Source organism: Astatotilapia calliptera, chromosome 2 (genome assembly GCF_900246225.1).
Source record: "Astatotilapia calliptera chromosome 2, fAstCal1.2, whole genome shotgun sequence".
In the NCBI taxonomy this organism is placed as follows: Eukaryota; Metazoa; Chordata; class Actinopteri; order Cichliformes; family Cichlidae; genus Astatotilapia; species Astatotilapia calliptera.
In genome coordinates, this window is record NC_039303.1 from 37,660,154 (window position 1) to 37,732,242 (window position 72,089).

Sequence of the window (72,089 nt, forward strand, 5' to 3'; positions counted from 1 at the left end):
CAATCTTGCAGATTGCACCTTCTGTGGAAAGTGGTACCACACGGTGTGTGTGGACTTCCCCTGTGCAGAAGGCGACTACAAATGTTGTGGGTGCTAAATAAACAGAAAAAATTGATCCCTGTTGTCTTTGCTTACCGATTGTTTTTAGTGTTGACAATCCACATTGCTGGCATTGCATCTTTCAACATGTTTGTGGGTAGATTTGGATGTACCAGGGTTAAGTGCAGCCACTCAGCCTCTACTCAATGTGATCATAGCAGCAGGTGCAGATGTGTCACAAGTTAATCTAGTAGTGGGCTATGGTCATGTGTTAGTGGTGGGAACAGTCATATCCACTCACTCTCACTGGCTGTTTATTACTAATCACTGTGTAACTGCTGTGAATTCACAGTAACTGCCGTCTCCTTACAAATCTTCATTGGATTAACCACACTTATACAGACTGTATATAACTCCAGCCATGTTGATGAATTGCCTATATTGGCTGGAAATATTCATTTTCAGGGAAAAGACACAGACAGACGATGCTTACAGGATGTGATGTGACAACACTAATGAAATATTGATGTGTCATATTTGTCCAAGGCGTATTTCATTGTTATGGAAAAAGAGAATATTAAAATCATGATGACCAATTGGAGTGGTGATTTCTATGACTTTGTGTATATAATTTGGAATTTTGTACAAATGTAGGCTGATAATAAATACATGATATCATTTCATTCTTTCCAAAGGTTTATTTGCATGATGCACAAACAGACACAATTGAAAGGTACAAATGTGCATGACACGAATTCAAACGTGGTGCAGATGTGTCACAGGTTGATCTGGCTGTAGGCTGTGGCACTTGGCCAGAGGTGGCGCTGGTTGACTCGACTCCATGTTAGTGCACAAAGTAAACTGCACGCTGTAGTTGTGAAGCAAAAACGCTGAATTCGGAGAAATAAACCGTGCGAGGGGAACGATAACGACGACAAGAGTCTCCCGATCGTTTACTCTTGCTGTCCTGTGGACAACATCGGCGTGGTGTTACTTGTTTGCTGTTTTCGCGATCGCGTCGCGCATGAGGATATCACCAGGTAAACTCGCCACATTTTTAAACATTTTGTTGTTCAACAGCATCAAGACTGACGGAGTGTGTTTGAGACAACCTCACAAGTGTCACAGATGACACATTTGGCTTTTTTTTGCTGGTTTGTCGGTAGGAGCTACTGAAACGCAAGACTGCCACACATCTGTTCGACCAACGCCAGTTGATCTAAACGCCAGTAGATCTGGAACACCTGCACAGCTCTCTCTCTCTCTCTGTACTTCAGGAACAGTTTCCCGTCTCAAATCTGTTTTCTGCATTATTCATTCGCTTATTACCCACCAGTCTAGCGTTGTTTACAGTGCTTTTTCTTTTTTCCCTTAAATGACCTTGGACAAGAAAGCCTAATTTCTGCTGTTCAATACTGAAGAAATTTTAATTTCTTAAAATTATGCAAAATTGCAGAATATTGCAGAATATTTTTAAGGTTATCTGCTATAAAAAGCCAGACCAGGAAAATCTCCTTCATGTTTTCCTGTGTTTTATTCTCAGTTACTTTCACACAAAGGCCTCTGCTGTGATGTTCACAATTCTGATGAAGTCAGTACTGATAAATGATCAGAATTATAATATTTCTGACTGTCTGAGGCTAAATTGAATCAAATCAGGACTTTGAGAACCGGAATTGAATGGATTATAGAAATCAGTGATGATACTCAGCCCTAGTGAGCAGCCTAGGCCTGAGAGAAGTGGATGTAGCTGTGGGTAATAAGAAAAGATGAAAAGAACTATTGATAACTTTTTTGTTAAGTTAAGGCCTGATCTGTCTGAAATTCATAGCCAGTGCTCTGACACGGTGCCATCAATATTTGAATGCTGAAAAAGCACAGTGTATCCAGAAAACACATTATATGCTGCAATAAATGCACTGCCCAAGTGTCCCCTCTCCCCACGGCCTTTCAGCAGCAGACAGCAGCAAACAGGTCGTCAGAGGAGGCCAAGATGATGATTAAGTTTAACATTTTCTACAATATTGACAAAGCACTTTAAGCACAAGTTTGTTAGTTAATAATTTAGAAATTAATATTGTCTGTATGGACTTCCCCCCCCCCAAAGAAAGTGCACATGTAAAACTGCGGTGTTAAGCGATGCGGTTGAAAAATTTGAGTGCGCCTAACTTTTGTGCCGGTACGCCTAAATTTTTAAAGTTGGGCGCCCATGTCAAAAAGTTAGTCTAGAGCCCTGCTGAGCTTTTTTCAAATAGTTAACTGTCAGCAAATATACTGCCTTAAAAATTTTAATCACCTTATTTACGTTTAATATAAATACACTGAAGTTTTAAATCGTTCAGCATTGCCTGCACCTTCAGAGGATTTATGTTTACATGGATTTTAAAATAATTGTTTATAACATTTAAAAAACGTTTTAAAAATCTATTTCATAAAAGAGAGGATACTGAATTAAAACTAAAACTAAAACTATGTATGAGGAGCTACCAGTATTTGTGTCACGGGACCGAGTGGTCTGTACTGAACTGGACTCAGGCGCAGAAACCCAGAGCAGAGACAGCAGATGGTGTAACAATATTTTATTAGGCTTAAGTGCTAGAAACGTAGAAAGGACAAAAACAATAAGATGTGGAGTTTGATGTGGCGTGGCCTGGGAAACGTGGCTAGGGTGAGGGAATGGGGCCTGAGATGCAGAGTGGAGCTGAGCAGGGAACAGTCACACTGAAGAGAGAAGACAGTGGAGTTAGGGAGGTAGTGGAGGTAGCTCTGAAGTGGTAAGTTGTAAGTATAGCAATTCTTACTTGCAGTAGGGGACACAGAGTGTTGAGAGGGGAGTGACGAGAATCCAGGGGAGCTGAATGGCGTGGCAAGGCTGACCTGAGATCTGGGGTCTTCAGATGGAGTGTGATGGCAGGCAGGTGAGGCACAGAGTGATTTTCCAAGTGATTGCTTGGTATCATGAGTCCGGAGGTAGAGCGTGAGCCAAGGTGAATCCAGCAACTGCAGCACAAGAAAGTCTTGTTAACAAGATAATCACAGCGAGAACTTGAAGCATAAGGGCCTGTTACCAACATGGGTTGATGACGAACTGGCAGTGAATGAACATCAATGTGCGGCTTAAATCCCTCTGGCTTGATTGCCTGCAATTGGCTCCAGGTGTGTGGGAACTGGAGGAGGTGGCCCTGTCCAGGGGCGGATCCCATGTAGGTTCAGGAGCCTTATGAAAATTCCAGCCACCCACCACAGACCATCAAAATTTGCTACACTACCAGCAAGGGAATTTTCTTTAGAATACGCATTCCTGACAGAAACACACCTAAATAAATAAATGAATCTCACCCCAACCATTCGTGGCAAATGGCCGTCTCTCCCCCGTCCTGCCAGATGTTTTGTCCTTTTAAAAGAAGATTTTCCTTTCTCACTTTTCACAATTGCTCCAAGACAGTAGGAACAGTTACTGACCAAACTAAATTAAATAAATACAATATACTATATGGTTACTAAATATAACAGAATAGCTCTAATAGGTACAAATAGTTCTAATAATAAAAACCTCAATACACTGCACAAATTAAATATATATAGTTGACATTGAGGTAATGTAAAGGTGTAAAATTTCCCTTTCTGTGTAGAGCATGTGCAGATAATAAGGCTGTATAACTATGGCAGTGTGTACTGTGCTTTAGTTGGGGAAGTTGCACAGAGATATCGAAAGGCAGGAATTATTTCTTGTGTCGTTCAGTGGTGCATTTGTCAGCCTTTCACTGAGCGTACTCCTGTGACCAGCACGTCATGGAGTGGCTGGCATTGTCCAGCATTGTCCTTGTTTCGGACACCATGTGCCTCACCCAGACCAGCCTGAGGGACTCCGACTCCATCCTCACAACATTACTGGCCTTGTGGACCAGTTTATTGAGCCAGTTGACATTTGCAACCCTCAACCTGTTGCCCCAGCATGCAACAGCAAAGAGGATGGCACTGGCCACAACAAACTCATAGAAAATCCTCAGCCACCTCAAAAAAGTTACTTGGGCCCTCTAGAGTGCAGTAGTGTTTTCTACCCAATCCATTTTTTTTCAATGTGTATTTATATTTACAGTGCTCAACCCCTTGGATAGAAACAGGAATCACAAGTTTCCTGGTCTTCAGTCAATTATTTGGTCTTTCTTACACTGAACAGCAGAATCATCTGCAGTTCAATGTGACAAAAGAGTGCACCGGCACCCAGCACTCCATCTCATCACCCTCAATGATGCATTCAAAAACTGCAGAATCATGAGAAAACTTCTGAAGATGGCAGGTCTCTGTGCAGTGGCTGAAGTTTGAGGTGTAGAGAGTGAAGAGGAAAGGGGAGCAGATGGTCCCTTGTGATGCCCCTGTGTTGCCCATCATTTTGTCAGACACCTTGTGTGGAAGATGGCTTTGTTGTGGTCGTCCTATCAGGTAATCAATTATCCAGGACCAAGGGTGGCCTTACAAGGCCGTAGCCGATTTATGAAGATTATTGTAATATTCCGTTCTCAAACTTACGAATAACGCATTCTTAATCTGCTTCGTGAGCCACCATTTTCTTTATTGCCGCTCGTTCAGTCCAACATAACACACCCCCACTTACATAATCCGACGCGCCCCGCTGCCACTACGGCGAACCACAAGGAGCAATCAGCACAGAGTGCAAACATTATGAACAATACAACATCTCCCTTTTTTTTAAATGTCTGCCAGTTATGCAGCTGGTGTGCATTTCAAAATAGAGCATCCTGAACATGACGATAAGCAACAGTTTTTCAACACTGTCATGTGTAAAATTACTGCGTCATGAGAACAACAACAACAATGCAACACAGGATATGCACTCATTAGTACATCGACATTCGACATGTTTATCCCTTTTGTTTTTCTTAGGACAGCGATCCGCCTACACCCTTTACAATCACAAGTCAAAGATGACCCTTGGTTTGACCACTCGTCCTGATCTGGTGGTCAGTACAGAGCTAGTGTCCATGGTTGGTGTTTCAGTGTCTCTAGATGGTGACAGGGGCTCTGCTTGTTGTTGAGCTGCACTATCAGGCTGGGTTACCAGATCGGGTCCTGGTGCTGAAGGTGCCGGTGACACCTTAGCACCTCTCAGGTGCCGTTGGTTATGCTGTATAGTCTGTCGCCAGTGTGGATCACAAAAGAGCGGGCAGTTTCTGCAGGTCGGATGATGACAGCCGGTTTCTAGCGTCCGGACTCAAGCTGAAAGCGGATGTGGTCCCCCTGCTGCAGTAGTGGTGTGGCGCAGCGATTGTAGTAATGCCTCTGATGCTCTTGTCTTTCCATCTGTGTTTTTTGCACAACCGTCTGGCTTATGATGCGAGGTACCAGCTGGTATCCGGTGATGGGAAGCACTGAGCGTAGACGTCGACTCGTGAGGAGCTGCGCAGGTGATCTGAAGCTGTCAACTGGCGTGTTCCTTTGCTCCAATAGAGTCAAGTAGGGATCTACTCCCTGAGTATGAGCTTTATCCCGAACTGATTTGGCCGACTTGACTGTTCTTTCGGCAAGGCCGTTGCTTTGTGGGTACAAGGGGCTTGAGGTCGTGTGGACAAAGTCCCATGTAACTGCAAAATCCTTGAACTCTCGAGAACTGTACTGTGGGCCGTTATCTGAGATAAGCTTCTCTGGTATACCGTGTCTGGCGAATATGGCCTTGAGTTTTTTGATGACGGACCCTGCAGTGGTAGAGAATAGCCTTTCAACCTCAAAGTAGTGGCTGTAATAGTCCACAACTACTAAGTAGTCCACGCCATGTGAAGAGATCCGAGGCCACGGCCTGCCATCGTCTCTCAGGAATCTGGTGTGGAATGAGGGGTTCTTTGGGGTTCGCTGCGCACCTCTCCTGACATATGAAACAGTTTTCCACCGTGGCAAAGATGTCCTTGCCCATGCCTGGCCAGAAGAGGGCATCCCTTGCTCTCTGCTTACTCCTCTCAATCCCCATGTGCCCAGTGTGGATTCTCTCCAGCATATTGTTTCTTAGGGCTGTTAGCATTATGATTTTGTCACCTTTGAAGATGATGCCATGGAAGTGCGAGATTTAATCTCTGAAATTCCAGAAGTCCAAAAGGGTTTTAGGGCATTTTTTCCTGTCCTCAGGCCAGTCATCATGCACGGTTTGCTTCAGCAGGGTGAGCTGCGGGTCGCGTCCTGTTGCAGCCTGTAGTTCTGAAAGCTTTTTGTCACTTACTGGGAGGCTGTTTATCACTGAGTGGACCTGGTCCTCCATGCCTTCGCTTAGCGTGCTGTCTTGGTCGAGCAATGGTTTCCTGGATAGTGTGTCGGCCACAGGTATGTCTTTTCCGGGCCGGTGCACAATCTATATGTCATATCTCTGCAGCTGTAATAGCATGCGCTGCAGACGAGCAGGGGCTACAGAGATTGGCTTCTTCAGTATGTGCTCCAACGGCTTGTGGTCCGACTCGACGATGACTCTTCTGCCATATATGTAGGTGTGAAAACGCTTCTTTTTCGATCTGTGCATAGTTAACCACTGTTGGGGTCAGTGTCTTTGAAGCATATGCGGTTGGGTGTCCGTCCTGCATCAACACAGCTCCCAAACCATACTTGGATGCATCTACCTGTAGGTGTAGCTCCTTGGTCGTGTCGTAGTATGCCAGTATGGGGCCTGGTTCTCTGGTTATGAGATGCTTCATTTGCTGGAAGACTCTGTCGTGATTCTGATCCCAGACAAACTCCAAGTCTTGCTTGAGCAGCTGACGCAGCGGTGCGTTCACTTCTGATAGTCGCAGTGCGAATCTGGACAGGTAGTTCGCCATTCCAAGTCAAAGGAGCTTGCAAAGAGAGTATTCCAAGCATTGTCTCTAGCTCATTCTTATTCTCAGGAGGCGGCATGTCTTTGATGGCCTGTAGTTTCTTTGGGTCTGGCTGGATGCCCTCCTGGGTGAGTTTGTGTCCAAAGTAACTCACTTCTGTGGCACCTATGACACATTTCTCTGGATTGAGACACACGACGGGCATGGCGTCTGGGTCAATGTGTAAGTCGCATTCTCCTGGGAATATGCCCTTGAACATATCAGCAAACTCCTCCATGACACTTGTGGTCTGTACTGACATGACCAGCTTGACTAGGTTTAGATCCAGGCATGCTCTCAACCAAGGGACAATCAGCACGGAGTGCAAACATTATGAACAATACAACAATTACGACCAGTGTTGTGGGTAAGTCTAAATAAAGTAGATAAAATGATATGCTTACTTATACAGAGTCTTGGTAGTCCTACTGACACCCAAAGTATTGTCAACTACAAATTAATCCTATACATACATACGCTATCCAGCTGCTAACAAAACCCTAATCATGGCAGCACAGGCACAAGCTCTGAGAACAGGGTCCATAGAGGCTGGGTGTCTATCACACCAGGCAAAACCCCATGTGAAGTCTGTGTAAAGATGCCCCTGAGACAATCCAGCACATAACAGCAGGGTGCAAGATGCTACCAAGTAGAGCATACATGAAACATCATAACCAAGTGGCTGGAATAGTACACAGGAACATCTGTGCCAATATGGCCTGGAAGTCAAAATGGGAGACGCCCACTAGGGTCATCGAGAATGACCGAACTAAAATCTTGTGGGACTTCTAGATGCAGACAGAAAAAATGTTGATGGATAACCAACTGGACTTCTACTGTTTTCTTTCTTCTGTGGAAATCACAGAAGAAGATGGCTGTAGTGTTAGACGTAGCATTTCCGAATGACAGCAACATCAGGAAGAAGGAACACAAGAAGCTTGAGAAATACAGAGGGCACAGTCCTAGGAAGAACTAAGTGTCACGGCGGGGTGCGCCGGTGTGTGTGGAAACAGGACCCAAAAGCAGATGACGATGAGGAGTAGTAAGGTTTAACAGAAAGGTGAGGCTTTATTTAAATGACGGCAGGGTTAAACCAGGAAACCAAAACAAACTGGCAAAACACTAAGAAACAAAACACTAAAGGTACTAAGACCAAAAACTATAACTATAACTGAGGTGGAAAATAACAGGCAAAGACTAAGACTATAACTGTAACTCTGGTGAGATAAACAGACTAAGACTAACGTGGAATTAACAGACGAAAACTAGAACTATGGCTGAGGTAAACAGACGAACCGACAATGGCATGAAGAAAACAAAGGGCTTAAATACATACAAGAGGTGATCAGGGGAAGTAGAGACACATGAGGGGAACAGCTGACTAACATAAACCTAATGACAGGACCAGGAGAGGAAAGCTAAATACAATAAACAAAGAACACATGACACTGTCAGAATAAAACAGGAAACACTAAAACTAGACATGACAGCACAAACTAACAGACCTAATACATAATGAATAAATACAAGAACCCAAAACATAGAAAACCAGAGGAACAATAAACAAAAGCTGCCCAAACTAAAGACAGAGACGAAATGACACAAAACTAATCACATAACAAAATGAGACAAATACAAACATGAACTCAGAGCGCTGGGTCAGAGACCCAGCCTGTGACACTAAGATACTTTTGTATCTCAATCATCTTTTGTATGTATTATTGTAGGGTCTATCTTACAATATAAAGCACCTTGAGGTGACCGTTGTCGTGATTTGGCACGACATAAATAAAATTGACCTAAAATGAATTGAATACTGCACAGGGCCCTCAAGCTCCCAGGCTTCTTGTAGCAGACCTGAGCTTGATGGACAGAGCGCCCTGAGTGAGAGGGGAATTGTTGTTTTTTGGGTGTTTTTTTTTGCCAAATTACAAATGCAATATATGCTAAAAAGGAATTCTAGATTCAAGTTTAAACCTCATTTTATAATATAATACTTATATTATAAGTAAGACCAAACGCCCTTATGGGCGAGAGGGGAATTGTGTTTTGTTTTTGTTTTTTGTTTTTTTGCCAATTTCAAATGTGATTTATGCTAAAAAGACATTCTAGGTTCAAAATTTAAACTTGTTTTATAACATAAGTAATAAATTCAAATGAGTGATACTTCGCACTAACAACATCTCCAAAGGAAGATATGCAAATTATGTTAGTTAAGTTACATTTAAAGTTCCAAACGAGTAATCCTCCATTCCAAGTTCTGATATACACTATTGGTAAGAGATCACATGATAAAAGCAGAGGGCATGATGGGTTGGAAGATCTGAATGCTAAGATCCCCGTAGGTTATATGCAGAGCTGTTAGTGTTTCAGTTGAAGATTGTGGAATTACATAGAGGGAAGTTGGGATAAAATTCACTAAATCCTTCCAACTGTAAGATCCCAATCCCTAATCTCTTTTGTAACATTTAAATAGTAAAATTCCAACTATTAAATATAAATCACTAATGTTTAAAAGATTTTAATTTCCCTGTTTCCCATTATTCTTATTTCGTTTTTTCATTTTTTTTAGGTTTCCTTTCTTAATTCCTACGTGAATGGTGACATATTGTCACAGTCAAGAAACAAGTGAGTAACAAAATGTTTTTATTTTGTTCATACTTTTATACCTTGTAGCACCACACATTAAGACCTATGTAATTGTCTGTGAGCGCCCATTGAATTTAGTTTAATCGTACTATCTGCGTATCATTTCGAGTGAAAAATGTTTTTAGGCTTCATCTGCCTGCTAGACAGATTATGTGTCAAATCAAAAAGGAACATAGCCCTACAGTAAATAAGTACACATACAGAAATCAGCGCATAGAGACATTGACCCTTGAAATTCTTTAACAACACAAATTTGCGATGCTTCCAAATCTTAAATAACCGTCCATGTTAAAAAGGAGTTCTTCCTTCAAACTGCCATTAAAATGCCACCAAAGTCCTGATTCCAATTCAAAGTGGTAGGCTTTTTATATATATATCAAGGTTTTCTTATATTTCTCTTCTTATTTTTCAAGTATTGGGACATATGCTCCTCAATTTGAAGACTTGTTGGCAAAAAATTATTCACCTGTTCTGATGTGTATTCTTCTCTACAGGAAAAATGCCACGTCAGATGACAGAATGCCCAATATGCTTGATTCCATATGTTGCAGTTGGGCAGCATTTAAAAAAATACCACCATGTTGTAAACAAAGAAGAATTACATTTACTGCTAAATTACTGCTCTACAGTGTAAGTCACTGTCATACAGTATATGAAAAAACATTGCAACAATTTAAAGTGGTAGTTGTAGTTACATTTGTCAAACTGGATGTGATATGCAGTTACAGGGGCAGGCTGGACTGTCCAGTATGTAAAGTTAAAAACCGTATAAGACTGGACAAGCACTTGGAAAATGTCCACTGTGAGATTGAGGTTAGTGTTTTGTATAGCTTACATTTTGTTGTTAAATTAGAATGCATTCTTATGTGACATGTTTCACTAACTTTCTCAAACATTGCTGTTCTATTGTTTATACCCTTTCAGAAATCAGATCAGAAGAAAGTAATGAGGACAGCGAAACGATTGGCTAATCTGAAAGCCCTCAAAGCTCTCAGACGTTCAAATCCACAGCCTCCAATGGTGACCTCACTGGACATAGAGCAGCTGACTGAAAGCAGTGATCAAGAGGAGCAAAGTGATAGCAGTGACACCAGTGAAGAATCTGCAGAGATTAGAGAAGACAGCTCAGTCCATTCCCCTGTCAATCAGTCAGATGATGCTCAAGTCCAACATCAGACTTGCAAAAATTGCAAAGAACTGCATTTGAAACTACAACAACTGAAAAGTAAACTGAAAAGACTGAAATCCTCTAAGGATAAACCTGGCCTCAAACCCCTCAACCCCCCAAAGCGCCAGAAATTTGAAAGACATAAACCTGACCCAACAGCCCCGCTTCCTAAATTTGGTATGAATTATTTAACAAAAGTGTTTTTTGTTGTGTAGTGTAATGTGAATTTGGATAACTGGTTGTTCTATTTATTATTGTAGGCTCTATCTTAAAGTATAAAGTGCCTTGAGGCAAATGTTGTGACTTGAATGGAATTTAATTGAATTCTATCAAGGAAGTTAAATCCTGCTAATTAGCAATATCTTCCAAATATCATTGTCAACCAATTCAATTAGAAGAATCTTTTCTGTACTTCATCAATTTGTCATGACACTCCTAATTGCTATGTTGTTACTACACTTTATTTTAAACAGAGAAAGTCCTGAATGCTTGGTTTCAGCACATTTGTGGAACAAGTAAAAAGGATGTCGACAACGCCAAACAACGGGTCCAATATGTCCGTGCCTGGGCATATTTCATGTCTCACAATCAAGTCCCTGCAATGACGTTTGCATTTATGGACAACAGAGAAAGACTGACTGAGTACATTTTTACAAATATCTGTGATATATTAGTCCAGTAATCTCAATAATACTAAAGTGATTACTGATTTGTGTTTGTTTGTGGGCCTTTTTTAGATGGACAACTTATCTGAATAAACATGCCGTGACAACCAAAAGGATTCGGATTGGAAATGTGAGGGCGTTCTTGAAATTTCTAATTGATGCACAACTGCCAGAGGTCAGAGCCTCCCGTAAGGCTTTAAAGGGGACTTTATTTGCACTTCAGTTGGAAATGAAGAAGAGCAGAAGGGAGTTACACACCCACAGGCAAGCCATCCGGATCAAAAAATCACGTAAGATCCAACTTTACTACTTATTCATCACTGTCGTTACCTAGCATGTGTAACAAATACATTATTTATAAATGTCACAATGTCATTACTGTGATGTAGTGAGGAAGGAGGACTCAAAATGTTATAATCTAAAGTATAAATTGTATACAAGTATATATTTTCTGTGCTGTATTTACACAGTGGCATGCAAAAGTTTGTGGAACCCTGATAACTTTCATGGTTTTTCTTTATTAATCATTGGTTGCTTGGATTAGCAATTTCAGTTCAACATATCATATAGCGGACAAACACAATGATATTTCAGAAGTACCACTGTATACAATGTACAAAACAGAAAGTAAACAGAAACTAGGAAATGCAGAGCTGTTAGGCTTCATTTTCTAGTTTCTGTTTACTTTCTTTTTATCTACTTTCTACATGGGAAAACAGTATGTCACCACAAGGAAACAGAGGCACACCATGGATACTAATTCGTATACAAAGTTCAGGAGGACAAAAATAAAGCAGAGAGAATCTACCACAGATGTAGAAAACAAAATTAATCAGGGGGTAAATGTTAAACTAAACAACATAAAATTGGCACCAAAAACAGGAAACGTGACCAGTAACTAACCAGTGGCAACACATAACTAAACATACAAATGCAGAAAGAAACAACATAAAATATCTAAACAATAAGCAAAATAGTAATCAAATTAAAGATACCTACTGATAAAATGAACTATACTGTCAAAAAACACAAAGACAAAAATGGTCAAGGAAATGAGACTATCAAAATTTAGGATATTGATATTTCCTTTTTTCAATTCAATTCAATTCAATTATTTATATAGCGCCAAATCACAACAAAAGTTGGCGCTTAAGGCGCTTCATAGATACAGAGAAAAACCCAACAATCATATGACCCCCTATGATCAAGCACTTTGGCGACAGTGGGAAGGAAAAACTCCCTTTTAACAGGAAGAAACCTCCGGCAGAACCAGGCTCAGGGAGGGGCGGCCATCTGCTGCGACCGGATGGGGTGAGAGAAGGAAGACAGGATAAAGACATGCTGTGGAAGAGAGACAGAGGTTAATAACAGATCTGATTCAATGCAGAGAGGTCTGTTAACACATAGTGAGTGAGAAAGGTGACTGGAAAGGAAAAACTCAATGCATCATGGGAATCCCCCGGCACCCTACATCTATTGCAGCATAACTAAGGGAGGATTCAGGGTCACCTGGTCCAGCCCTAACTATATGCTTTAGCAAAAAGGAAAGTTTTAAGCCTAATCTTAAAAGTAGAGATAGTGTCTGTCTCCCGAATCCAAACTGGAAGCTGGTTCCACAGAAGAGGGGCCTGAAAACTGAAGGCTCTGCCTCCCATTCTACTTTTAAATACTCTAGGAACAACAAGTAGGCCTGCAGAGCGAGAGCGAAGCGCTCAAATAGGGTGATATGGTACTACAAGGTCATTAAGATAAGATGGGGCCTGATTATTTAAGACCTTGTATGTGAGGAGCAGGATTTTGAATTCAATTCTGGATTTAACAGGAAGCCAATGAAGGGAAGCCAAAACAGGAGAAATATGCTCTCTCATTCTAGTCCCTGTCAGGACTCTTGCTGCAGCATTTTGGATTAGCTGAAGGCTTTTCAGCGAGTTTTTTGGACATCCTGATAATAATGAATTACAGTCGTCCAGCCTGGAAGTAATAAATGCATGAACTAGTTTTTCAGCGTCACTCTGAGACAGGATATTTCTAATTTTAGAGATGTTGCGAAAATGGAAGAAAGCAGTCTTATATATTTGTTTAATATGTGCGTTGAAGGACATGTCCTGGTCAAAAATGACTCCAAGGTTCCTCACAGCGTTACTGGAGGCCAAGGTAATGCCATCCAGAGTAAGAATCTGGTTAGATACCATATTTCTAAGATTTTCAGGGCCGAGTACAATAACCTCAGTTTGATCTGAATTAAGAAGCAGAAAGTTAGCGGCCATCCAGGTCTTTATGTCTTTAAGACATTCCTGCAGTTTAACTAATTGGTGTGTGTCATCTGGCTTCATGGACAGATAGAGCTGGGTGCCATCAGCATAGCAGTGAAAATGTATGCTATGTCTTCTAATGATACTGCCTAAGGGAAGCATGTATAATGTAAACAGAATTGGTCCTAGCACTGAACCCTGTGGAACTCCATAATTAACCTCAGTGTGTGAAGAGGACTCTCCATTTACATGCACAAATTGGAGTCTATTAGATAGATATGATACAAACCACTGCAGCACAGTACCTGTAATACCTACAGCATGTTCTAATTGCTCTAATAGGATATTATGGTCAACAGTATCGAATGCTGCACTAAGGTCTAGCAGGACAAGCACAGAGATGAGTCCACTGTCAGAGGCCATAAGAAGATCATTTGTAACCTTCACTAAAGCTGTTTCTGTGCTGTGATGAGCTCTGAAACCTGACTGAAACTCTTCAAATAAACCATTCCTCTGCAGATGATCTGTTAGCTGTTTGACAACTACTCTTTCAAGGATTTTTGATATGAAAGGAAGGTTGGAGATTGGCCTATAATTAGATAAGACTGCTGGGTCTAGAGATGGCTTTTTGAGTAAAGGTTTAACTACAGCCAGCTTGAAGGCCTGTGGTACATAGCCGATTATTAGAGATAGGTTGATCATATTTAAGATCGAAGAATTAATTTTTCACATGAATGTGTTATATTCAGTACTAAGCTTGGTAAACTTGGAAAGTTTAGGAAGTAGGATAAATAAATTGAAAGGGTTAGTATTCTGGATTGAAAGTAAGATTTAAGTTCAAAATGGCAATCCAATTCATTTTCATATACTGTGAGCTCTGGTCGCCAGTTCTTCTTCCTTACAAAATAATTTTTTGAAAAAAATTAGGTCTAAACTACAACCTGTTGTTTTTGTGCACCCCTGTTGTTTTTCAGGATGTTTCTTCATAAACCATTGGTTGCTTGAATTAGCAATTTCAATTCAATATATCATAAAAATCTGTATTAGGTCTGAAATACAACCTGTTTTATATTTACATCATTGCGTGCAGCATGAATGAGCATGACTGGAGCTGCAGGAACATAAAAACATTCTGTGTCTTTTAGAAATGCTTGTAGATCCTGTCCACATCACTGATTTTCTCCAGATGGCCACCACACACATCCCTGAAGCACTTGGTAAGTGTGTAGTTCATTTCTCCATAAGGACAACTCTAATAACCCCAATAATATCTCTGTTAATGAGAAATTATATAATATTTACTTACCAGCTGTAATCTGTATGTATATATAGTTCAGAATCTCAGATTTACAGAAATATATGACAGAACTTTTTGCTTTCAATTATAACAGACTGCTCATTTATAATCACTTGTTGGACTTTTGATTTTTCTTCAAATATATAATACATATACAAACAGTAGCATTTGTGATGTTTATATAGGATTGTATTAGGGGGAGTATATAGCAATATAATCAGTGTTGGGAAGGTTACTTTTAAAATGTATTCTGTTACAGAATACAGAATACATGCCCCAAAATGTATTCTGTAACGTATTCCGTTACGTTACTCAATGACAGTAACGTATTCTGAATACTTTGGATTACTTAATATATTATCATGCTTTTTACAACAACGTGAATGTACTATTGCTGTGTGATTTATTACTATTACTGAAGGTCCGCGGCTCCGAACCGTAGTAAAGGGACCTCTGACTAATACGGCGGGGTCCCTGTCGGCTCGTAGCCGAAAAATAGCTTTACTTTGTTGTGTGGGTCACTTTTTTTGCGAGAGACAGAGAGAGGCGTTGAAAGGCTGCTCCAACGGAACTTATTGTTTTCGGAGGAAAACACAAACACGGTGTACAGTCGAGTCTTAATAGCTTACTTACAACTGGGCTCGTCAGGCACTCTTCTTGGCTGAAGTGGTTATTATTATATTTACATGCTTCCAGCTCCCGTTTTCCTCGACGACAACTCGTACCTTTCCACTCCCCTTTTTCTCCCTCCTCGCGCTCACAGACCCATAACGTGTATGGCAGTCCATTCTCCCTGCAACACTGACTACACTGCCCATGATGCTACATTCTTTAGAGCTATGCTTGTAGCATTCTGCCTGTTAGCTTAGCACAACAACAACAACGAAAAGGCGCTCTCTCACCCAGGAAACACACAGTCGCGCAGAGAGAGAGAGAGCGTCGCCCTGTAACCATGGCAACCGTAACGCTGCCGCCTGGAACAACAGAACGTAGCTGTCAAACAAAACCCAAACAGTCCTGACCCGCGACAAAATGAAACAGGAAAGTACCGCAGTGTAATCCATTTATTTCAACAAAGTAACTGTATTCTGAATACCACCTTTTTAAACTGTAACTGTAACGGAATACAGTTACTCATATTTTGTATTCTAAATACGTAACGGCGGTACATGTATTCCGTTACTCCCCAACACTGAATATAATGGATATGCTTCCCTATCCCTTGTGTCTTACTGTGCAACCTCTATGTTACTCAATAGGAATGACAACACAGAGAGAGACTACAGAAAAAGAGAAAGGATTGAGGACAAATGACAATGGGCAACACACAGTAACTACAGATAAAGACAAAGCACTCAGCACAGAGGACAAAGACATAAAGGAACAGGGACCACAGATGGAGACCAGGGTTAAAGAAAAAAACGATTTGAGGGAAGAAGGAACAACTGAAAACAAAGACACAGTTAGAGTAAAAGAAGATGGCCCTGGGACTAGCTATGAGTCTCCAGTGGCACACCCAAAAAAGAGGAAAAGGTCTCTAATGAAGAAAAGCTCTTTGGCGAAGTGTGATGAAAGCAGAGAAACAAGGCAAAAGGGCAACAAGCAAGAAAGAAAAAGACCAAAGAGCCTGACTGCAAAACAGCTGTTAAGTCCAAAGATGCTCAGAAGTCACAAGACTAAAGAGGCACCTAAAGATACCAGCAAAAGACAAAAAGTCATACAAAGAGTCAGAGATATTACAAGAAAAAATAAGGAAAAGAACAAAGGATTGAGCACAATTGACATAGCTGAAGATAAAAATGGGAAACATACAGAGACTACAGAAAAAGACATAGCACTCAGCACAGAGGACAAAGACATAAAGGAACAGGGACCACAGATGGAGACCACAGCTGAAGAAAAAAATTATTTGAGATCAGAAGGAACAACAGAGGAAGGAATGAGACCACAGACAGAGACTACAGACAAAGACAAAGCACTGAGCACAGAGGACACAGACATAAAGGAACAGAGACCACAGATGGAGACCACAGCTGAAGAAAAACATAATTTGAGATCAGAAGGAACAACAGAGGAAGGAATGAGACCACAGACAGAGACTACAGAAAAAGACAAAGCACTGAGCACAGAGGACACAGACATAAAGGAACAGAGACCACAGATGGAGACCACAGCTGAAGAAAAACATAATTTGAGATCAGAAGGAACAACAGAGGAAGGAATGAGAACACAGACAGAGACTACAGAAAAAGACAAAGCACTCAGCACAGAGGACACAGAGATAAAGGAACAGGGACCACAGATGGAGACCACAGTTAAAGAAAAAAACGATTTGAGATCAGGAGATACAACAGAGGAAGGAATGAAAACACAATGACAACACAAGGACAAGGTCATGTCCAGAGAGAGAATGTGAATGTTAGATCCTGTTGATCTCAGAGTTCTTTGGTTGCAATTTTTAATTATACTAAATTTTCAAGACCTTTGTGATCATGTGAGTTTTTTTGTTACAGATTTTACACAGTTGCTCTGGGTTTTTTTTTTTTTTTACATTTTACTCACTTTGATCATGCAAGTTTTTTAGTTAAGTTTAAGTATTGTTTTTATTTTTTTACTTCTAAAATAATAGTTGTTTAAAAAAAGACAAATATTGATATGCATATGTTGTTTATAACAAATGCCAAATGGAGAAAAATAAAATCAATAAAAAATTTTCTGTTCAATTTGAAAATGACGTGTCTTTGTTCTACAATCATTAGTCATGGATTTCATTTCCAAGCTGTAATTCCAAATAACTCATATTTTATACAGGCATGCTATGCAGATGTTATTAATAACATTAGCTGAATTAACACAAATAAAAGTCCTCACAAATTATACCTGATTCCAAATAACAACATTGTGATGTGTTTAATGGTAAGCCCAATTACAATTTCTTCTATCTAAATAACTAATTATTCAGTTTTTTTCAATCCAATTTTGGCAAAGAAATGTCTGTTTCATTTTTTTTCCCATCCCATTTCCTAATGCAACCCATAGAAAATAAATCTTAATCAATTATTCAAAGATATTAAGGGATTTTTTTTTACTTTTCTCTGTATGCAGTGTGTCTTTGGAAATCGATCTCCCCCCCCCCCCCCCCAAAAAAAAAAAAAAAAATAAGAACATCAATCATAGCAGGTGTGTTTTACTGTTTATTCTTTATGCGTTTGACTTCTCAGATTTATTGGTTTTAACTGATGCTGTAGATATTAAAAATTATTTGTGCTCCAATTAGTGGAAATGCAAATGTGAAGTGTTGTTCAAAATAAATCTGTGAAGGTTCTCAGTAATTCAGGTCATCCTAGTTTAGGTCATCGTAGACCCCCTTGGGGTCACTCCTTTAGGGCTTAAATCTGGGATTCTCCACCATTTCAAGACTCAAGAAGTTTATTGTCATTTCGTATGGTGTTACCCTATGGAGTGCCAGGACTGCCATAATGAATTAATTAAATGTGGCAATAATTAATTATTATGGGGCCCGGCCGGGCACAGCCCGAAGAGGAGACATGGGCCCATCCTCCCGCAGGCCCACCACCCGCAGGAGGCGCCATAGGGGTCGGGTGCATTGTGTGTCGGGTGGCGGCCAGGAGCAGAGGCCCTGGCGGACTGACCCCCGGCTGCCAAGACTGGCAATAGGACATGGAATGTCACCTCTCTGGTGGGGAAGGAGCCTGAGTTAGTGCGTGAGGTTGAGAGGTACCGGCTAGATATAGTCGGGCTCACCTCTACACATGGCTTGGGCTCTGGAACCAGTCTCCTGGAGAGGGGCTGGACTCTGTCTCAGTCTGGAGTTGCCCCTGGTGAGAGGCGGCGGGCTGGGGTGGGTATCCTAATATCCCCTCGGCTTGCTGCCGGTACGTTGGGGTTTTTCCCAGTGGACGAGAGGGTTTGTTCCCTGCGCCTTAGGGTCGGGGAACGGGTCCTGACTGTCATCTGCGCTTATGCGCCGAGTGGCAGTTCAGAGTACCCAGCCTTCTTAGAGTCCCTGGGGGGGGTGCTGGAGGGTGCTCCACCTGGAGACTCTGTTGTCCTGCTGGGAGACTTCAATGCTCACGTGGGTAACGACAGCGAGACCTGGAGGGGCGTGATTGGGAGGAACGGCCTCCCTGATCTGAACCCGAGCGGTGCTCTGTTATTGGACTTCTGTGCTAACCACAGTTTGGCCATAACGAACACCCTGTTCGAACATAAGAGTGTCCATAAGTGCACGTGGCGCCAGGACGCTCTAGGCCGTAGGTCGATGATCGATTTTGTAATCGTATCAGCAGACCTGCGACCATATGTTCTGGACACTCGGGTAAAGAGAGGGGCTAAGCTGTCAACTGATCACCACCTAGTGGTGAGTTGGATCAGGTGGCGGGGGAGGACGCTGGACAGACCTGGTGCACCTAAACGCGTAGTGAGGGTGTGCTGGGAACGTCTAGCAGAGGCCCCAGTCCGCGAGATCTTCAACGCACACCTCCGGCAGAGCTTCAACAGCATTCCGAGGGAGACTGGGGACATTGAGTCCGAATGGACCATGTTCAGCGTCTCCATTGCCGAAGCTGCTGCATTGAGCTGCGGCCGCAAGGTGATGGGTGCCTGCCGTGGTGGTAATCCCCGAACCAAATGGTGGACACCAGAGGTGAAGGGAGCCACCAGTCTGAAGAAGGAGTCCTATCGGGCTTGGTTAGCCTGTGGGACTCCGGAGGCAGCCGACAGGTATCGACAGGCCAAGCGGAATGCGGCTCGGGCAGTGGCTGAAGCAAAAACTCGGGTGTGGGAGGAGTTCGGAGAGGCCATGGAAAAAGACTTTCGTACTGCCTCGAAGAGATTCTGGCAAACCGTCAGACGTCTCAGGAGGGGAAAGCGGTGCTCTACCTGCACTGTGTATAGTGCTGGCGGAGCGCTGCTGACGTCGACTGAGAAAATTGTCAGGCGGTGGAAGGAATACTTCGAGGACCTCCTTAATCCCACTGACACGTCTTCCGAGGAGGAAGCAGAGTCTGGGGATGAGGGGAATGATCCGCCAATTTCCGGGGGCGAGGTCACTGAGGCAGTTAAACAACTCCTTGGTGGCAGAGCCCCTGGTGTTGATGAGGTCCGCCCCGAGTTCCTGAAGGCTCTGGACGTTGTAGGGCTGTCCTGGTTGACACGCCTCTGCAATGTTGCGTGGAGATCAGGGGCAGTACCTGTGGACTGGCAGACCGGGGTGGTGGTCCCCATCTTTAAGAAAGGGGACCGGAGGGTGTGTTCCAACTACAGGGGGATCACACTCCTCAGCCTCCCTGGGAAAGTCTATGCCAGGGTGCTGGAAAGGAGAGTTTGTCCGTTAGTCGAACCTCGGATACAGGAGGAACAATGCGGTTTTCGTCCTGGTCGCGGAACACTGGACCAGCTCTTTATCCTCTCCAGGATACTTGAGGGTGCATGGGAGTTTGCCCAACCAGTCTACATGTGTTTTGTGGACTTGGAGAAGGCATTCGACCGTGTCCCTCGGGGTGTCCTGTGGGAGGTGTTGCGGGAATATGGGGTGTCTGGCCCATTGCTACGGGCCATTCGATCCCTATACAACCGTTGCAAGAGCTTGGTTCGCATTGCCGGCAATAAGTCGGACTCGTTCCCGGTGGGTGATGGGCTTCGCCAGGGCTGCCCTTTGTCTCCGGTTCTGTTCATAATTTTTATGGACAGGATTTCTAGGCGCAGCCAAGTGGCGGAGGGCTTTCGCTTTGGTGGCCTCAGAATCTCATCTCTGATTTTTGCAGATGATGTGGTTCTGTTGGCTTCATCGGGTGAAGGCCTCCAGCTCGCACTGGAACGGTTGCACCGGTCCGTCGTGGTGAAGAGGGAGCTGAGTGTAAAAGCGAAGCTCTCAATTTACCGGTCGATCTACGTCCCTACCCTCACCTATGGCCACGAGCTGTGGGTAGTGACCGAAAGAACGAGATCGCGGATACAAGCGGCAGAAATGAGCTTCCTCCGAAGGGTGGCTGGCCTCTCCCTTAGAGATAGGGTGAGAAGTTCGGCCATCCGGGAGGGGCTCAGAGTAGAGCAGCTGCTGCTCCACATCGAAAGGAGCCAGCTGAGGTGGTTCGGGCATCTGACAAGGATGCCCCCTGGGCGCCTCCTGGGTGAGGTGTTCCAGGCATGTCCCACCGGGAGGAGGCCCCGGGGCAGACCCAGGACACGCAGGAAAATCTGACGTGCATGGCAAACTTCACCGACGATATTTAGGGAGGAATAAACACACATCAAACATAAATGAACCATTTGCCTGTCTCCATAATTGAGAGCATTTTCTCTTCTTATGTCAACACTCTCTCTCTCTTTTTTTTTTGTTGCTTTTTCGGTCATGTTATGTTTACCTGTCAAAGGCTTATTACAAACTATGAAACACATCGTGCAGACTTCTGGATGTTAGAAGAAAACTAATACTGCTCATGAATGAGACTAAAGGCAGGAAGGTGTCCTTTAAAACTAAACATGTTAATAGGACCTCCCTATTTATATTATAGTTTATGATATAGCACGTGTATTTCAGTAATAGCCTACTGATTTCAGTGTAGTGGTGAACAGTCACACAGCTCACGTAGGCATTATCTGTGATACTCCTTAACTATAATTTATCCAAGTTAACTTCAGTTAACCATTCAGACGGTTCTTTTGCAATGAAAAACATAAACACCCATGCTGCCGGTAGGTTTCCTCAGTGCCAGCTGTTAACATTATAGCTGCTTATGCAGTAACCATGGTAACCACGGACTCTGAGCGGCTGGATCGACGCAGGTCAGACAACAATTTTACATGTATGATCTTAAAACAGGACACAGCCACTATACGTGCTGGCCTCATATCAAATGTGAAGGCAGACTGAGTCTATGTTTGACGTTTGCTTTATATCTAATCTTCCTTTTCAAACATTTAAACAGCAGCGAGTCTGCAGCTGAGGGAACACAAACTCAAACTGTCCGAACAGGTTTGCTCGTTTCTTGGATTCATTTGGTGATTTATTAAATGTATAACTGTTATTCTAATCTGCTGCTGAGTCTCTTACACTTTTCTTTATGTTGTATATTTTCACGTCTCTGGAATAGTTGGAAGTTAGATAGTCAGCTGAGAAACTTTGTGTTAACTCATGGAGCTGAGGATATCGTGGATATGCTGACCTCGCTCCGTGGTGTACAGGGCCGTTTACCCTCATGATTAATATTCACAATAAAAATATTAGCCGAACATCATGAAGTCTGTATGTGTTTCATAGTGTCGAACAACCTTTGTACAGTTAAAGCCAGCAGTTACTACATGACGGAAACACCAACGTTATCTCTTTTATGCGTTTATACACAGGTCACGCTGATTGCTGAACAAAAACCCAAAGATCAGATGTTAAACAGATTTATTTGCTCTCTCTCCTCCTTAAACATGTTTTTAATGTTAGTTATAATTCAGAATTGGCGACTGAAACACGTAGGACACATAAGAACATCAGGAAATAAAACACCGATAAATATAACCTCAGTAAAAGAAGTCAGCGGGGGTTATTACAGCTGTGTACCGGGGCCTGCGCTTTGTCGGTGGGATTGCTTGCGAGGCGAGCGGGTCTATCCCATGCTTTGCCGTGAGACTGGGCAGACATCTCCGAAATCATCGAAGCACTTTTGCAAAGAGGCTGTATCTTGACAAACCGACCAGACACATGAAGATTAAACCACTACATTCTCGGCTAAAAAAATATTAAAACGGTATTTGGTGACACACGAACAGGGTTTTTCAAAGTTCAGTTCTGTTAGCTTCCACATGCCGGTTGTTGTGTGCTAGAAACAATGGCCACCAGGCCAAAGCAATGGTTTTGACTCGATCAGCGTTAACCCCGCCCCCTGAGTTTGATGGGTGAGGCTGACAGATAAAATTATTTCATCATGAGAGCCAGGCGCCAGGACTGCCAAAATGAAATAAATAAATGTATCATTAAATAATTAATTAAATGTGTCAACAATTAATTAAATGTGTCAATAATTAATTAAAATGTGAAATAAATAAAGAATTAATTAAATGTGTCAATAATTAATTAATTACATGTGTCATAACTATTTATTTAATTAATTAATTCCAATTCTAATTAATTATTGACACATTTAATTAATTATTTAATGGTGTATTTAATTAATTCATTATGGCAGTCCTGGCACTCCATAGTTACCCAGCCTGAAACGAAATACTGTCTCTCACCAGCCTCTACAGTGCAATAAGCAATACGTTTGACCTTAGAACTGAAGAAGCTTCTTGGTAGAGAGGTGAAACATCGGCAAGCAACATAAGGAAATCCAGGCATTTTTCCTTCCAAGCTCCCTAGAAAGCTCACAATGAAGCACCCTTTGGTCAACTCCAGAGCCAACAAGCTGAACATCCTGTATAAGAACATTGTAGGTAAGAGCAGTTTCTCTTCATAATACACTGATATTTTATACATTATAATAAATCCAATCATGTTTACATTTTATTCGTAGAAACTGATAACTTTCAGGTGCAGACGTGGATGTTTGGACAAATTGTTCATGTAGATAATCCTCATTGCTGTTTTTTGTGATCATTGCACTCTATGTGATTATTTTTCTCCTGCTGTATTTCAACAACTTCTCATGGCTAGCGGAGTGAGCTGTGTAGAGGAATAACTGAGGACCCAAAAGGTGAAAACAGAAAGTCCACGAGAAACGCAGGAGCTCACAGAACAGTTCACTGATGGTTCAAGGGTTGACCCGTAGGCCATGAGCACAATAGTCCAAAAAGGTTCAGCTCCGGAGGCCCACTGTGTGAAAAGCTGGTCCGGAGGCCGGCTGTACAGAAGGTTCCTGGGACCTTCCAGCGGATGCAGAAGACAGCTGAGGTGATCCCTCGGACTCTCTAGTGGAGGCAGATGACTGGATGGGACCCTCCGACCCTCCAGCGGAGACAGACACAGACCCAGTAAGTACAGGGACCTCAGGCAGACAAAGAGAGGAACCAGCAGTTGCAGGGACCTCTGACAGATACAGAGCAAAACCAGCTGATGCAGGGACCTCTGGCAGATACAGAGCAGAACCAGCTGGTGCAGGGACCTCTGGCAAGCACAAAACAGAACCAGTAGGCTCAGAGACCTCTGGTATTCCTTACACTGGCTGGAGTTGAGCAGCAAATTGGTTTGGCTCAGGTAGCGACAGCGGGATGCAGTCCTCAGGAAGCTGAAAATGTTCACCAACAAACCCAGCAGAGGACGGAGGCGGAAGGTGAAGTAGTTGGCGCTGGTGTCTTAACCTCCAGGGGTCTTGAGTCGGCTGGTGGCTGGCACTCAGCCTCTGGGAGGCCCTGGAGGGAGTTACTGTCTCTCACATGGCCAGCTTTTGAGAACCATTAAATGTTTCTATGAAGTGTGTTCCCTGCTTAAGATGAGTAGTTGAAGATGATGGCTGAACCAATGAGTGGACTGATGGCTGAGCTAAAGGCGACTGAGCACATAACTGAGCTAGGGGCGACTGAGCGATGGACTGAACAGGAAGTTGAACTAATGGCTGAGGTGCAGGCCCTGCTAATGGCTGAGCTAGCGGCAACACAGGAGACTTGGATAGTGGCAATACAGGAAATTTGGATAGCGGCAATACAGGACACTGAACTAAGGGCGACTGAGCTGAGCGTGACTGAATTGAGGGTGACTGAACAGGAGACTGAGCTAATGACTGAAGTAATTGTTGAGGTGAAAATGGAGCTGGTGGCAGAGTTGATGACCAAACTGCTGGCCAGGCAGCTAACAGAGCTTCAGGCCGGGCCGGGCTGCACATCCTCCACCAAGCAGAGCAGGTGAGCAGTGAAGGGGGTGAAGGCGAATGTTGTGGAGAATGTGCAGTCCGAGGGATGGCAAACGGGAGGGAGGCATAGCTGATCCTAATAAACGGGGAAGCAAAACTTGATACATTGACATAGGACACAGACTTTCAAAGCAAAAAAGGAAACATAACAGACATGGACTTGACTAGGGGATAAAGCTGATAAGTGGGACAAAAACTAGGGCTGGGTATCATCACGGATTTCTAGAATCAATTCGATTCCGATTCACAATGTCCCAAATCGATTGATTCGATTCAGTTAAATTTTTTGCCTCAGACAGTCAGAAATATTAAAATTCTGATCACGATCATTTTCCTGGCCTGGGATTTTATAGCAGATGACCTTAAAAATATTCTGCAGTAGATCAAAAACGAAAGAAAACAATTAATCAACATATAAACATGATGCTGCTGAAGTGAAATAGAGCAAAGTTACTGAGGTGTTATTAGAGACAAAACCAAGCATTATGCAATTTTGCACAATTTTTAAAAAGTTTACATTTGTTCAGTAGCTGATTGAACAGCAAAAATTAGGCTCTCTTTTCAGAAGTAAGTAAAAGCGAAAAAAAACCAGCGTCTGACAGCGTTGTAAACAATGGTAGACTTGTGCGTAATAAGCAAGTAAATAATGCAGAAAACTGAGATTTCTAGACAAGAAACTGTTTTTGAAGTACACACACAGAGAGAGAGAGAGAGAGAGAGAGAGATAGCTCTGCATGAAGTGTGATTTTTATTGTGGTGAAAGCAAAGCACCAAAAGTAAGATGAAATTTATGATGATGTTTATGTGAAGGGAAATGTGAAGCTTATTTTGGATCTTCTTTTGCTGCTGGTTCAGTCAATATTGTTTAGAGAGATACAACCTGCAGCTTCAGAATCTATCGCAAAAAGGGTGTAAACATAAAGCGCTGACCCACTGAAACATCAGAATCAGTGAACTGTCGGCTTTCAGCCCCGAGCGCGTCCGTGTTGTCAGGTGAGAAAGGCGACATCTCACTGATTCTGATCTGTCGGGTGCATGTGTGCAGAATCCACGTACCTGCTCTAAGTCACTGTTTTAGCTGTGAATTAGATTCAAAATCGATTCAGGATTTTAATAAATCAATACAACATTATCTAAGCTAGAATCTATTTTAATCGATAAATCGATAATCAAAATCCACCCCTAACAGCAATCATGGAAGACAGAAAAAGACATCTAAGTGGTTGATGATTGAGCATGTGTCTGACAAACGAATTTTCCTTGAGATAAATTAAGTTCTTAATTAATGACTAACCTCATATTGTGGATGGATTTTCTCAGTTGTTCTCCTGACTGAAGTTTGGTCCATTTACAGCATCCTGCCATGCGATTGCATTTGTTCCTTACCACTGGGAACTGTCATGTTAACTTTTATCGAGTGGAAAAAAAGATGGATGCCTGGATGTTAAACGTAATTATTACACCTGGTAGAGCAGCAACGCTGATCATTTTATTAAAGATTAAAGAATTTAGACAATTTTTGTGATTCCACAGTAATCGTTTGACTTTGGGACCTGCAGCATAGTTTGGGTCCAGCCTTAAAGACTGGATTCTGTTGTTATTATTTAATTTAATAATACATTCCAAGAACTGTTACCCTAGACAATGATTGCAAACTAGATCGTCTGATTGGCTGAAAGACCTGTCTCGTCATTAACTAGGGTGGGAGGAGCAATGATGTCAGAGTGTGATGAGAGTACAGCAAACTGGCAACGATTTGTTTTAAGGTAAGTCTATACAAATCCCTATTTTTTCATTTTTTATCACCCCAATCCCTCGTCCTCCCAATTATGTAATAAAAATAGCTAAACTTCCATAATTTTCATCTTTGTCCCTAGACACTCCAGTATTATAATATAAATGACTAATGCTTTGAACATTGTGCTTATGTACCCGGTATGACTAAGAAACATGCCACTCTATGTGCACCAAACATCTGAACTTAATTTAATGTATTTGTTTATATTTTATGTATTTGATTATATTTTATGTGTTTTTAAAAATAATTTCAACACGGGGCTCAATTGGATTCATTTTTATAGGTGGTTCAGTCAGTAGTAAAATTCTCTGATCCTGATTAATATTATATTTTATTATTACTGCTAATAATAATAATAGTAATAGATAACACCTTTGTTTATGTGGACATTTGTACAGCACTTTATTTAATAGCACAGAATCAAAGTTTATTGATTTCATTTACAAGGTATAATTTCAAATTAAAAGATTCCTAATGGTAGCTGTGCAAATCTTATTGTATTAGTTACACATAAAATTCCTAATGGCTATTCCTATTTTCCAAGATCCATCATCCTATAAAAGACAGCAGAATTCATTTGTCTAAATGCCTGAACAATCATTGAGCACAACAGCCAACTTTGGAGGAGTGGCGGTGGAAACAGGCTTGAATTAGGAGTCCTTGTTGTTACCTTTTAGCAGAAGTTGGAGAAGATGGAGAAGAGGGGTTTATTTGAATGCTGGTTCAATCAGAATTCCATCAATCCAAATGAATAACTCTTTCATTTTATTCATCATATTTCCTAAATCTTCCAGTTATACAATACAAATGATTGATGCTTTCATTTTTTCATCCCAATCCCTTGATCTTTCAATACAGAACTACATTACATGAACCACATTTAATCTGACTGTTCATTTTTGCATGTAATGTTTTACAACAGAGCACCACATGCCCTAAACCAGGTGGCCTCTTCACAAGAGCAAGACAATTAAAAAAGAGGAGAATACTTCGGATCCCAGGGTCCCAGTGTATGTCTTGCATGTGAGAGGAAGATGGCGTTTTGAAATATTGGATACAGTAAACAATGCACTGGAGTTACTGGAGCAAGATGGAATTAGTAAGACTCCAGTTCTTCAGGAGTCTCAGTCTCAGAGCAATGATGTGCCAGCCACTGTAAGTTCCTGTAGTAACACAAAAAGTCATTAACAGTTGAAAAGTCTTTTCTTTAACTGTTAGTGTTAATCACCTACCTTGTCTCCACATCGCATTGATCAGATGGAGATGCCTATCCCCTTGGTCTTTCACTGACATCAGTACCATCAGATTTTTTTTATTAAATTGTTACATACCTGTAGATGTTCAATAGCCAGATAGGAAATTAGCCACACTCTAAGTATAAGTATAAATTATAAATTATAAAAAAACTATGCTATGTTCCTGCAATTGTTACTTTCTTTCTTAACCTCCTATGACCTGAACTCTTCCATGGCATGCATTTTTATTTTCTCTTTGATATTTGGGCTGATTGGGACCTGATGAATGTAAAAACAAAGACTTGCCAGATTTTTGTTTCTAAGAAAAATGAGAGCCACATATGAGGATATCCATTTAAAATTTTGATAGAACAGTAGCAGTATAATGTCCTCGTAAGTGGATATCAGGCCCTTGTAGAGCAAAATTGAGTATTTTGGTCTAAATAACCCAAAATGTGATGTCCACATATTTGGACGCCAGGACCTAGGAGGTTAAGATTGATGCAGCTGTTAAAGAGCCTCAGTCCAGCAATTATGATGTGCCCACCAATGTAAGTTATACAGAAACACGGCTATGAAGAAATGAAATATCAGATGAAAGTTACTGCAACAAATACTAAGAATCTCCTCTCTTCATTTATCTTTGCAGGCAGACGGTGTTGCTGATGGGAAAGGAAAATGACTGCCAATAAAGACACACAAACATAGCTACACACACACAAGCATGCATGCACCTGCACACATATGTTCATATACAACAATGTTCAGATAAAGTTCAATAAAGTTCTTGTTGTTCAACTGCAAAATCCTGTGTTTTCTTTCTCACACTGATGGAGGATGGGAAAAGTCCACAGTCATGGTATTCAAAAAGAATATAATGCAAAGATTTGCAGCTGAATCACAACATGAGGAGCAGCATTGTAATGTAATCCTTCTTATATAATACTGTTATATACCTACTTACTACTTGAAGCACTATAGATTAAAAGTCCCATTTTAACTGTAGATTAAAACAACACTTAAAAAAACAAGTTTAATAATTTGTTTGAAAAGGTGTAATTCCAGATTAAAGTTACAGTACACTAATAAGATTCACAAAACAGATTCACTGAATGTTATTTATTATAATTACAGAAAAGACTCCAAGCGAATCATCTTCAATTCCAAGTACTAGTACCTGGTAATATAGGCAGAATTAATAATGTGATTGGCTGAAAGGTCTTTATAGTCATGAGTTTGGGTGGGAGGGGCAGTGATGTCAGAGTGTGGTAAGAATACAGCAGACTGGAAGAGATTTGCTTCAAGGTAAGTTCAATCAAAATCACTAATGCTTTAATTTTTATGATATTAATCTCTAGTTCTTCAAGTTTTTAGAATACAAATCAAAAATTCTTCCAGATTTTCCATTCTAATATTTAGATCTTCCACTTATAGAATAAAAATCACTAATTCTTCCAAGATAGTAATGGTTATTTCCTCTGTATGTGTCTTATCTTTGGAAACTCGGCTTCATCACATGCAGAAGAAGGAAGAACAATGTCAGGTATGTACAAGTGTTAGTTCTACATATGTTTGATTCCTGAGATTCAGTGGTCCCACATGGTATTCCTAAGATTTTTATTTGTCCTTCATGCAGCGGAAATACAGCTGCAAAATGCTGACAATGAAGCACGCATTGGTCTGAGCCTACAAGATGACAATCTTACAGGAGAACATTACAGGCAAGAGCAGTTTGTCTTTGTTACACAGAGATACTTACCACAATAAAAGAATACATCCACTAACATTCTATCCTCATAAATGTTTTAGATGTACATGTGGGCAATTATTGGATCCATTGACCTGGTGAATACTACTTGCAGTTGCAGCTGCAACCATTTTATTCTATATGGTGGTCTTTCTCCTGCTCCATTCCAACAAATACATCTAAGTAAATAAATGCAGATTAAAAGGAAGTTCAATAAAGTTTATTTCTTTACAAATATCAAAATTGTGTCTTCATTCTCACACTGGGTTAATGCGGGATGTCAAAGGTTGTCTAACATCAAGATTTATGGTGGTTCAAAATGCAGACAAGAAAAGAAAACTACAGGTGAATCCAAATGTGATGCTCATTGTTGTTCCCAAAACTAAGCAAAAAATGCAATGTAATATATTTGTACTAATCTTTAGCTGTTAGACTACTAAATGCTGACAGGGGTCGTTTGGATTCATATTTATGATCATTAATTTTTATAGGTTGTGTGAATGAGCAGACAAAAATGGCCCTTTTAGGGATTAATAAAGTTATGTGAGATTAGTTAAAAAGAAAAAAATGGGCATTTGTGAAACATTTTATTTAATATTACAGAGTCAAAGTTTATTGATTTCTTTTACAAGGTATAATTTCAAATAAAATGATTCCTAAAGGTAGCTGTGCAAATCTTGTTATTAAGTTAGTTGTATTAGTTACACATAAAATTCCTAATGGGTATTCCTATTTATTTGAAGGTTCTCCAATCAGAGTTAGTGGATCAAGCTGGAACCAGGGAGGTTGTTGCAGCTCTTCAAGGGTCTCAGTTTCAGAGCAATGACCTTCCATCCACTGTAAATTCATGGAGCACAGGAATACAACAAATCATTAATAAAAAATAAAAAAAAGATTGCAAAAGACACTTAGAATCGCCACCATAAATTTGTCTTTGCAGCCAAGGAGTTCTAATTATGGGAAAGAAAAATAAATGCTAGACAAGACATACAAATATGACCACCACACACGCACACACACACACACAAACAGTTAAGAGGTCAAGATTAGTCAGAAATATATATCTAATTGGTTGGTGATTGATTATTTATTGTCAGATGTGAACTCAATTCAATTCAGTTTTGCTTAGTGCCATATAGTGCCAAATTCCACCAACAGTTTCTTCGAGCTGCTTGGAAAGGTAACGACCCTTACAATAATATCAAGAAAACAGAAAAAAAATGACTATGGCCCTTGTGAGCAAAAGCTATGGTGACAGTGGCAACGAAAACCTTCCTTTTAACAGGAAGAAACCTCCAGCACTACCAGGCTCACAGAGGGGCTGCCATGTGCTGTGACCGGCTGGGATTCTGTCTGCATATCAATTCAATTCAATAAAACTTTATTGATCCCAAAGGTTGACCCCGAAGGAAATTGGTTTAAGGGTGCCGACCTTTTGCCAGCGCCAGCTTACCCTTCCAACCATACATACAGTACATTACACAAACATCACATGGGTAAGACAGGTCCGAGAGGTATAATAATGGAAAATCCACAACACGAGGAAAGACGAGGAGAAAAAAGAACTCCCCCAAGACTGAGCTCACACAGGGAGATCAGTTTGAGAACAGAAAGAAACACATAAGCACATAGCACATGAATCATCACATCTCACAACATAGAAGACATAAGCTTCGAAGGCGTTTGGAGGGTGGGGGGGGTGGGGCTGGGGGGGTGAGTGTAGGTCTGTGTCAGTGTGCGTGTGAGTGTGTGAGTGTCCTGCTGAGAGAAAGTGTCCCTTCACTTTATTAGGTAAAAGTCAACAATCTTCGGTCGACGCGCGTGGTCTTGAATGAGGAGAGAGATACAATAAATGGTCTTGTTATCAAAGGAGAATTGTTATTCCCGTCAGCTTTTGCCTCAAGCATCCAGTCGGTGCCAAGGGGGCCGCATGAGGTGAAGATGGTAGTTGTTTTGGTTAGTGCGAACAAACTGCTTCCAATTTACAGTAGGTCTAATGTCCGTCACTGGTGACCAGGTCTCTAAATTCCTGTTGTTCTTCCCCAAGATCTTATCCATATCGTGTTAAAAAAAACCACAGTCTGAGTAGTCAAAGGAGCTTGCAAAGAAAAGCGTCTGGACTTCTTTAAGTTGCTTGAAGACGTTCTAAGGTCAAATGGTGGAGAGTCCCAGATATAAACCCAGTGGGAGTAACCCCCCACAGAGGGACAAAAGGACCCCCTGATGATCCTCTAATCGCCTGAGCCAAGGTGTGAAACTGGGTGTGGGTCCCAATCAGCCAGAGTTTCGGGTGAGTTCATTGTGAAACCTGCCCCCACCTTATCATGCGAATTCCTGAGATCAGATGGCCCAGGATGTGAGTGGGCGTTAAGGCGTCTGGGAAAGGGTCTCACAACTGGATTATAGATGGCAGAGAGTTGGTGTCGTAAGCCCCCGCCTCTGTTCAAAGATGGTCGCTCACAGTGGACATAGATGGCTTCTTTCACTCCTCTTTCAAACCATCTGTCCTCTCTGTCCAAAATGTGAACATTGGCATCCTTGAAAGAGTGTCCTTTATCCTTAAGATGCAGATGGACTGCTGAGTCTTGTCCTGTGGAGGTGGCTCTTCAGTGTTGTGCCATGCGCTTGTGAAGTGGCTGTTTGGTCTCTCCAATGTAGAGGTCTGGGCATTCCTCGCTGCACTGTACAGCATACACCACATTGTTAAGTCTGTGTTTTGGCGTTTTGTCTTTCAGGTGAACCAGTTTTTGTCTGAGCGTGTTGCTGGGTCTGAAATGCACCGGGATGTCATGCTTGGAGAAAACTCTCCTGAGTTTTTCTGATACACCGGCTACATAGGGGATGACAATGTTGTTGCGTCTGTCTTTCTTATCCTCCCTCGCTGGTGTCTGATCTTCTTTTCTGTGCCTCTGTGCTGACTTTAAGAACGCCCATTTAGGATAGCCGCACGTTTTGAGTGCTTCCTTTACATGTGTGTGTTCCTTCTTTTTTCCTTCAGGCTTAGAGGGAACATGTTCTGCCCGGTGGTGTAGGGTCCTAATTACTCCAAGTTTGTGTTCCAGAGGGTGATGGGAGTCAAAGAGGAGGTACTGGTCCGTGTGTGTAGGCTTCCGGTAAACTTCGATGTTGAGGTTGCCGTTCTCTTCAATGTGCACAGCGCAGTCCAGGAAAGGCAAACAGTTGTCCTTTGTGTCTTCCCTGGTGAACTTGATGTTTTTATCCACAGCGTTAATGTGCGCAGTGAAGGATACCACTTCTTGTGTCTTGATTTTGACCCAGGTGTCGTCTACATATCTGTACCAGTGGCTGGGTACTCTTCCTTTGAAAGAGCCAAGAGCCTTCCTTTCCACCTCCTCCATGTAAAGGTTGGCTACAATAGGTGACATGGGGGAGCCCATGGCACAGTCATGTTTTTGTCTGTAAAAGCCTTCGTTGTATTTGAAATATGTAGTGGTGAGGCAGAGGTCTAACAGTGTGCAAATCTGATCGGGTTTTGAAGTTGGTCCTCCAAGGAGCTGTCTTCTTGTTGTCGTTTTCTGACAGTCTCCACGGCCTCCGTGGTGGGTATGCAAGTGAAGAGAGAGACTACATCAAAGGACACCATGGTTTCATCTGGATCCAGGGTAATTTTCTGGACCTTGTCAGTGAAGTCGGTGGAGTTCTTGATGTGGTGTGGGGTGTTCCCCACGAGAGGAGCAAGGATGGTAGCAAGGTGTTTAGCAATGTTATAAGTGGCTGAGTTTATGCTACTGACTATGGGTCTGAGTGGGACAGCTTCCTTGTGGATTTTAGGAAGTCCGTAGATGCAGGGTATGGCATCCCCTGGGTAAAGGCGGTGATATGTAAGGCGGTCAATAATTTTGTCCTTTTTAAAAGTCTTGAAGGCAAGCTATAACTTTCTTTTTGTAGCTGCTTGTGGGGTCTCGCTTTAAGGCTTTGTAGGTATTGTTGTCACTGAGGAGAGTAGTGATCTTTGTATGGTAATCTGTAGTGTTTAGGACCACGGTGCATCTTCCCTTATCAGCTGGTAAAACAGTGATGTTGTGGTCTTTGCTCAGGGAAGCGACAGCCTTCTTTTCCAGTATTGTGAGGTTGGATGGAGGGACTTTGGCACTGGAGAGCGTGGCTGAGACTTTCATCCTGATTTGCTCTGCTTCTGTCTGTGATAATTTATTAATCCGTATGGCAGATTCTGTGGCTGTGATGAGGTCCACTATGGGCAACTGTTGTGGAGAAATGGCAAAATTGAGTCCTTTGGCTAATACTCTCTTTTCAGGTTCAGTGAGAATCCTGTCTGAAAAGTTCTTAACCCATTTCTCCTGACTGACTTCAGGTGTGTTTTCTTCTCTGGGTTGTGTAGGTTCAGGATGAGGAGTGTGTGTTTTTGAAAACAAGATGTGAAATTTCCTGTGTTGTCTTTCTTTTCCTTTAGAGTGTTGGGCCCGCTGAGCCTTGTCCATAAACTTGTAAACCTCTTCTAAGATTGGAGAGGGTAGAAGGATTTCCAGTTCCTGCAGGGTCTGGCTGATCTTGATCTGGAGGGCATCTATGGTGAAATGGACCTGTCTTATCCTTTAACGTAAAAGGTGATTTTGTGCTCTCTGTAGAATCAAATCACAAATCAAATCACAGTCTGAGTACTCACAGCCATGCCCGTTGTCTATCATGTCGGCCAGCCTTGTGGGATTTTGAACAGCTGTAGCCGCTTCTTGTTCTTCTATAAGCCAGGTCTGTCACGGCTCAACGGCACGAGGGAATAGGGATGGACACAGGCGCAGAAACCAACCCGGAAGCGAGGTGACAGAAAACAAATGATTTATTTCCGCCCACAGGAAAACAAAGGTGAAACACAAAGCGACGCCACCACACTAGTGGCGCGTAGGATTCGTCTGTGATAATGAGGGCGACCTAGACACCTCTAGGAGACGGCTGAACAGCGGGGACAGCGGGGAGGTAGAAACAGGACTAGGTAGGGGCCGGGGCACTGGAACAAGAGGAGATCACGATCAGAGGGATCCAGCAGACAACCAATAATCCTCCGCAGTTGAATTGAATTGCCTTACTTGGTTTCAGATGGAGGGGACAGGTGGAGCGGAAAACCCGGAAGCGGTCGAGGCGTGGGGAGGCAGGCAGGTGAGCAGTGGGCCGGCAGGCCACGTTGTGTGAGCAGCTGGCGGCCCAGGTCCAGGAGGACGGGAGCGGGGGGAACAAGATCTCCACTCCGGGTGCTATCGCTGAGGACAAGAAAAGACAGGTCAGTCATCACACGGCGTTAAGACAAGGTTTAGGATGCTCCACTGAACTAACATGGGAATAGCAGATACTCAGGCGATGAGTGGTTGAGAGCGCAGGTCTGATATACCGCTGGCACGATTGCTCACAGGTGGTCAGCCAGGGAGGGGCAACCGGACTCCGCCTAAAGGAGGAGGAGCCGCTGTCTGAGACCTGCAGGTGCCCAACCAGACCATGACAAGGTCCGAGCCAGCTCAAACCAGGAATTTGTCAGTCTTGTTAAGGGAGCAGTTGATCAAATCCATAATTCTTCTTTAGGTTTATAGAGAACAAGTCTGGTAGACTCTTTTAAGGTTAGAGAATAAGCAAGACCATACAAAAGACATGAGAAGCCAAGCAGGAAAGATTAGAGAGGGAGAAGGAGAAAGTGCAACCGCCTCCATCAAAAGCCAAAAGATTCAAAGTGTTGTATTCATAATACTATTTCCTTTGTAGTATTGTCTTTTCTATTTCTATTTTAAATGTCATTGTTTTCCTGTCACACTTAGCGTGGTTCTTTCCACCTAGTTTCCCCTAATCTCCCCTAAACTGTTAAGTTCACGCGGTTTTTATTTTCTATAACATGTAGTTAGTTTATTGCTGTCATTGAGTTCATAAACACGTCTGTTTGAAGTTATTTTATTGGAGTATCTAACAGCAAGAATTTGGATAATCAAAGATAATTTTAGCAAGCTGTGATTTCAAAAGAGTTAAACATTGCACTAATAAGATTCCCAAAAGCTTTTAAGATATTAATTTAATGGAATTTAATTTAATTATAGAAAAGATTCCAAACAAGTCGTCTTCCATTCCAAGTACTGGTACCATCAACTATGTTGGCAAATTAGATCGTGTGATTGGCTGAAGGATCTGACTCATCATGAACTTTTGGGGGAGGAGCAATAACGTCAGACTGTGGTGAGAGTACAGTAGACTGGCAAAGATTTTTTTTCAAGGTAAGTGCAATCCTAACCACTAATTCTTTTCTTTTGTTATGATCCTAATCCTTAGTCCTTCCAATGATACAATACAAATAGCTAAACTTCCATAATTTTCATCCCTGTCCCTGGACATTCCAGTTATGTAATATACATCACTAATGCTTCCAACATTGTGCTGATGTCCTCTGTATGCAGTGTGTCTTTGGAAACATGCCATGCTATGTGCACCAAACATCTGAACTGTATTTAATGTTTTTGTTTATATTTTATGTATTTTTAAAGAATAATTTCTCTTTCAACACAGTATTGCAAGTCCTTAGTCAAGTGGGCTCCTCACAAGAAGAGGAAAATGGATAGAAGAGCGAGTACTCCAATTCCTGAGGATCCTGTGAAAAGCAACAAACCACCACTGGTGGAAAAAGATGAAACTAGGAAGCTGGAGATTTCTGAAGCCATTAAAGAGCCTCAGTCCAGCAATGATGGTGTGCCAGTGAATGTAAGTTAACAGAGTAACACAGCCAACAAGAAATGAAATATCAGATGAAATGAGTTACTGCAACAAATACTAAGAATCTCCTCTCTTCATTTGTCTTTGCAGGCAGACGGTGTTGCTGATGGGAAAGGAAAATGAAAATATGCTTTAAAAAGGTATTCAGAGCTGAGGCTTACCAGTGGAGGGGCAGGGATGCCACACGCAAACTAAAGAAAGAAAACACACCCAAAACACAAGTGCAGCACACTATCACACACACTCACACTAATAAACTAAACAAGGCAGGTGTGTACACTCAAGGGATCCCACCACCAAGGCACCCTAGTCTCCTCCACGTCGGCACTCCGCATCTGAATAAAAGAAACAAAGAAAATTTTAATATATTACAACAAACTAATGTGTAGCACCGGGGGATAACCCAACTGCAAGACCACACTGGTGATCTACAGCTAGAAAAAGGGCCTCCCACCAGTGGTGCAACAAAAATCCAAACTACAAATCAAAAGCAATAAAACAACATACAATCTGGATAAAACTCTAAAATCTGGAGCAAACGGAATCGCCGTACTGCTCCAACTTGCCGTCACACAACGACAAGTTAACAGTCAATCAATATGCACGCCAGCTGACTCCGATAACCGGCATGCATATGGCCGTTGTCCACGCCGACGTCCACTGTAAAAGCTGACAGCAGCAGGGAAAGAAATCCCACAACGGGAACAGACGATAAAAGCACAGCAAGGCAAAACAGCAGCACTTCCTGCGAAACATAATAAATAATTACTATAAAAGAACAATAGAAGGCAGAGAGCGTAACAAAAGTTGATTACGTACCAAGTAAGCCGTGTCATAGAACGTAAGCAGAATAGCTCAGAGGAGGCTTCTATAGCTACGACCAACCGCGATGGAGGCTTCAGAAGAGTAACCCGCAAATGATCTCTACCACACCGGGGGGAAGTCAGGTGACCAAAAAGGAGATCACAGGCAAGCGATGCAGAGACACTCAAATGGCCACTATTTATACCAGCGCCCCCTAATGGGCCAGGCTGAAAGTGGGTTGGACCGAGGGATAACATTCATCCTGCCACACATGCACCTGCACACATATGTTCATATACAACAATGTTCAGATAAAGTTCAATAAAGTTCTTGTTGTTCAACTGCAAAATCCTGTGTTTTCTTTCTCACACTGATGGAGGATGGGAAAAGTCCACAGTCATGGTAGTTTATTCAAGTTTATTCATTTCTTTGAAAAGGTGTAATTCCAGATTAAAGTTATAGTGGAGCGATCATGGCTCAAGAATTGGCAGCTCATCTTGTAATCGGAAGGTTGCCGGTTCGAGCCCCGGCTCAGACTGTCTCAGTCATTGTGTCCTGGGGCAAGACTACTGGTGGTCAGAGGGCCTGGTGGCACCAGTGTCTGGCAGCTTCACCTCTGTCAGTGCACCCCAGGGACTAAGTAAAGCGCTATACAAACACAGACCATTGAATAAGATTCACAAAACAGATTCACTGAATGTCATTTATTATAATTACAGAAAAGACTCCAAGTAAATCATCTTCAATTCCAAGTACTAGTACCTGCTAATATAGGCAGAATTAATAATGTGATTGGCTGAAAGGTCTGTGTAGTCATGAGTTCGGGTGGGAGGGGCAGTGATGTCAGAGTGTGGTAAGAATACAGAAGACTGGAAAAGAGTTGCTTCAAGGTAAGTTCAATCAAAATTACTAATGCTCTCATATTTTATGATTTTAATCTCTAGTTCTTCCAGTTAAAGAATATAAATCACTAATGCTTCCAACATTGTGCTGATGTTCTTCTTGTACTGATAGCCCTGCGCATTACTTGTAGGATTTTAGATTAAAAATCCAATTTCAAACTATGTATTAAAACAACACTTTATAAATATATTTCATTGATTTCTTTGACAAAGTGTAATTCCAGATTAAAAATTGCAGTACACTAAAAACATACCTAAAGGATGATATGTAAATGCCATTAATTAGGTTTATGAGATCATTTACATATAAATTTCCAAAAAAATCAACCTTGATTTCAAGTTACAGTTTAGAAAATGATTATTTGATTTGCTAATCAACATTGATGTGAGCAGAAGTCCTGAGAAGTGTGATTTTGGTCCTATCCAAATGACTAATTCTTCTGGGGTTTTTTTTTGTTTGTTTGGTTTTTTTTTTAAATCAAAGTCTCTAAAACTTCCACTTTTAGAATACAAACCAATAATTCTTCCAATATTTCCACTTTAATTTATAGATCTTGAATAACAATTACTAATCCTTCCAAGATACTAATGTATATTTCCTCTGTATGCAGGTTATCTTTGGAAACGTAGGGTCTTTTGTTCCTTCGTAATCCGACTTTGAGAATGTCAGGTATGTCCCAGTGTGTTAAAAAACTCTCTGCCATCTATAATCCAGTTTTGAGATCCCTTCCCAGATGCCTTAACGCCCACCCACATCTCAGGAATTCGCATGATAAGGTGGGGCCAGGTTTCACAATGAACTCACAAGAAACTCTGGCTGATTGGGACCCACACCCAGTTTCACACCTTGGCTCAGGCGATTAGAGGATCATCAGGGGGTCATTTTGTCCCTCTGTGGGGGGTTACTCCCACTGGGTTTATATCTGGGACTCTCCACCATTTGACCTAAGAACTGAAGAAGCTTCTCGGATGAGAGGTGAAACGTCTTCAAGTAACTTAAAGAAGTCCAGACACTTTTCTTTGCAAGCTCCTTTGACTACGATGACCTGGATGACTGAGAACCTTCACAGACAGACTGAGGTGGAGTTGTTGCTGCGAGTAACACAAAAATACAAAGTTGCAAAAGCGAGTGACAGTTAAAGAATTGGAAGAAACGCTCTCTTGAGCATGTACAGACTAGAGATGGACCGATCCGATATTACGTATTGGTATCGGTCCGATACTGGCCTAAATTACTGGATCGGATATCGGAGAAAAATAAAAAATGTAATCCGATCCATTAAATATCACGAAAGCACCTCACAAAACTTGCAACACGCCGTAACTCGCCTCAGAACGTTAGCACGTCGGAGCAATATGCATCACGTGATAGAGCGGCTGTGGCATGCAGGACCTGTCGGTGGTCTGGATAGCATGTGGAGCTTCGCTAGCAACCTGGCATTTCATCTCCGACAAAGTTATCCCAGAGAGAAGTAAAGCAAGTGTGTAAGTCCATCTCTGAATGTTTGTAAAGCATTCCTAGGTTAAGCTTAACAAGCGACTGCCACTTCTTGCTGCTACTTCAATCATGAAACTGCTTAGTGATCAGCTGATTGGCTTTTCTGTCGCGAGTCTGTCTCTCTTGTTTGTTTTTGGCCCACTTTGCACCAGAAAGAGGAAACCAGCGGATAAACAACAGCAGCACGTTTAAGCTTGATAAGCTGTTGTTAGAATTTATTTAATATTACTTTCTACTCGAGGATCTTTTTCTACGTAGCTGACGCTGGTAACTGTGCAGGGGCGGATCTAGCAAAGTTTAGCCAGGGGGGCCGATAGGGCATGAACAGGGAAAAGGGCGCACAAAGACATACTTTTCTTTCTTATTCTCATTTAAAATGTCTAGCTTTTAATAAATAATTATCTGACACCCAAAGTTTTAATTTGATGTAAAATGAATAGAAGTCAATTACTGTATATAGTAACTATTAAGTCTAATATATATACCCTAGTAAGCTATAGTACTTTTTCCTTTGGGAAGGTATCATCTGTGCAGTCTGCAATTTTGTTGAAGAAAGATGTTGAATCTATTTAATAGTTCTTGAAAAAGAATTGATTTCTGTGCATTTTTTTTCCACACTGCATCAAATTAAGGTTGATTACGTCGATTAAGCATCATGAGGTGGAGCATGAGGGGTGGTTCCCCATTTTTTATTTATTTATTTTTGTTGTTGCTGGGAGTTGGAACCCTGTTAGTTAGGTTGGTTAATATTTACGCTGAGTACTCTTTAAAATACCAGAATAGGGAGGATGGTGTAGGTTTAAGTTTATTAGATTGATCAGTGTTGCTGAACTATGAATTTTTTTTTTTTTGCATACAGGTATAACAGAATAGCTTTAGTGTAGTTTTTGTTTTAAACTTGAGTATGAACTTATACAAAATGCAGCAAGATATTTAAAAAAACAGTTTTGTTGATTAAAAAACCCTATATCGGATTCATATCGGTATCGGCAGATATCCAAATTTATGATATCGGTATCGGTATCGGACATAAAAAAAGTGGTATCGTGACATCTCTAGTACAGACTGATATAAATCTTTAATACGGCTGTCAAAACTGAGAGCATTGTCCTTGTTTCAGACTGTCCCACAACATTATCGGCTTTGTGGACCACTTTATTGAGCCAGTTGGCATCTGCAAACTGCAACCTGCTGCCCCAGCATGCAACAGCAAAGAGGATGGCACTGGCCACAACAAACTCATAGAAAATCGTCAACCACCTCAGAAAATTACCTGGGCACTCTCGAGTGCAGTAGTGTTTTTTACCCAGTCCAGTTTATTTTCAGTGTGTACTTATATTTACAGTGCTCCACTATGTCTGCATTGACCCCTTTGATTAAAACAGGGGTCACGGGTTTCCTGGTCTTCCTAAAGTACAAAATCAATTATTTGGTCTTTTTCACTTTAAACTGCAGAAGATTTTGCTCAGACTACATGACAAAGGGGTCCACCACAGCCTGGCACTCATCACCCTCAGTGATGCATCCAACCACCGCAGAGTCATCAGAAAATGATGATGGCAGGTCTTGCAGTGGCTGAAGTTTGTGATGTAGAGGGTGAAGAGAAAGGGGAGAGGACCGTCTCTTGTGATGCCACTGTTTTGCTGATCATCTTGTCAGACACCTTGTGTTGAAGATGCATTTATTGTGGTTGTCCTGTCAGGTAATCAACAATCTAGGACCAAGAGTGACCTGACTATGTCGAGAGTGATTTAGGAAAATTATGGCCAGTGCTGTGGCTAAGAATAAATAAAGCAGGCAAAAATAATGCTTTACATAAAGCATGTGTAGTCTTACCCACACTAAACGACCAATTACAGTTATTCACTGATTTATTTGATATATTAAAGGGTGTAATTCCAAATGAACATTTTTCTCATGTTTATGTTATGGATATTTATATATACTAATGTATGCTGAAAAAACATTCTTCATCAAGTTATAAATCCAAATGAGTGATACTTCACACTATCAAAATTCCTAGAGGAAGATGTGGAAACTATGTTCATTCATCAGATATACATTATTGGTAAGAAATCACATGACCAAAGCAGAGAGCACGATTGGTTGAAAGATCTGAATGCTAAGATCCCCATAGATTATATGCAGAGCTGTTAGTGTTCATTAAGTTGAAGACGGTGGAATTACATAAAGGTACGTTTAGATAAAATTAACTAATTCCTTCCAACTGGAACATCCAAATCCCTAATCCCTTGTGTTGAATTCAAATGCTATAATTCCAAGTATTGTATATAAATCACTAATGTTTAGGTTCCCGCATGAGGTTATTCTTTTGTGTGTGGTGGGGGGGTCTTTCATAATTAAAGTCTACAGTCAAGGAAGAAGTGAGTAACAAAATGCAATACTTGTTCATATGTTCATACCTTTATACCTTGTAGCACCACACTTTAAGACCTATGTAATTCTCTGTGAGCACTTATTGAATTTATTTTAATAGCCATTCAGCCACACTAACATCTTTTTTCAACAGCTCTTCTTTGCTGAAGGGCTCTGTAATGATTAGTCAAACTGAATCCATTTTTAGAAATCTGTTTCACAATAAGTGAAATTTAAATCAATTATTCATCCATTCAAATCTCTAATTCTTCCAATCCTTAAATATTATTCCCCAATTCTTCCAAGTCTTGTATCCAAAGTAACAACTATTCCAACAAATAAATACATATCACTAAAAGTTTAAACAACATAATTCCCCATTCAAAGTAATCATTTTAGTTATTTTGTAATTATATCATGAATTTAGAGGTATAAATCTTAACCTTTAAGAATTTAAGATTAGACACATAATGAATTTGTTTTGAACATACTGTCTGCAATTTTTTTTACAAGTCAAACATTATTTTGTAGACCTCCAAAAGTTGATTCTGTTAATCTTGACATAGCGTTTTGTGGGAGAAACGTTTCGTCACTCATCCGAGTGACTTCTTCAGTCTCAGCTGACTGCAGGTTTCCCCAATCTTATAAACAGTACATTTGCATAATGACTGAAACCAGCCCACTGAAGGAACAATGGGAACTGACCTCCAAGCCCATTGTTCCTTCAGTGGGCTGGTTTCAATCATTATGCAAATGTTCTGTTTATAAGATTGGGGAAACCTACAGTCAGCTGAGACTGAAGAAGTCACTGGGATGAGTGACGAAACGTTTCTCATACAAAACGCTACGTCCAGATGAACAGAATCAACTTTTGGAAATTTACTTTCCTGGATGATTGAGAATGCATCAAGACGATTATTTTGCAGACAGGTGGTAGATTTGTCCTTTGGAAGTGAAGGGAGTTACGCTCAACAGTGAGTAAACATTCATTTACACATTAGTGTAACTACATATTTACACGTATATTTCTTTATGAAAACTTATTCTTATTTTTTTTACAAAAGAGACAATTTTTTAAAAAAAATTAACAACTGTCAGCAAAAATACTGATTTAAAAAATCGGAATCACCTTATTTAAGTTCAATATAAATACACGGAAGTGTTATGAAAGCCCTAAGTCAAATGAAGTCATTTTAAATGGTTCAGCATTGTCTGCATCTGCAGAGGATTCATGTGTACATGTATTTTAAAATAATGATGCCAAGCGCCTTGATGGAATTGAAAAATCAATAAATGTTTTTCACCCCTTAATGTCTTAATTACAATCATTAATTCAGAGAAAATGTAGGAAATTGACCTCCCATTCTGAATTAGACAACCCCTGAAAAGGCTCTTCTGGGACCGCAGAAGCAGGTCTTGTGTGTACTTACCCCATTTTTCTTCTTTTTACTTACCAGATTCCACGAACCATGGATGATGTTGGCAGGGAAAATATGCGTGCTTTGTCCAAAGCATTCACGTGCTCCCCAAGTGTGCTGAACTTCCTCACCGACCCTGACATCCTCATTCCCCTCCAAGCAACTACTGTTGACAGTCCCGTTGAACAACTAGCTGCTCAGTTCAATATCAACGGGATAGTCATCGAACTGAACTTCTTGGAAAAGTTGAAGATTCAATTCTCCAAGTTGAGGCTTTCACTATACAGAAACCCCCAGCTGCGAAATTCCTGGCACATCATTAAAAAACACATTGATCGTACAAAGTATTCCAGCGAAGGGTTAGAAGTGCTCCACAGGCTGCAAGGTATTGATCTAGCTGAGCTCAATGACGGATTCAAACTCCATGTCACAGCAATCCCGAAATCCCCTTATGGGATGGAAAAGGTATTTTCCACATTTGGATATCTGTCCTTCAACACCATAGAACTCATCAATGCGATGTTGATGAACTTCATTGAGAGTCTGAGAGCGCTTCCACCAGAACAGCTTTGTAGACCCTCGCTCCAAAAGATTATCCTTCAAAACAAAGGTTACATGAAAGTCTTACCACAGGACCAGGAATTCCTGCTGCGCACTCTCGATCAATCCAAGGATTTGCTACCTGAACATGAGACGTTGGATTTACATTTCTATGTCTACAAGTTTGGCCACAGATCCCAGGAACCGCTGATTCTGTCCAACATCACTGACTTTGACAACATTGTTCGCTTGTCTTTACATGTTGCGTGCACATTGTCAACAGAGGACCCCCACACCCTATTGTTTTGGTCCAGAGCAGGGTTAGAGAAGTTGGTCGGTCCAAGAACAACTGTCTATAGTGCCATGTCAATGCACGAGTGCGCAAACATGCAGACTGAATTGGATGAACATGAGGTGGACGTCAGTCCAGTTCTGGGGTCTATTGCCGACCTGCCGTTTGCGAACCATTGGCAGTTTTACCTGGACAGTCCCCACACCCACGCTCTGGCAACGTTCCGTCACCCAGTAAGTGGCTTGATAGTCATCGGTGGGCTCAGCCACCCCAACTATACCAAGGCCCTCGAATCCCGTGCGCAGGACTACTACGTACACATGCGGGACCTTGCAAACAAGGCCATGTGCAAGTATCCCTTACGCATCGAGATGGTGCAAGCGCTGGACGCCGCGGACCTCTCATGCCTGATCGAACCTATTCCCGCTGTTCATTTCTTCTCCCTTCGTCATTTGAAATGGTTTTTAAACGAACTCCCAATGGTGATACCCTTCAAATGGGACGAGGGAGACTGTAGTATCCAGGAGATACTCTGTACATGTCTCACCTACATGGCCGACGAGCTCTGGACTCTGGGAAACGAGCACTCGGGAAAAGGTGGGTTCATCCCATCGTGGAGAGCCTTTCAGCTCGAGCTCGCGCTGGAAGAAGCTTTTTACGGCCACCCTTTGTCCAATGTGGACAATGTCTACTCCTCAGCAATGGGCACTAGTTCACGTCATGAGTTCAGTGCCACTCATATCAGGGGGTTCATGGCGCTTGGCTCTGCCACAGTGCCAACAAGTGAGGACACACCTCCACCTGTGTTACACTGGACAAAGGATGCTCTCCAGACCCATCGAATCCACAGGCTGTTCTCTCTTACATGTAACATGGAGGCTGAGCCTTCTGTAGTTGGCCCTTCACTTGTAGTCCTTCTCCTCCAGGATCTTTTCGGGAGAAACGAAGAGATCCCCATCTCTGCGCTCCAGGGAGATAAGTGCCCTGACATTCTCAAGGGACACGTTAACCTGTCAACATTAGTAGGCAACCTTGCAACCAAGGACACATTTCCAACTCCCTTTACATTCTCCAGGGCCAGGATCCTCATTCAAGAGCCAGGGAAAGATGTGTACGAATGCCTGATGGCTGGTTTCCTGCAGCTGAAGCTTAGGTGGTTCCCCGAAATCAAATATCGTGATATCAGAGGCATGACCAAGGCCTCATGGAACTTTCAGCACTTCATTGAAGTACACAATGATCACCACGAGCCTTCAATGGAAGCACGGGCGTCAGCCATGGTTGGAGACATTGCAATGGAAATGGAGCGCCGTTCGATGTGTTATGGCCGCAAGTTGGAAAGATACCAGGAACATGGCATGCCGTGGTTGGCTGACGTTTTGAAAAGGATCCCAGGAACTGTCCCTGTACAGACCCAGAAGAACATCTTGATTCTGGCCAGTTCAATCGGAATGTTGATGAATGGTGATTATGTGTCATTTGAGAATATAAAGGACCTGCTCATCGAGAAGAATATCAGCCAATCCGAGCTGCAGAAATACAAGATCCTGTCAACTTCTCTATGCGAAAGAACATCTGGATTTACATTTTACAAGCTCCACTATGACATCCCCTACAGGATGTTGCACCGTCCATTCCTCCCAGACCAGAAAATGCGTCCAACAGTCCAGCTGGATATGGAGGAACTGAAAGCTCCTCCATTGCTAGAGGACGAAGTACCAGAGTCTGTGGTCACAAGAGCTGTGTACATGCCAGCCAACGTGAGGAGGGATTGGACTCCAGAGGAGACAGGGTTTGTCAACCCGGACTCTGCAGTCCCAGTTCTTGACGGGTACCGCAGTTATGTCCAACAATGTAAGGCCGCTGCTATGGCTGCTCGATCATACCAGGCATACGTCCAGAAGAGGAGGGAAATTTTGTTCAGAAATTTATAAGTAAACGTTCATTGTGTTCTGATTCCAGATGTGACTTCACTTATAAGTTACATTCCAACCAGATCATGCTACACGTTATGTTATAGGTTCGATGCCACTTGACAGAAGTGTGATTTAAGTTATATTTCATTTCAGGTGAAAAAAGTGCTGTACTACAGCATGTGTGTTCCATGAAGAAGTTACCTTCCAACCAAAGTGTTCAAAAAAAGAGAAATCCATAAAAAGGTATAAGGAAAGGAGGAGATGTGTAAAATACTTCAAAAATATATATTTCAAATAAAAAAAAAAACAAATAAAATGGGGGCAAAAGCCACAAGAGAATTGCATTGTGCGTCTGTCACTCTCTGTGGTGTGTTTGAGTCTCTGATTTTTAAATGCACAGCAAGTGGCTCTCTCTCTCTCTCTCTTTCTCTGTCACACACAGACACACACAAACATACACACACACACACTGAGCGGGTCACAGATAAGGGAAAAATAACAGAAATGAGGAGAGGTTTCAGTGTCAGGAGAGGGCCTGTGATGCCGGGAGATTTTGTGACAGTGCATGGTTTACCTGCGGGTGCTGAGTACTCCCTAAAGGTCCCAGGAGGAGGAGGAGATGAGGAGGCAGCGGGCGGCTGGCTTTGGGCTGGGCATCAGGAAAGTGATTTGTCTGTGTGGTGCCGTGTGTGCCCTGTATGGCTGCTGCTGACGCTCTGTGTTTCCTGTCATCTCCTCGTCCACACACATGCCTTCAAGATGCAGCCTACAAGTGGAGACCAAGACATCATCGGTTGCCACAAATAATACAATCTCCTTCTGCGTCTGACATTCTCTTTGGTTTGTTTGAGTGTTTGGTTCTTAAATCCACAGCAAGTGGCTCTCTCTCTCTCTCTCTCTCTCTCTCTCTGTCTGTCACACACACACACACACACACACACACACACACACACACACACACACACACAGTTAAGAGGTCAAGATTAGTCAGAAATATATATCTAATTGGTTGGTGATTGATTATTTATTGTCAGATGTGAACTCAATTCAGTTTTGCTTAGTGCCATATACTGCCAAATTCCACCAACAGTTTCTTCGAGCTGCTTGGAAAGGTAACGACCCTTACAATAATATCAAGAAAACAGAAAAAAAATTACTATGGCCCTTGTGAGTAAATTCTAAGGTGACAATCGCAACGAAAACCTTCCTTTTAACAGGAAGAAACCTCTACCACTACCAGGCTCACAGAGGGGCTGCCATGTGCTGTGACCGGCTGGGAATCTGTCTGCATATCAATTCAATTTAATAAAACCTTACTGATACCAAAGGTTGACCCCGAAGGAAATTGGTTTAAGGGTGCCGACCTTTTGCCAGCGCCAGCTTACCCTTCCGAACATACATATATTACACAAACATCACATAGGGAAGACAGTTCAGAGAGGCATAACAATGGAAAATCCACAACACGAGGAAAGACGAGGAGAAAAAAGAACTCCCCCAAGACTGAGCTCACACAGGGAGATCAGTTTGAGAACAGATAGAAACACCTCAGTACATGAATCATCACATCTTGCAACATAGAAGACATAAGCTTCGAAGGTGTTTGGCGGGGGTGGGGGATGGGGGGGATCTGTGTCAGTGTGAATGTGACTGTGTCCTGCCGAGTGAAAGTGTCCCTTCACTTTGTTAGGTAAAAGTCAACAATCTTCGGTCGACGCGCGTGGTCTTGAATGAGGAGAGAGATACAATAAATGGTCTTTTTATCAAAGGAGAATTGTTATTCCTGTCAGCTTTTGCCTCAAGCATCCAGTCGGTGCCAAGGGGGCCGCATGAGGTGAAGATGGTAGTTGTTTTGGTTAGTGCGAAAAAACTGCTTCCAATTTACAGTAGGTCTAATGTCCGTCACTGGTGACCAGGTCTCTAAATTCCTGTTGTTCTTCTCCAAAATCTTAACCATGTAGCAGAGCCATGAGCTTTTCCAACATCTTATCCATGTTGTGTCAAAAAAACCACAGTCTGAGTACTCACAGCCCTGCCCATCGTCTATCATGTCGGCCAGCCTTGTGGGATTTTGAACAGCTGTAGCCGCTTCTTGTTTTTCTTTAAGCCAGGTCCGAGCCAGCTCAAACCAGGAGTTTGTCAGTCTTGTTAAGGGAGCAGTTGATCAAATCCATAATTCTTCTTTAGGTTTATAGAGAACAAGTCTGGTAGACTCTCTCATTATTAAAGAATAAGACAGACCATACAAAAGATATGAGAAGCCAAACAGGAAAGATAAGGGAGAAGGAGAAATTGCAACGACCTCCGTCAAAAGCCAAGAGATTCAAAGTGTTGTATTCATAATACTATTTCCTTTGTAGTATTTTCTTTTCTATTTCTATTTTAAATGTCATTGTTTTCCTGTCACACTTAGTGTGGTTCTTTCCACCTAGTTTCCCCTAACCTCCACCTACTTTCTGCTAATCACAACATCACACTGATCAGATGGCGATGCCTTTCACCCTGGTTTATCTCTGACATCAGCACCAACTATTCTGTTGTTTTTATAATTTTTTTCTACATTGCAACATAAATTTGTATGTCCAATAGCCAGATAAGAAATTAATCTAACTATAAATTGTTATCTACAAATTATATTAAGCTGTTACGTTCACACGGTTGTTAATTTTTATTTACATGTAGTTAGTGTACTGCTGCCAATGAGTTCATAACCACGTCTGTTTGAAGGTATTTTATTGGAGTATCTACCAGCAAGAATTTTGAGAATCAAAGATCATGGGTGCAGTTCCCCCCTCCAGGGGCAACGGTACCTAGACCCGGTTCGTAGAGTACGCTTGGGGAGTGTGATTGTGTGTACAGCGTCTCTTTATGTCTGTCTCCACGTTGGTTGAGTGTGGAGTAAGTGCATATGAGAGCATGAGGGTGGGAATGGATGTTTGTATCTGTGTGTGCCTGTATGTCTGTGTCTATATGTCAGGTTGGGTATCAGACGGCACCTCTCTGGGGACATCTCAGGCCCTCCAAGGTTTGGAGGCCTATCTCCCCCCACCACCATTTCCCCTGCCAGTGGCGGACTCCCTCAGACATCGGTGCGTTGGTGGTTCTTTGTGTCTGGGGATGGGCGTCCAGGTACACACCGGCTCACTCCTTGGTGGCCGCTTATCGGGGCCTGGAGCCTGGGGCTCGCTCGGGCCACTTCGGAGGCGGGGTGCCCCCGGCCTCTCGGCCTGGGGCTCGGTCACTCAGCCACAGCTGGCTGCCGGCGGAGCTCACGGGCGCGTCACTGCAACTCCCCCTGGCTTCTGCTCCGCGGCTGCTGAGTGACGCCTCATCTGGGACTCTCCTCAGCTCTTTCTGGGACAGTGGCGCGGCTGCCCCTCTGTTGGTCTTCCTTGGTCTCTTGTGTTCTGGGGCCCTCTGGATGTCTGGAGTTTTGATCTCCTCCATACCTGTTTCATGCCCTGAAGGACGGGGCTGTGGCCCCCCCACACCCTCTAGCAGATCATTACATGAAGGAACCTTTTAAAAAAACAAGCGCATCCATGCTCACAGGTGTACACACGGGTGCTCACACACACAAACTACACCCTTTTTGGCTCCTACCTCAAAGCACACTGTGTTCTGTTGATCTTATGTGCTGCACAATAATGTTTAATATTTAGTATTTACTGTCATATTCCCATATATCATTGTGATGTTGTTTATTCTATTACTCTTGTTCTCTTCTGCTTGTTTTCCTTTTTCTTTCTCAACAGGTGATCCAGGTGATCGATAGATGCATTTTCTTTTTTTTTTCTGCCCATTCTGTTGGTTTTTGTTTTTTTGCCCTTCTCCCCCGTCCCTCTTCTCAGCTGTTTCTCTTTCCCTCTTTCTTTCTTCCCTTCTTTCCCCCAGTCAAGTCTGTCCCGTATTCAGCAAATGAAAATAAAATAAACAATAAAAGGTGAATCAAATGGACCATTATGACAAGGCTGGGATGGTCAATTTGGTAAAGTAAATCCGTTGGACATCTTTCTTTGCCTTTAGACAATAATTCTGATGGCAAAAGAGCCAAACGGGACAGGCAAAAAAAAAAAAAAAAAAAAAAAAAGAGAATCAAAGATCATTTTAACAAGCTGTGATTTCAAAAGAGTTAAACATTGCAATAACACAATTCCTAAAAGCTGTTAAGATATTAATTTAATTATATTTAGTTTATTTTTAATTGCAGAAAAGTTTCCAAACGAGTCGTCTTCCGTTCCAAGTACTGGTACCATCAACTGTGTTGGTAAATTAGATCGTGTAAATTGGATGAAGAATCTGATTTGTCGTGAACTTTGGGGGGAGGAGCAATAACATCAAAGTGTGGTGAGAGTACAGCAGAGAGCAGATTTTTTTTTCAAGGTAAGTGCAATCCTAACCACTAATTCTTTCATTTTGTTATGATCCTAATTGTAAACATGCACCAAACATCTGAACTACATTTAATGTTTTTGTTTATATTTCATGTATTTTTGAAAAGAATTTCTCTTTCAACACAGTATTGCAAGTCCTTAGTCAAGTGGGCTCCTCACAAGAAGAGGAAAATGGATAGAAGAGCGAGTACTCCAATTCCTGAGGACCCTGTGAAAAGCAACAAACCACCACTGGTGGAAAAAGATGAAACTAGGACGCTGGAGATTTCTGAAGCCATTAAAGAGCCTCAGTCCAGCAATGATGGTGTGCCAGTGAATGTAAGTTAACAGAGTAACACAGCCAACAAGAAATGAAATATCAGATGAAATGAGTTACTGCAACAAATACTAAGAATCTCCTCTCTTCATTTGTCTTTGCAGGCAGACGGTGTTGCTGATGGGAAAGGAAAATGACTGCCAATAAAGACACACAAACATAGCTACACACACACAAGCATGCATGCACCTGCACACATATGTTCATATACAACAATGTTCAGATAAAGTTCACTAAAGTTCTTGTTGTTCAACTGCAAAATCCTGTGTTTTCTTTCTCACACTGATGGAGGATGGGAAAAGTCCACAGTCATGGTATTCAAAAAGAATATAATGCAAAGATTTGCAGCTGAATGTAAGAAGCAGCATTGTAATGTAATACTTATATAATAATATTGTATACCTACTGACTATCTGAAGCACTATAGATAAAAAGTCCCATTTTAACTGTAGATTCAAAAAATCCTTTATTCAAAACATTTGTTTTATTCTTTTCTTTGTAATTCCAGATTAAAGTTATAGTACACTAACAAGATTCCTAAAGGATGGTAACCAAATGCAATTCATTAGGTTTGTTGAATTAATTACACAAAATTCCTAAGAAGTCATCCCTCATTCCAAGTTACACTGTCCTGCAATGTATTGTAGAAATGGATTGTCTGATTTGCTAATCAAGAGTGATGTCAGAGTGATGTCACCAGAAGTCCCGAGAGGTGTGATTTGGTAAACGGTAAGTCTAATCACAATTCCTTCTATCCAAATGACTAATTCTATTTTTTTTTATCCTCATCCCTAAAGGTTCCAATTTTAGAATACAAATCAATAATAATTCTTTCAATTCCAGTTATCACTCTAATTCACAGATCTTCCACTTATTGAATAGAAATTACTAATCCTTCCAAAATACTAATTCATATTTCCTCTGTGTGCAGCTTATCTTTTGAAATTGGATCTTTTGTTCCTTCTTATTCCTCCTGTGAGAATGTCAGGTATGTGCTAGTGTGTTAGATCTACATCTCTTTGATTTCTCAGATTGAGTGGTCTCAACTGATGCTCCTGAAATGTCATTTGTAATTCCTGCAGTGGAAATGCAGATGCAATGCGTTGCTCCCAATATAGCACCCTTTGGTCAAATCCAGAGCCACCAGGCTGAACATCCTGTAGCAGAATCTTGCAGGCAAGAGCAATTTCTCTTATACCCTTATATTTTACACATTATAATAAATCCAATGATGTTTACATTTTGTTTGTATAAACTGATAACTTTCAGGTGCAGATGTGGACGTTTGGACAAACTGTTCATGTGGATAGTCCTCATTGCTGTTTTTGCGATCATTGGACTCTACGTGATCATTTTGCTACTGCTTTATTACAACAACAACTTTTCATGAGTTCATCCACAAACCACTGAGCAAAAGACAATAAAAGTGTTGTTGTTCAATGTCAAAATACGTAGTCTTCATTCTCACACTGGGTTAATGCGAGATGTACTGGTTATGGACAAATCAAGTGTGTGATCATGTATGAGTTGTATAGTTTTAATGTTTTTTTTTTGGGAACAGAATGGTGTGTATGTGTAAGTTTGGTGATGGAGTTTTTATTATGAATGAATGATGAATTTTTATGAATTATTATGTCTATTTTTTTTATGCTTAAGGACAACAGATGGAAATTAGCCCTTGGCTATAATCTGGTATGTTTACATTCATGTAATTTTTTTTTACATTTATGTTCATTAAAATGCACTGTCCTAAATAAATAAATAATAAATAAATAAGTAATAAATGTCAAAGGTTGTCTAACATCAAGATTTATGGTGGTTCAAACTGCAGACAAGAAAAGAAAACTACAGGTGAATCCAAATGTGATGCTCATTGTTGTTCCCAAGACTAAGCAAAAAATGCAATGTAATATATTTGTACTAATCTTTAGCTGTTAGACTACTAAATGCTGACAGGGGTCGTTTGGATTCATATTTATGATCATTAATTTTTATAGGTTGTGTGAATGAGCAGACAAAAATGGCCCTTTTTGGGATTAATAAAGTTATGTGAAATTAGTTAAAAAGAAAAAAAATGGGCATTTGTGCAACATTTTATTTAATATTACAGAGTCAAAGTTTATTGATTTCTTTTACAAGGTATAATTTCAAATAAAATGATTCCTAATGGTAGCTGTGCAAATCTTGTTATTAAGTTAGTTGTATTAGTTACACATAAAATTCCTAATGGGTATTCCTATTTTCCAAGATCCAGTATCCTATAAAAGACAGCAGAATTCAGTGTTCTTATTCGCTGAACGGTTGTTGTATAACAGCAAACTTTGGAGGAGTAGCAGAAAATAAATAAAGTCAAAGACTCAGCAGTCCTGTTGCTCTATTTTCACCTATAAAGCAGGACTGCAGTAGGTGGAGGTTTACCCTGGTGCAGGTGTGCCGCGGTCAGTTGAAGAATCCGCGGTTTTTTTTTCGCTGTAAAAAGAAGTTTTCTTCCCACGCACGATGGACACTAATGTTTTTGTCACTTTTTATTGAATCAAACTCAAAGTAAGGTCAGTACTTCCACGCTTTAAACGCTGCACGCTCATACTCTCTCCCACAATCGATATGTGATCCATTGTTGATCTGCACAAAGCTGTTGTCACTAACGGCACACTCGCTTACGTCACTGTCGTGAGACATTCTCGCAAAAAATCACGGTTTTAGTAACGCAGTAACACAGTGTTACTACGGGAAAGTAACGGTAATCTAATTACCATTTTTGCAATAATAATCCCTTACTTTACTCGTTACTTGAAAAAAGTAATCAGATTACAGTAACCTACTGCCCATCTCTGATCGCCACCATAAATTTGTCTTTGCAGCGGAGGAGTTCTAATTATTGGAAAGAAAAATAAATGCTAGACAAGACATACAAACATGACCACCACACCCACGCACACACACGCGCACACACACGCGCGCGCACACACACACACACACACACACACACACACAGACACTCACACAAAAGATCAAAAGCTATGGCGACAGCGGCAAGGAAAACCTCCCTTTTGACAGGAAGAAATCTCCAGCACTACCAGGAGGGGCTGCCATATGCTGTGACCGGCTGGGATTCTGTCTACATATCACAGATACAAAGTGTTGTATTCATAATACTATTTCCTTTGTAGTATTGTCTTTTCTATTTCTATTTTAAATGTCATTGTTTTGCTGTCACACTTAGTGTGGTTCTTTCCACCTAGTTTTCCCTAATCTGGACCTACTTTCTCCTAATCTCCACATCACACTGATCAGATGGCGATGCCTTTCACCCTGGTTTATCTCTGACATCAGGACCAACTATTCTGTTGTTCTTATAATTTTTTCCTACATTGCAACATAACTTTGTATGTCCAATAGCCAGATAAGAAATTAATCTAACTACAAATTGTTATCTACAAATTATATTAAGCTGTTACGTTCACGCGGTTGTTAATTTTTATTTACATGTAGTTAGTGTACTGCTGCCAATGAGTTCATAAACACGTCTGTTTGAAGTTATTTTATTGGAGTATCTACCAGCAAGAATTTTGAGAATCAAAGATCATTTTAACAAGCTGTGATTTCAAAAGAGTTAAACATTGCACTAATAAGATTCCCAAAAGCTTTTAAGATATTAATTTAATTATATTTAGTTTATTTTTAATTGCAGAAAAGATTTCAAACGAGTCGTCTTACATTCCAAGTACTGGTACCATCAACTATGTTGGTAAATTAAATCGTCTGATTGGCTGAAGGATCTGACTCATCATGAACTTTGGGGGGAGGAGCAATAACGTCAGACTGTGATGAGAGTACAGCAGACTGGCAAAGATTTGTTTCAAGGTAAGTGCAATCCTAACCACTAATTCTTTCCTTTTGTTATGATCCTAATCCTTAGTCCTTCCAATGATACAATACAAATAGCTAAACTTCCATAATTTTCATCCCTGTCCCTGGACATTCCAGTTATGTAATATACATCACTAATGCTTCCAACATTGTGCTGATGTCCTCTGTATGCAGTGCGTCTTTGGAAACATGCCATGCTATGTGCACCAAACATCTGAACTGCATTGGATGGGAAAAGTCCACACTCATGGTAGTTTATTCAAGTTTATTCATTACTTTGAAACGGTGTAATTCCAGATTAAAGTTATAGTGCAGCGATCATGGCTCAAGAATTGGCAGCTCATCTTGTAATCGGAAGGTTGCCGGTTCGAGCCCCGGCTCAGACTGTCTCAGTCATTGTGTCCTGGGGTGGGACTACTGGTGGTCAGAGGGCCTGGTGGCACCAGGGTCTGGCAGCTTCACCTCTGTCAGTGCACCCCAGGGACTAAGTAAAGCGCTATACAAACACAGACCATTGAATAAGATTCACAAAACAGATTCAGTTGGGGTGGGAGGGGCAGTGATGTCAGAGTGTGGTAAGAATACAGCAGACTGGAAGAGATTTGCTTCAAGTTAAGTTCAATCAAAATCACTAATACTCTCATATTTTATGATATTAATCTTTTGTCCTTCCAGAATATAAATCACTAATGCTTCCAACATTGTGCTGATGTTCTTCTTGTACTGATAGCCCTGTGCATTACTTGTAGGATTTTAGATTAAAAATCCAATTTCTAACTATATATTAAAGCAACACTTTATAAATATATTTCATTGATTTCTTTGACAAAGTGTAATTCCAGATTAAAATTACAGTTTACAAAATTGCAATTTGCTAATCAACATTGATGTGAGCAGAAGTCCTGAGAAGTGTGATTTTGTTCCTATTCAAATGACTAATTGTTCTGTTTTTTTTTTGTTGTTGTTGTTGTTTTTTAAAAAAATCAAAGTTCCTAAAGCTTCCAATTTTAGAACACAAACCAATAATTCTTCCAATTTTTCCACTTTACTTCATAGATCTCGAATAACAATTACTAATCCTTCCAAGATACTAATGTATATTTCCTCTGTATGCAGGTTATCTTATGGAACGTAGTGTCTTTTGTTCCTTCGTAATCCGACTTTGAGAATGTCAGGTATGTCCCAGTGTGTTAGATCTACACCTGTTGGATTTCTCAGATTCAGTGGTCTGAACTAAAATGTCATGTGCCCTTCATGCAGTGGAAATACGGCTGCAAAGTGTTGCTCACAATCACTCAACCTTGTGTCAACTTCAGAGCCCACAAGATGAGTATCCTACAAGAGAACCCTGCAGGCACGTGCAGTTTGTCTCTTCTTAATCCACCAATTTTTTCCATAATATATAAAATTTATTTGAGTAATCTATGTGAACTTTCTTATCATAAACTTACTTTTAGGTGCACATGTTGGAGATTAATTGATTCGTGGACCTGTTGTATGCTTCTCATCACTGCTGCTGCAATCACTTTATTCTTTGTGGTGGTCTTGCTCCTGCTCCATTTCAAGAAATGCATATAATTACACACACACACACACACACACAAACACACACACACACACACACACACACACACACACATTAAAATGAAGCCTAATAAAGTTTTTTTTTCTTTAACAGTGTTAATGTCCTGTGTCTTCATTATTACACTTGGTTTAGGATAAGATACTGTACACAATAGAGGTAAATAAAATACTATATACACTAGAATAACATGGAATACAAATGTTATATACAACTGAGTATAATACAACAATGCCATAAAAGAGTAATGCACTTAATGTTATTGCTATTGCACATGTGTGGATGTGTGTTTTTTATCAGGTGAAGTCTTTGTTGTGGAGTCTGACAGCAGTGGGGAGGAAAGAGCTGTTAAATCTCTCCGTCCCACACTGTGGGTGTTGCAGCCACCGAAGGAGCTGCTCAGTACTGTCATCGTCTCCTGTATGGGGTGGCAGATGTTGTCCAACAGGGATGAAAGTTCTGCAGCACTATATACATATGAAGAGTATTAACAGGAAAAAAATATATAAAATGCACAAATATACAAACCGGTGGGTGAGGAGGTGAATGACAGTATCATCCGCTGAAGTGGGTCCAGTGATGAGCTTACCAGGTGCTGAAACTGAGCCAGGACCAGAGGCTCCAGGGTCTTCATTAGGTGGGATGTCAGAGCCACCGGCCTGTAGCTGTTGAGGTCCTTGGGGTGTGAAGTCTTTGGCACTGGTACAACACAGAAGATTTTCCTGAACTGTGGGACTCTCCCCAGCCTCAGGATCAGGTTAGAGATATTCTACATCACCCAACACAGTTGGTCTGCGCAGGACCTGATGCCAACTTGGTTTTAATCCTCCTCATTTCCCTCCTAACCTGGGTGGTTGAGAGAGACAGGCTGGAGCCTTGTGTTAATGTGTGCTGGATGCTGTTGTTGGGGGTAGGTAGTAGTGAGCAGGGTGAGTAGTAGTATTTATTTATTGTCATTGTCAAGAACAATGAAATTGCGTTTGGGGCTTCCATACAACCCAAAAAAAAGAAGAAAATAAAGTAAAGGAGGTATGAAGTGTCTGAGGTGTCAGAGGTGGAACAGCAGCTGTGGTGATGTGTGAGTCTGCAGCCGATGTTGAAAACTGCCTCATAGAGGAATCGAATCTGTTAAAGAAATGATACAGTTCATTTACATTCCCCCTGATCAGAGAATTCTGATCTTTGTGGCCCAAGATGGTTCTGAGGCCTCTCCAGACTTCGCAAACGTTGTTTTGTTGAGGCTGGTTCTCCATCTTCTGCCTGTAGCTGTCCTTCCTATTCCTTATCAGTCCTCTCAGCTCCTCCTTGTCTCTGGATTTGAAGAGATTTGTCTCTTCAGTTTGAGGCCAGCTTTAGGCTACGTCCACATTAGCCCAGATAGATTTAAAAACTGCATTTTCATCTGAAAACGCTCCCCGTCCACACTATCGTATTCAGTGGTTTTCACAGAGCTGCACGTCCACATTGAAACGGCAGAAAATGCTTACATTCCAGTACTGCACATGCATGAAATAAAAGAAGATTTGATCTGCCTCATTTCTGTCTGCTGCTTATTTATTTTCTGGCTTTTTGAAACGTTGCGGCAAAATGTTGAGGAAAAGCATCACATTTTTTAAATGGACTAACAATGAGGTGGCATTGTTGCTGCGAGTAACACAAAAATACAAAGTTGCAAAAGCGCGTGACAGTTAAAGAATTGGAAGAAAAGCTCTCTTGAGCATGTACAGACTGATATAAATCTTTAATAAGGCTGTCAAAACTGAGAGCATTGTCCTTGTTTCAGACTGTCCCACAACATTATCGGCTTTGTGGACCACTTTATTGAGCCAGTTGGCATCTGCAAACTGCAACCTGCTGCCCCAGCATGCAACAGCAAAGAGGATGGCACTGGCCACAACAAACTCATAGAAAATCGTCAACCACCTCAGAAAATTACCTGGGCACTCTCGAGTGCAGTAGTGTTTTTTACCCAGTCCAGTTTATTTTCAGTGTGTACTTATATTTACAGTGCTCCACTATGTCTGCATTGACCCCTTTGATTAAAACAGGGGTCACGGGTTTCCTGGTCTTCCTAAAGTACAAAATCAATTATTTGGTCTTTTTCACTTTAAACTGCAAAGGATTTTGCTCAGACTACATGACAAAGGGGTCCACCACAGCCTGGCACTCATCACCCTCAGTGATGCATCCAACCACCGCAGAGTCATCAGAAAATGATGATGGCAGGTCTTGCAGTGGCTGAAGTTTGTGATGTAGAGGGTGAAGAGAAAGGGGAGAGGACCGTCTCTTGTGATGCCACTGTTTTGCTGATCACCTTGTCAGACACCTTGTGTTGAAGATGCATTTATTGTGGTTGTCCTGTCAGGTAATCAACAATCTAGGACCAAGAGTGACCTGACTATGTCGAGAGTGATTTAGGAAAATTATGGCCAGTGCTGTGGCTAAGAATAAATAAAGCAGGCAAAAATAATGCTTTACATAAAGCATGTGTAGTCTTACTCACACTAAACGACCAATTACAGTTATTCACTGATTTATTTGATATATTAAAGGGTGTAATTCCAAATGAACATTTTTCTCATGTTTATGTTATGGATATTTATATATACTAATTCGGGGTGCAACGATACACAAAATTCACGGTTCGGTTCGGTTCGATACTTTGGTGTCACGGTTCGATATTTTTTCGATACAAAAAAATGTTCATGCCTTTTTAATTTGTCATTTATTAAAATTATAAATATATATTTTAACTCAAAAGTACAGTTTTTAAATTTAAACCTAACCCTTGTGCGTGTTTTTTATTTTGACAGCGAATATGCACCTGCGGACCACTTATGTGCAGCCCGGGTTATTTAGCTCGTCATATTGCAGCCACAGAAATTCTTTTGTCCATGAAACCATAAAGCTGCACTTTCTTTTTGCCTTATAGTCTGATTTGTCATAACTTCTCCGTTTTGTGGTAAGCTTTTCTTTGGCTGTCACTTCTTCACCCTGACCTGTCTTATTTGGCTCAGCAGAACTAAAATATATATCTGTCTGTGAAGGTTCTCAGTCATCCAGGTCATCGTTGTCAAATATATATCCTGTTGCTTTTACACACGCACTCACATAAGCTCAGCGATTCTCTGCGCGATCAACCTCTCACATGTTTAAGCTTGCTGCAGGAGATTTCACTTGTCATGTTTGCATAGTAAGCTAACAATTAATAAGACGATGTCAGAGGAATTGGTGCACAAATTATCATCACTCACAGATCAGTGCTGTCGCTCTCTATACACAGTTCGCGCGATTGCAAAGTGAAAGCAAAAAAACAAGCGCAAATTCAAACGCGATTTCAATATGTCACATATTGACAGTGGCTCACCGATGCCAATGACATAATTACCCTACAATAGCCCGACGGGCAGGGCAGAGATAGATTTTGGTACCCCGACTGAAAAAATCGCTAGCCCCGGGACGTCAGGCTAGCGATATTGCGAGCCCTGTATCTGATTGAGGAATCACTCATCTTTGGAAAAGAGAGTTTATTACATAGAAATGTCTCTTTCCAAAATAAAAGCTATACTATCCGCTTCTTCTGGGCTATATTCTCAGCAGCATATTAAACAGCTGTCTAAATGACTCGGCTAAAGTTAGTAGCATGCTTGCTTGTTTTTTTTCTGCTTCCATATGTCTTTGCACTAGGATGATGTCGGAGTAAATGTGCAGTCATATTCGTTGTGTTCCCACTAGTGCTTTCAGGTTAATCTCGTTGAAATGACCTTAACGCCACAACACGGCAAATCTCCGTTAACGAGCTACCGCCGATCGCCCCGTGCATGGGGCTAGACACGGCCAACACGTTAACGAGCTAACTGCGCTAACACACTAGTTCCCACCCATGTAATTGAGCATTGCATGGCACATCCAACATACTGTTTTACTTTAGTCCATGACTCGCTTACCTTCAGGGTCATACGTCACATGAAAACCAAATAATTCCAAACGCCAGATCTGAATGAGGGTGGGGGAGGTCCATGTTGTAAGGAGAGCTTAACTTCTGTCTCGCTAGCTTGCCCTGCGCTCTTCCTTCCGACGATGCTGTCTGTGTTGAGCGCTCAGTGAATCTGCGTTCGACTACTCCGCCTAGGCTGCACTGTCGACCCTAGGCGGAGCAGTCGAACGCAGATTCACTGAGCGCTCAACACAGACAGCATCGTCAGAAGGAAAGTTGATAAAATAAATTACAAATTTTGTATTGTTCGATACATATGCATACCGAACCGAAAGCACTGTATCAAACGGTTCAATATCGATACGAATATCGTTGCACCCCTAATACTAATGTATGCTGAAAAAACATTCTTCATCAAGTTATAAATCCAAATGAGTGATACTTCACACTATCAAAATTCCTAGAGGAAGATGTGGAAACTATGTTCATTCATCAGATATACATTATTGGTAAGAAATCACATGACCAAAGCAGAGAGCACGATTGGTTGAAAGATCTGAATGCTAAGATCCCCATAGATTATATGCAGAGCTGTTAGTGTTCATTAAGTTGAAGACGGTGGAATTACATAAAGGTAAGTCTGGATAAAATTAACTAATTCCTTCCAACTGGAACATCCAAATCCCTAATCCCTTGTGTTGAATTTAAATGCTATAATTCCAAGCATTGTATATAAATCACTAATGTTTAGTTTGAGGTCATTCTTTTGTGTGTGTGTGTGTATGGGGGGGGGGGGCGACAGTCAAGGAAGAAGTGAGTAACAGAATGCAATACTTGTTCATACCTTTATACCTTGTACCACCACACGTTAGGACCTATGTAATTCTCTGTGCGCACTTATTGAATTTATTTTAATAGCCATTCAGCCACACTAAAATCTTTTTTCACCAGCTCTTCTTTGCTGAAGGGCTCTGTAATGATTAGTCAAACTGAATCCATTTTTAGAAATCTGTTTCACAATAAGTGAAATTCAAATCAATTATTCATCCATTCAAATCTCTAATTCTTCCAATCCTTAAATATTATTCCCCAATTCTTCCAAGTCTTGTATCCAAAGTAACAACTATTCCAACAAATAAATACATATCACTAAAATTTTAAACAACATAATTCCCCATTCAAAGTAATCATTTTAGTTATTTTGTTATTTTGTAATTATATCATGAATCTAGAGGTATAAATCTTAACCTTTAAGAATTTAAGATTAGACACATAATGAATTTGTTTTGATCATACTGTCTGCAAATTGTTTTACAAGTCGAACATTATTTTGTAGACAGACTGTAGATTGTCCTTTGGACGTGAAGGGGAGTTAAGTTCAACAGTGAGTAAACATTCATACACACATTGGTGTAATTACATATTTACACATATATTTCTTTATCAAAACTTATACTTTTTTGAAAGAGACAGCTTTTTTTTTTTTTTAAAGACAACTGTCATCAAAAATAGTGCTTTAAAAAAATCAGAATCACCTTATGTAAGTTCAATATAAATACATGGAAGTGTTATGAAAGCTCTAAGTCAAATGAATCCATTTTAAATGGTTCAGCATTGCCTGCATCTGCAGAGGATTCATGTGTACATGTATTTTAAAATAATGATATCAAGCACCTTAATGGAATTGAAAAATCAGTGAATGTTCTTTTAGTATCTTAATTACAATCATTGATTCAGAGAAAATGTAGCAAATTAACCTACCATTCTGAATTAGACCAACCCCTGAAAAGGCTCTTCTGGGACAATTTGAGGCCAAAGGGTCTAAGGGATCTAAGGGTTCTTTTATTTTGAGAGTGAGAAAGTTGTAATGAGACAATTTACAGGTTATAATATTTTCAAAAATAAGATCAAAGATTGGGTTAATTTTACCAATTCAAAATATCAATTCATTCACTAGTATCACAGTCCCTAGTGATTCCAGGTGGGTTCTCCAAATAACTGGTCCACAACTTAAGAAAAAATACTAAAGACTTGAAAGTTATTTTAATCCCCTATTAAAAGTGGTAGACTTTTTATTCTTTTAATTCCTTTAATATTTGGTCAAGTACTGAGAAGTGTACACCTGGCTGCAACCACCAAGTACCTGCAGAGGGTCAGGCAAGTCCTGAGGAGTCAGCTGAATGGTAAGAACAAGATCCGGGCCATCAACACGTATGCCCTGCCCGTGATCAGGTACCCTGCTGGGGTAATAGGCTGGCCAAAGGAGGAGATAGAAGCCACTGACATAAAGACAAGAAAGCTCCTTACCATGCATGGAGGGTTTCACCCCAAGTCCAGCACCCTGAGGCTGTACGCTAAGCGGAAGGAAGGGGGCCGGGGACTGGTGAGTGTCAGCACCACAGTCCAGGATGAGACAACGAACATCCAAGAATACATTAGGAAGATGGCCCCAACTGACCGAGTGCTCAGTGAATACCTCAGGCAGCAGAAACCCAAGAAAGAGGAGGGAGACGAGGAACTATCATGGAAGGACAGGCCCCTGCACGGTATGTACCACCGGCAGATAGAGGAGGTGGCTGATATCCAGAAATCCTACCAGTGGCTGGACAAAGCTGGACTGAAAGACAGCACAGAGGCACTAATCATGGCAGCACAAGAACAAGCTCTGAGTACAAGATCCATAGAGGCTGGGGTCTATCACACCAGGCAAGACCCCAGGTGCAGGCTGTGTAAAGATGCCCCAGAGACAATCCAGCACATAACAGCAGGGTGCAAGATGCTAGCAGGCAAGGCATACATGGAACGCCATAACCAAGTGGCCGGCATAGTGTACAGGAACATCTGTGCCGAGTATAACCTGGAAGTCCAGAGGTCAAAATGGGAGATGCCCCCAAGGGTGGTGGAGAATGACCGAGCTAAGATCCTGTGGGACTTCCAGATACAGACGGACAAGATGGTGGTGGCTAACCAACCGGACATAGTGGTGGTAGACAAACAGAAGAAGACGGCCGTAGTGATCGATGTAGCGGTCCCGAATGACAGCAATATCAGGAAGAAGGAACACGAGAAGCTGGAGAAATACCAAGGGCTCAGAGAAGAGCTTGAGAGGATGTGGAGGGTGAAGGTAATGGTGGTCCCCGTGGTAATCGGAGCACTAGGTGCGGTGACTCCCAAGCTAGGCGAGTGGCTCCAGCAGACCCCAGGAATAACATCGGAGATCTCTGTCCAGAAGAGCGCAGTCCTGGGAACAGCTAAGATACGGCGCAAGACCCTCAAGCTCCCAGGCCTCTGGTAGAGGACCTGAGCTTGAAGGATAAACCGCCCGCAGGGGCGTGCTGGGTGTTTATATATATATATATATATATATATATATATATATATATATATATATATATATATATATATATATTATGGAATGCCCTTTAGGAAAATATTATATATATATATATTCCAACCAAAGTCTGAATATATAGAATGAAACTTGAATATATAGAATGATCTTCTGAATATATAGAATGAAGCTTGAATATATAGAATGATCTTTTGAATATATAGAATGAAGCTTGAATATATAGAATGATCTTTTGAATATATAGAATGAAACTTGAATATATAGAATGATCTTTTGAATATATAGAATGAAACTTGAATATATAGAATGAAACTTGAATATATAGAATGATCTTCTGAATATATAGAATGAAACTTGAATATATAGAATGAAACTTGAATATATAGAATGAAACTTGAATATATAGAATGATCTTTTGAATATATAGAATGAAACTTAAATATATAGAATGAAACTTGAATATATAGAATGAAACTTGAATATATATAGAATGATCTTTTGAATATATAGAATGAAACTTGAATATATAGAATGAAACTTGAATATATAGAATGATCTTTTGAATATATAGAATGAAACTTGAATATATAGAATGAAACTTGAATATATAGAATGAAACTTGAATATATAGAACGATCTTCTGAATATATAGAATGAAACTTGAATATATAGAATGAAACTTGAATATATAGAATGAAACTTGAATATATAGAACGATCTTCTGAATATATAGAATGAAACTTGAATATATAGAATGAAACTTGAATATATAGAATGATCTTCTGAATATATAGAATGAAGCTTGAATATATAGAATGATCTTTTGAATATATAGAATGAAACTTGAATATATAGAATGAAACTTGAATATATAGAATGATCTTTTGAATATATAGAATGAAACTTGAATATATAGAATGAAACTTGAATATATAGAATGAAACTTGAATATATAGAACGATCTTCTGAATATATAGAATGAAACTTGAATATATAGAATGAAACTTGAATATATAGAATGAAACTTGAATATATAGAACGATCTTCTGAATATATAGAATGAAACTTGAATATATAGAATGAAACTTGAATATATAGAATGATCTTCTGAATATATAGAATGAAGCTTGAATATATAGAATGATCTTTTGAATATATAGAATGAAACTTGAATATATAGAATGAAACTTGAATATATAGAATGAAACTTGAATATATAGAATGAAACTTGAATATATAGAACGATCTTCTGAATATATAGAATGAAACTTGAATATATAGAATGAAACTTGAATATATAGAATGAAACTTGAATATATAGAACGATCTTCTGAATATATAGAATGAAACTTGAATATATAGAATGAAACTTGAATATATAGAATGATCTTCTGAATATATAGAATGAAGCTTGAATATATAGAATGATCTTTTGAATATATAGAATGAAACTTGAATATATAGAATGAAACTTGAATATATAGAATGATCTTTTGAATATATAGAATGAAACTTGAATATATAGAATGAAACTTGAATATATAGAATGAAACTTGAATATATAGAATGATCTTCTGAATATATAGAATGAAACTTGAATATATAGAATGAAACTTGAATATATAGAATGAAACTTGAATATATAGAACGATCTTCTGAATATATAGAATGAAACTTGAATATATAGAATGAAACTTGAATATATAGAATGAAACTTGAATATATAGAATGATCTTCTGAATATATGAAATGAAACTTGAATATATAGAACGATCTTCTGAATATATAGAATGAAACTTGAATATATAGAATGAAACTTGAATATATAGAATGATCTTCTGAATATATAGAATGAAACTTGAATATATAGAATGAAACTTGAATATATAGAACGATCTTCTGAATATATAGAATGAAACTTGAATATATAGAATGAAACTTGAATATATAGAACGATCTTCTGAATATATAGAATGAAACTTGAATATATAGAATGAAACTTGAATATATAGAATGAAACTTGAATATATAGAATGATCTTCTGAATATATGAAATGAAACTTGAATATATAGAATGATCTTCTGAATATATGAAATGAAACTTGAATATATAGAATGATCTTCTGAATATATAGAATGAAACTTGAATATATAGAACGATCTTCTGAATATATAGAATGAAACTTGAATATATAGAATGAAACTTGAATATATAGAATGAAACTTGAATATATAGAACGATCTTCTGAATATATAGAATGAAACTTGAATATATAGAATGAAACTTGAATATATAGAACGATCTTCTGAATATATAGAATGAAACTTGAATATATAGAATGAAACTTGAATATATAGAATGAAACTTGAATATATAGAACGATCTTCTGAATATATAGAATGAAACTTGAATATATAGAATGAAACTTGAATATATAGAATGAAACTTGAATATATAGAATGATCTTCTGAATATATGAAATGAAACTTGAATATATAGAATGATCTTCTGAATATATAGAATGAAGCTTGACGTCACGGAGGCGCTTGCGCCATCTAGTGTTTTCCTTGTTTGTACCTGCGAGGAATTGCACTATGAGCCAGTCCGCACGGAATTTTGTGGCTCAAATTCTAAGTAATGAGGAGCTAATTAACACCTTGGCAAATGCATGTTCTGGCCAACCTAATATTTGTACTAGTGTACCGCATCGTACTACTGATGAAGAAATTTATTCACTTTTTCATCGTGGAAGACCAAATGCAGTGAACCTCTCCGGTCAGATAACCCCTGGCTATCCAGCTAACGTTATGGAGAACGTGCCTTCCACATCACAGGAGTGCCCCACAACAGGTCCCATCTACAATCTTAGACCTTTTACTCGAAAGGGCCCAAGGCAGAAGAGGTAAGAACAGAACTAAATGCACTGAAATTACTAGTGGAAGGTTAGTAATAGCCCGTAGGTTTCAATTGCTCGACGAAGCTAAGTAAACAAAAATATCACAAAAAAACAAAACAAAAAAACTGTGCGATAGACTGACAGCGTGTGGACGTGGAGACTAAACTGTGCACAACAGTTAATTTGTTTAATTGTGGAAACATTTCTATAATATTTCACGTCCCGTAAGCTTAATCTGCAAACATTGTGTAAAAGCAAAGCACATCAGTTGTTACAATACATAGTTGTTGGCAGTATATAATTTAATGAAACCTTTTTTAAAGCAACAAAAAGTACTCCGTGAATTGAAGACATTTGTTTATGTGATTGTTAAGTTTCTCCACCCATCCATCCCACTATCTTCCATCATCTATCCATCCATTCATCCATCCATTCTCTTCCACTTATCCAATTCAGGTTTCCAAGAGCCTATCCTAGCTACAGTGGGGCAAAAAAGTATTTAGTCAGCCACCGATTGTGCAAGTTCCCCCACTTAAAATGATGACAGAGGTCAGTAATTTGCACCAGAGGTACACTTCAACTGTGAGAGACAGAATGTGAAAAAAAAATCCATGAATCCACATGGTAGGATTTGTAAAGAATTTATACGTAAATTAGGGTGGAAAATAAGTATTTGGTCACCTCAAACAAGGAAAATCTCTGGCTCTCACAGACCTGTAACGTCTTCTGTAAGAAGCTTTTCTGTCCCCCACTCGTTACCTGTATGAATGGCACCTGTTTGAACTCATCATCTGTATAAAAGACACCTGTCCACAGCCTCAAACAGTCAGACTCCAAACTCCGCCATGGCCAAGACCAAAGAGCTTTCGAAGGACACCAGGAAAAGTATTGTAGACCTGCACCAGACTGGGAAGAGTGAATCTACAATAGGCAAGCAGCTTGGTGTGAAAAAAATCAACTGTGGGAGCAATCATCAGAAAATGGAAGACATACAAGACCACTGATAATCTCCCTCGATCTGGGGCTCCACGCAAGATCTCATCCCGTGGGGTCAAAATGATCATGAGAACGGTGAGCAAAGATCCCAGAACCACACGGGGGGACCTGGTGAATGACCTGCAGAGAGCTGGGACCAAAGTAACAAAGGTCACCATCAGTAACACACTACAACGGCAGGGAATCAAATCCCGCAGTGCCAGACGTGTTCCGCTGCTGAAGCCAGTGCATGTCCAGGCCCGTCTGAAGTTTGCCAGAGAGCACATGGATGACACAGCAGAGGATTGGGAGAATGTCATGTGGTCAGATGAAACCAAAGTAGAACTTTTTGGTATAAACTCAACTCGTCGCGTTTGGAGGAAGAAGAATACTGAGTTGCATCCCAAGAACACCATACCTACTATGAAGCATGGGGGTGGAAACATCATGCTATGGGGCTGTTTTTCTGCCAAGGGGACAGGACGACTGATCCGTGTTAAGGACAGAATGAAATGGGCCATGTATCGTGAGATTTTGAGCCAAAACCTCCTTCCATCAGTGAGAACTTTGAAGATGAAACGAGGCTGGGTCTTCCAACATGACAATGATCCAAAACACACCGCCCGGGCAACAAAGGAGTGGCTCCGTAAGAAGCATTTGAAAGTCCTGGAGTGGCCTAGCCAGTCTCCAGACCTCAACCCCATAGAAAATCTGTGGCGGGAGTTGAAAGTCCGTGTTGCTCGGCGACAGCCCCAAAACATCACTGCTCTCGAGAAGATCTGCATGGAGGAATGGGCCAAAATACCAGCTACTGTGTGTGCAAACCTGGTAAAGACCTATAGTAAACGTTTGACCTCTGTTATTGCCAACAAAGGTTATGTTACAAAGTATTGAGTTGTATTTTTGTTATTGACCAAATACTTATTTTCCACCCTGATTTACAAATAAATTCTTTACAAATCCTACCATGTGGATTCATGGATTTTTTTTTTCACATTCTGTCTCTCACAGTTGAAGTGTACCTCTGGTGCAAATTACTGACCTCTGTCATCATTTTAAGTGGGGGAACTTGCACAATCGGTGGCTGACTAAATACTTTTTTGCCCCACTGTACCATGGGGCTAGAGGGTGTTTATTAATGCAGATTAGACATGTGTATAGCATGGTGTATTTTTTTAATTAAATGTACTTCATTGATCAGAGAAGTGTAATATAACATGCAGAAATGTTTAATTTGCCTTTATCCTCCATTAGGTTTCCAGCACAACTAAGCAGGTCACATTCTGTGGCTCAGTCTTTCACCAAAGAAGTGATTCTCTTGCCAGACCATCTAACTACACATGTGCCAAGGCGTAACAAAAAAGCTTGGCTTTTTGAAAATGGACATATAAAATCTGCACTGGAGTTTAGCTGTGACTGGGACTCAGACAAAGTAATGCAGGCAATAAGGACTGCCTTCCAGCCAGTTGTTGAAGGATGCAGGTAAGCATTAGATCCTTTTTTATAAAAAAAAATAAATTTTTTGTTACTTAGATTATTATACTATTAAAGGTCAACTTTGGGTATTTCCAAAAAGGATCTGGGAGCACCGATCGGATGACTGGATTGATATCTTTTAGAGTTAACAAAAATTAAGCCTTTTAATGTATTGTATTGTATTGTAGTCTGTTAGCCATAACAAAAATTTCATATATACTATGTTTTCTTCCTCCCCTAGGCTACAGATTTTGCTGGCATGCCACACCAAACTAGTTGAGCCATCACTCACTTCCAAACAGACTTTGAATGGAGACCTTGTGAAAAAACTGTTTCATCAGAAGTCAATTTATGTCAGACCTGACAAGGTCATCTTATGTGAGGACAATGAATCAGTAAGTAATCCTGATCATTTCAGCAAATGTATGTATGTTCATAAAATGAGAGTGAAAAAGGCAAAGATGGATTTTAAACTCCCTTAAACATTGTCACTTGTATTATGTTTTAATACATAATACATAAACATATTACTAATATTTATTATGACATTTTGTTGTCAGTATAATGAAATGTATTATCTGTTTTAATTTACAGACATATTCTGATGGAGAGAGTAGCCATACAAGCAGGCAGGATTTCACAGAAACGTTGAATTCTGACAAATGCGGTAAATATTCCTATCTAAAAGTCGCTCCAAATAAACTGTAAATTAAGTTGGTTCAGTGTCTGTTACTTAGTCATCTTAGGCATTGTGTCTTTAGCTAAGTGTCAAGTCTTTGTTAAAATCATATTTAAATTTAGTTTAATATTTTGAGCAGGAAGAAATGTACCCCTAAATACATGAAAAGCAAAAGCTATATATGTGATTAGATGTTATTCAAAAGTTAAACTCCTGTTCTTTGTGTTCTCACAGTTGAAATTTCTAAAGAAGTTCCCTCAGCCATTCCCATTGTTAACGCACAGTCCATGTCTGTTGATGATGAGGTCATCTGGTGCGTTGCTACCCAAGATGTTTGTACTGTTGAATCTTCCATCTCTGCTGACACCCTCACAATGTCCACCAATCCTGCTGCCGTTGCTACTGATGAGGATGAGCCTTACTCCAGTGGAACATCTGCCTTTGTCAGTTACAACACACCTGGCTTATCAGTGGGTTCTTCTGCCAGTGTTACTGGTGACACGCGTGTCTTCTCTAGTAACACCTCCAGTGTGTCCAATGGACCTACCCAGCCAAGTTTATCCAGCACATCCTACAGGTATGTGTTTTGTACATGTTTGTATCTTTTAATCTTTTGAGCTATATTGTGCAAAAGTCATGACCCACCCCTGCTTTCTTTGTATTTTGCTGGAAAAATAGGAAAGAAGCGCAGTGATTTACTGAAGTCTACAAAATTCTGTCTACAAACAGACATGGAAGCGCAGTATATTAGAGTAGAACAAAACTTGTAGAATTTTAATGAGCTTAAAATTCAAAATGTGATATGAGCTACTTTAGTCTTCAACATAGCTTGAACTCTCTTAACCAAGCTTTCTTGATGGTGATGTCTTCTTTTTATTGAATTTCTTTAAGCATGGTTCAGGAATAGTTTTCCAGGCTTTTTGTTCTGTTCTCTGTCAAGATGATCCCACACAACTTTAATAATGCTGAGGCCAATCTATGTATTGTGATAATGTAATTCTGTCAACATCATTTATATGTAATTTAACTAAATAATTTACAAAACATTCTGGCTTTGCAGTACATATCTTGGCCTGTTTGAGGAAGAATACCTGTCAGATGACCCCGACCTCCAAGAAGCCATTTCAAGGTCTTTAGACTCAAGTGCAAGTGAAAGGTCAGTACAACACAAACTTTTACATGTTGAAAGGTCAACATATTAACCATTATTTTATGTTTGTTGCGGAAAAGGAGTCATCTACTGTCTAGTTTTGGATCAGTTTGAATAAGGAAACTACGAACTGCAACCTGTGATTTCTGTTGTCATTTGAAGATTACCAAGGCTATCAGATTACTTATATTTTACTTGATATATGTTTTGGTTTATTTTTACTTTTTTGAATGGAGGTTGGTTGTCAGTGTTGGATCTTGTTGTTTTTCTTGTTCTGCTTGTATTTATATAGTGTATTAATACTATTTATAAATACTAGTGTATTTATGACAAGATAAAAATGTAAACTTAGTTTAACTTAAACTTAATCTTTTTTCCATTATCACAAACATTCTTGATTTGTATCTCTTTTTTGTTAAATATCAATTACAGTCTTAAGAATGGTACATCATTATTCTGTTGGTGGGTTATTGCCATTGAGACTAGTATATTTCTTTACTGTTTTTTTTTTGTGTGTGTGTATGTTTCAGTGACGTCCAGAGCTTAGAGAGAATCTTGGAGCAGATTGTTACTAGAGTAAATAATGACAGCACTGTACGCTTCAACATCATAAGGCGAAATGTGTGGGATGGAGCATCCAGAGCCATGGGCAGATCCAATTTTTCACCAGAGAAAAAAATAGATGTGAAGTTTACTGATGACTATGGAATATCTGAGGGTGCTGTTGACAATGGAGGACCTACTCGGGAGTTCTTCCGACTTTGCCTCTGTGAAGTCAAGGACAAACTTGGCATCTTTGAAGGTCCACCCAATGCTAAAGTTCTTACGTGCAATTCTAAAGGTACTTATAATTTTATTAATTGTTGCCATTTGATTTATTTTACATCAATACATTATACATCAATTGGTTTGTGATTACATGTACGAGTTTAGTATCTCATACAGTTAACTAAACACATTTTTTTGGCAATGACAGAATTTTTGTACCACCACAGAGGATTTTAAAAAATTAAACCTAGATTGACTGAAGGGAAGATTGTCTGCTTTAGTTGAAAGGTTTGAAACAGTACTACATATTTAGAAATTCTGGACATTTTTATACATGCTCTCTCATTTCTCAAAAGTAATTATGCAAATGACTGATATGGTGTAATTCAACAATCAAGAGATGCACTTATGAATGGAAACACAGATGTTTTACAACAAGGTGCAATAGTAAATAACTGGAAGGACTTTGCCAGAAAACATCTAAAAGAACTATGCTATACTACTATGAAGATATGGACAGATGACACCAAGATTAACCAAAATGATGGAAGGAGAAAAGCATAGTAAAGAAAAGAATAGCTTAAGTCACACATAGTGGAAGCAGTGTTATGACACGAGCATGAGTAGCTGCCATAGAACCAAGCCACTACTGTTGTCAATGAT

The 72,089-nt window shown here is 40.5% G+C and overlaps 2 protein-coding genes and 2 long non-coding RNA genes across 4 annotated transcripts in view; 3 read left to right on the forward strand and 1 right to left on the reverse strand.

Moving 5' to 3' along the window:
• The first annotated feature begins 9,463 nt into the window (after positions 1 to 9,463).
• On the forward strand, positions 9,464 to 24,780 carry LOC113028426 (uncharacterized). The gene is made up of 9 exons (XM_026178682.1): positions 9,464 to 9,521; positions 10,037 to 10,172; positions 10,265 to 10,355; positions 10,467 to 10,887; positions 11,184 to 11,352; positions 11,448 to 11,665; positions 14,773 to 14,844; positions 16,184 to 16,332; positions 24,376 to 24,780. Exons 1-9 carry the CDS (start codon positions 9,491 to 9,493, stop codon positions 24,778 to 24,780), a joined length of 1,692 nt encoding a protein of 563 aa, XP_026034467.1. The 5' UTR covers positions 9,464 to 9,490.
• Positions 24,781 to 34,362: 9,582 nt separating this feature from the next.
• Positions 34,363 to 35,029, reverse strand: LOC113009078 (uncharacterized). The gene is made up of 2 exons (XR_003270113.1): positions 34,872 to 35,029; positions 34,363 to 34,798 (listed from the first exon to the last, which is right to left on the reverse strand). It is a non-coding gene; the product is annotated as an uncharacterized LOC113009078 (long non-coding RNA).
• A 34,038-nt stretch (positions 35,030 to 69,067) lies between these two features.
• On the forward strand, positions 69,068 to 69,861 carry LOC113029695 (uncharacterized). Its single transcript, XR_003273471.1, has 3 exons — positions 69,068 to 69,224; positions 69,424 to 69,496; positions 69,743 to 69,861. It is a non-coding gene; the product is annotated as an uncharacterized LOC113029695 (long non-coding RNA).
• A 21-nt stretch (positions 69,862 to 69,882) lies between these two features.
• The window catches only part of LOC113028433 (G2/M phase-specific E3 ubiquitin-protein ligase-like), a 3,485-nt gene continuing 1,278 nt past the window's right edge, over positions 69,883 to 72,089 (forward strand). The window contains exons 1-3 of the mRNA XM_026178694.1: positions 69,883 to 70,085; positions 70,569 to 70,664; positions 71,189 to 71,499. Coding sequence (XP_026034479.1) covers positions 69,883 to 70,085; positions 70,569 to 70,664; positions 71,189 to 71,499 — 610 coding nt within the window. The remainder of the gene's footprint in view (positions 70,086 to 70,568; positions 70,665 to 71,188; positions 71,500 to 72,089) is intronic.

Bases quoted from the DNA above. Each gene is read 5' to 3' on its own strand.
- LOC113028426 (XM_026178682.1), top strand. From the start codon at position 9,491: ATGGTGACATATTGTCACAGTCAAGAAACAA. The intron at 10,356-10,466 runs GTTAGTGTTTTG...ATACCCTTTCAG, and splicing joins ATGTCCACTGTGAGATTGAG to AAATCAGATCAGAAGAAAGT. The intron at 16,333-24,375 runs GTTAAAGAAAAA...TAAGATGAGTAG, and splicing joins GACCACAGATGGAGACCAGG to TTGAAGATGATGGCTGAACC.